This window comes from Ochotona princeps, chromosome 3 (genome assembly GCF_030435755.1).
Source record: "Ochotona princeps isolate mOchPri1 chromosome 3, mOchPri1.hap1, whole genome shotgun sequence".
NCBI classification, from domain to species: domain Eukaryota; kingdom Metazoa; phylum Chordata; class Mammalia; order Lagomorpha; family Ochotonidae; genus Ochotona; species Ochotona princeps.
In genome coordinates this window covers 120,158,461-120,230,549 of record NC_080834.1, presented here as the reverse complement: position 1 = coordinate 120,230,549, position 72,089 = coordinate 120,158,461, and positions in this window count along the sequence as shown.

Genomic DNA, 72,089 nt, shown 5'->3' with positions numbered 1-72,089 from the left:
CTGGTTTTGCTGAATCAGTAGAGATTACCTCCCAGGCATTAGCTACTTACTAAAGGTGAGAAGCATCTTTCCTATTTGCATATATATAAAACTTGTTATACCATATGGACGTGGTAATCAAAATTCTGGTACTGGGCCTGTCATGATAGCCTAGTGGCTATATCCTTCCCTTGCATGTGCTGGAATCCCATATGGGAGCCGACTGATGTCCTTGACTGCTTCATGTCTCATCCAGCACCCTTCTTGTTGCCTTGGAAAGCGTTGGAGAATAGCCAAATGCCTTGGGACCCTTCACCAATGTGGAGACCAGGAAGAGGCTCCTGGCTCAGCTTTGGCTCAGCTTAAGCTATTGTGGCCACTGAGGAGTGGACCAGTGGGTGGAAAACCTTTTTCTCTGTGTCTCCTCTCTGTATATCTGCTTTTTCAGTAAAGATAAAGAAATCTTAAAAAAAAATATAAGTCTGATACAGAAGCAAAGCCGAAGATCAATGGAACAGAATGGAAGCTCTGGAGGTGAGCCTACACATGTACACCCAACTGATCTTAGACAAGAGAACTGAAAATATCAGAACTAATAATCATATGGACTCCTAACTGGTGGTCCGCAGCCGAGGTTTGCTCACAGCAAAATTTTTTAATGACTGAGAGTCAGGTAGGCATAAGAGAAGATGGTTTGAAACAGGATATAGTCTACCTGCTAGCAACAGAGGGAGTGGCGGGAGGTGAGTCAGTAAAATATGTGTTCTCCTAGCAGGCACCTCTCTTTGATCTGTTACCAAGACTATTATAATAAAGGGTGGAGAGTGCAGTCCATCAATATTCAGAGGAACCCAGCTGCCACAGTTTCTGTCAAGCTTCAGAACGCAGTTGAATAGCAGGCAGGTGGATGAGTGGGACTAACAGAGAGGAGACAAGCCCATGACCTTCAGTGGGCCATGACCAAGTAGAAAGTAGTTGCTCTGAACCTAAGCTCTTGCCTCAGCCCTTACTCTTGCCTCACACACACAAGCACGTGTGGCTGTCCTGAAGACAGGAGTCATTCTAATTGGCTGTGTCTTGTTGACATCATATGGCTCCACAGCAACTGTACCAACTGTCCAATCAGCAGCTGCAGGGTCATAATAGCTCAGAATCCTGTAACCTTAGTATTCTACGAGAAGCCATGGTGACAGACAGGCTTCTCTGGTGGAGAAAGATGGTGCGCAGCTCAAACTCAGATTTTTGTGGTCATTTCTCCCCCACAGATCCAGCAGAAAGAATTTTCAGACTCCAGGGATGCGAGGAGATTGTGATCATATGAATGTGGGTGTGTAGCAGGTCAGAATCTGTTGAAAATGTAGTGAACCATGGGGCTTTATTAACACTGGTATTACTAAGGTGTTTACATGTTTCATCAACAAGAATACTTGTTTTTCTCAAATGAGTCAAATCAAGTGTAGTTCTCCATGAGTGATGGTGTTTGGAAACACATATAGAATATAAAACACCAAAAATATGTAAATTGGTATATGTAGCACATCACACACATTTAAAACCCACTCTATCAGTGAGTTTTCATTATAGAACCAGTGTCATTAGTTAAGGTAACCATATTGCAAAAGAGGCCACTTTAACTAATTGTTCCTATGTAAAATAAGTTACCCCATGGGTAGTGGGGACCCACTTGCTTGAACCAGCAGACTCGCCTATTCCCATGGAGTGCTAAATTTATCAAGAGGCTGTATTCAGATACCTGAGTCAGACATTATACCCAAGTACTTTGCTTTGGGAGACTGCCTGCTACAGGCTTCCTCTGGGCACCTAAGCTGCTAGGCTAAACAGTCTCTCTTCCAGAAGGAATAGCAGTAGTTACACACATGGACATGTACACTCATTAGTTATCAATTTATCATCTCTCAAATTCCTAATAACCATTGAACTGTTTTTTGGCTCTTGATTTCAGGGAGCTTGTTTTAAGACACTCAAACCAAACAGAGCAGGTTTGAAAGGTGAAATAAGAAGGAAGCAAACTATGTATCCCCCTCCCTACCACCCCGCAGCCATTATCCAATATACTGGGTTTTTGCTAAATGCTGCAACTGTGTATTAGACTATCAGCCTCTCTCCCTGATGTCCTCTGTGCCTGGTGTAAGGAAGATCAGGTCTCCAGAGAGAACCCTATTTAAGATGCCCAGGGAAATGTAGGCCAAGGGGAAACAAAGGGGAATAAAGAAGCTCTTTAATTTAGAAGCTGTGAAAATAAACAGTGATGTTTATTTAAATGTGTCAACTACCCTAAACATCTCTCTTGCAATTTCAGCAGCACTCAGATTTTATCTTCTTAATTCTCTCCAAGGTATTATACTGCATCATTGGAATGAAATATTAGCAATAAATTCCTAATTCTATGCAGTCTCCATTCAACCCCAAACTTTAATAGAAATAAATTGTTGGCTTTGATTGAGTGTGATATCACTGTAGGAGACTGTGGGATAAAGAAATTGCGTAGTATGTGAAATCAGTTTGACTGAAATGGAAATTTCAGTCCAGTCCCACTGTCAAAAGGCCACTTCTACTACCTTAACGAAGTAACTTTCTTTGCAGAAGAAATGAATTAAAAAAAAAAAAAAAAAAGACTGAGAAGCCAAAAATGCAAACAAAATTCAATCCAACCTAAACCAATGCTAGAGCTAACAACCTTTACTCTCCACAGTAGTTTAAATTCTGGTTCTACATTCTTTTCTGGGTGTGAGAAAATAAGTGCTATTCTGTAAACCTTCTATAAAGCCCACCTGCCCTTTATTACTGAGCCCAGTCTGCTTTTGTGGATATAAAATCTTTAAAAAGAAGAAAATGCCATGCCTTAATGAAAACTTCTAAATCATCTTCCAGATATTTGAATTAAGATTCCTTGCACTTTGGTGAAGTTAAGCCCTTTAGAGAGAATAATGACTCAATATGGGCATTTAGTACAGCTAACACTGGACATCCATCCTGTGGAATTCAAGAAGCTGTATTCCAGATCTGCTTCCGGCTCCTTTGGTACCAGTCATAAGCAAGGATGAACATATTGCCACATGGTCCTTGGGGGATACTTTGCTAAAACTGAATTTACAGACCTTATAAGAAAATGCTACCTTGCGGACAGTTACATGTAAATGCAAATGGATGTTGAAACACTGAAGTGTGTGTATTGCGATTAGAGGGCCCAAGAGAAGAAAGGGGGCCATTCTGATTGCATATCAGAAGGGGTGCTTCAAGTTTTTTTCTTCACTATCTGTGTAGACACTATGTTTTCTGTTGTTTTGCTTTATTTTATTGTTAAGGTTTATTTATTGTTATTGGCCAAGCAGATAAACAAAGTAAAGAAGATACAGGGAGAAAGATTCTCTGCCTACTGGTTCACTCCTCTAGTAGATGCAATGGCCTCAGCCTGGGAGTAGTGTCTCAAGGCTTTATTCATCCTCTATTGCTTCCCTATGCTACAAGCAGGGATATGGGTTTCGGTGGATGGAAGGCAAGTATTTAGCCATTATAGGCTATTGCAGTGGGACCCTCTTCTTATGTTTTAATGTCTGCCAAAATTCAGCTTATGAATATCAAGAAGAGTGTATCTGCAATGTGAGATACTCACTTCAGAGTCAAGTTACTTTTTGCCTCTAAACTTAAGATTTTTTTAAAGATTTATTTATTTTTATTACAAAGTCAAATATACAGAGAGGAGGAGAGACAGAGAGGAAGAACTTCGGTCCAATGATTCACTCCCCAAGTGAGCGCAACGGCCGGTGCTGTGCCAATCTGAAGCCAGAACCAGGAACCTCTTCTGGGTCTCCCACACGGGTGCAGGGTCCCAAAGCATTGGGCCATCGTCGACTGCTTTGCCAGGCCATTAGGGAGCTGGATGGGAAGTGGAGCCGCTGGGATTAGAACTGGTGCCCATATGGGATCCAGGGGCATTCAAAGCAAGGACTTTAGCCACTAGGCCACGGCGCTGGGTCCATCAAACATAAGACGTTTTCCCAACTAAGCAGAGAGTCAGAGAAAGCAAATCTTTTGTCAGAGAGATGAAAAGTAAGGACATGAATCTTACAGGGACAGATTAGTTTAAGAAACTGGTTTGATCAATAAGAGAACACAAAGGCTCTGTTAATACCACCTTTGGGTAAGATATAACCACACTCTCCCCTCAGTCCCAAACACACTCTATGCTCATATTTACCTCTTTCCATCTTCTAAGGAAAACCATAGACCAAAAGACTCCTTAAAAACTGTCTCTGGGGCCCAGTGGCGTGGCCTAGTGGCTAAAGTCCTCGCCTTGAACGCCCTGGGATCACATATGGGCGCCAGTTCTAATCCCGGCAGCTCCATTTCCCATCCAGCTCCCTGCTTGTGGCCTGGGAAAGCAGTCGAGGACGGCCCAATGCTTTGGGACCCTGCACCCATGTGGGAGGCCCGGAAGAGGTTCCTGGTTTCCGGCTTCAGATCAGCGCGTACTGGCCGTTGCAGCTCACTTGGGGAGTAAATCATCGGACGGAAGATCTTCCTCTCTGTCTCTCCTCTCTGTGTATCTGACTTTGTAATAAAATGAATAAATCTTTAAAAAAAAAACTGTCTCTGAAATCTTCAGTTCTAGACATTATTCAAGTTTCCTATGTCAAAACAGCCAAGGAAAGAAGATAATAGATAATAGAAAATTATGGCTAGATGTATAGGTGGATAGCTAGCTACCTAGCTATATGAAAAGATAGGGAGATAGACAATGTGGAAGCTTGTGGTAGTACCCGTTATACAAATATATATATAAAAAAAGATGCCCTAATGTTTAAGAAGATAAAACAAACACAACCAAAACGCTGCCAAGTTCAGTCATCTGACAATGATGGCAGCTGTTGAAGCTGAAATATAGCCCTGATTTATTTATTTAATTTTCTCTCTTTTTCTTTCTTTCTTTCTTTCTTTCTTTCTTTCTTTCTTTCTTTCTTTCTTTCTTTCTTTCTTTCTTTTTTTCTTTCTTTCTTTCTTTCTTCGTACATTCTGTGTCAATGCTTCCCTCATGTTCTGGGACTCTTCTTACCATAAGCTCATTGCCATTTTCCTTTTGAATGCCATCCAGTAACCAACAGTGAACATGGAATTACAATAAATCAAAGTTTTCGTTTTACCCTCCAACCATTACTTACCCACTTATTAATACTTCTATCCATAAACTCATATTCTTTGAAAGCCATTTTCTCTAATTTCCAGTGTCTGAAATAATCATAATCATAATACTTGCATATATGAGCCAAAATATCAGTTACTGTTAGCAATATAATATTTCAAAAATATTTTCTAAATTCATTTTCCATCATTAACTGAAGTCACTTTCTTCTGCTTCATGAACTGCTACAATAAAGTGTGTTTCTATTTCCAGTATTAATATTTTTCTCAAACAGACTATTAATTTCTTAGCTTTTGCATTTTCACTGTCTTGTTTCAGTTCCATTTTGCAGGTCTTGATTGTGGAATATGCCACGCATGGAGCATCATATGCTTAAGCCAGACACAGGAAGATAAACTTGGCACAGTCTCCATTAAATACACAGTCCACACTAGATAACCTGATAGAATCTGATACTATGGATTTGTGATGGTGACTGTCCTAGAAGAAGGTGACATAGAGAATTGTGAAATACCTGTGACATTAAATCTGAGATAGGTCAACCCTAGAGTTCAGAATCATGTCTATAGCTAACAATGGTGTACTCTGCACTTAGACATTTTCTGAGTTCAGGTCTTATGGTGAAAGTTCTTAGCACAAAATCAACCTATTCATTGAAAGTGTTTTGCATGCATTTATTTACTAAGTTCTTACAATTAATGAGGATTATACTTACCCCACAGAGGGAAACAAAGATCACAAATGTGAGGATTGTGATTTGGGTTACAATCACCAAGTTTACATGCAAGAATTTGAAGCATGTATAAGTTAATGAAATGGCAAATTGTTACCATTATCCTCTTGTGTGAGAGACTTTACTCATAGAAACTTGCAGAAATTTTGGTCTATTCTTGGGTCAGAGAATAGTTTAGGTTGCCATCAGGTGCCCTGATATGGGGGTTTTCCTGGGACTTCAGAGTCAAAAGAGTGTAGACTTCTGAAAGCTGCACCCTTAAAGTTATAGTAATATTTCACTTTGCACTCTACTTTCTTAACATCAAAATACCATCCTTAACAGCAGGAGCCTTACACACAAATAACCTGACTTTGATATTGAATCATTGAATTTGCTATGTACAACCTTGGATTGTTGCACAATTGTTGTTGCTTGGTAGGAATACTCAGATCTTGGTGTAGTCAGGTTCAAACTTGGTTGTTGTAACCATTTGGGTAGTGAACAAGAGAAGAGAGAATCTCTATTTTTTTTTCTCCTCTCTTTTTGCAACACTGCTTTTCAAATAAAGAAGACTTTTTAAAAGTTCAGCACTTCTTCTATCAGCAACTGATTGTAAAAAATGTCACTTATTAATAAAATTTCCCCCCCTCATTTTGTGTATAATTTTTTAACTTGCATTTATAGTCCAAGTAGTATTATAGTTCCCCCATGTTACACATTTAATATGTCTTGGTAAATAGCTTGAAAACATATTTGGTAAAAGTTTAAAGCCATTTGTGTAAAAGAAAAAAATGATTTATATTCATGTATTACAAATGTTATTGGTATATAGGATTATGTAGTACACAGCTTATAAAGACTCAAAAGGTTTTTTGTTGTTGTTGTTGTAAGTTGACCCCCAAAATTAAAGGCAGACTGTTGGAAGCTTGCTTGGGAGTCTTTATTCACTGGCCAGCTGGCTGATGGACTCAACTGTACCTAGTGTAAGTGGAAGAGCGGATCAACCTTTATCATCCATGTTCAGGGTTGTTTTCTTTTTTATTTTTACTGGAAAATTGTATCCAGCAAAAAGGAAAGACAGAGAGAGTGATCCCATATCAACTGATTCACTCTGTAAGTGGCCACAATGACCAGAACCAAGCTGATCTGAAGTCAGGATCCAGGAACCTCCTTTGGATCTCCCATGTGAGTTCAAGGTCCCAATGCTTTAGGCTATCCTCCACAGCCTTCCCCAGCCACAATCATGACAATGGATGGGAAGCGGAATATCTGGGAAGTGAACAAGCACCCACATGAAATCCAAGTGTCAAGAGGAGTACCAATTGAGCCATCCTGCCAGAGCTATTTCAGTAGTTTTAAGCAATGATTATCCAATCAACTTAGAGAGTACTCAGTACATGCCATGAATCATTCAATCAACCAAGCTTACATTTGTGCATAGTACAAATTATCCAGTCAGCTGTAGCTGTGTGAAACACAGACATCCACTCAGGTTAAGCAGCATAAACTGTTTAAACAATTTTTTCAAAAATTACTTAAAGGGTCTGGCGCAGTGGCCTAGTAGCTAAAAGTCCTCATCTTGAATGAGCCAGGATCCCATATGAAACCTGGTTCTAATCCTGGCAGCCCTGTTTCCCATCCAACTCCCTGCTTGTGGCCTGGGAAAGCAGTTGAGGATGGCCCAAAGCCTTGGGACACTACGCCAGCGTGGGAGACCTGGAAGAGGATCTGGGCTCCTGGCTTCGGATTGGCTCAGCTCTGGCAATTGCAGTGACTTGGGGAGTAAATCATCATATGAAAGATCTTCCTCTCTGTCTCTCCTCCTCTATATATATCTGAATTTGCAGTAAAAATAAATAAATCTTTGAAAAATTACTTCGAATGGCTCACAAAATCAGTTATAAAGCACAATAAAATATCATGCAATTTATAGATAAAAGCATTAAACTAATGGTACATGCAATCATCTGTGTCTCTACTAAGTACAATCACAAATAATCATAATTGCCCTAAATAACTGATTAAACAAATTCTTCAATGGGGAAGGGAAAACAAATCTCTCATGCAGAATAATTCCAAAAATGTGTGAAGATACTAAGCATTCAAAGAAGTACACTTTTAAATCATTCTATCATTAAGAATTTCATCCTGTCTAGTAGTGCACAACTAAATCAGGTAAATAGGTCTATCCAATTGCATGTCCAGAAAGCAGTTTGGGGCATTAAGCTTACTGCATGAGCTGTAAAAGAAAAGGAAGATCTCAACCCAGGATAAGATATTTTCTTGTAATGAGTGCTCTCACTCCCCTTTTGGGACATTCCGTGAACCCGAGTTTATGGGCACAGATGATACACTACAGAAACACATCAGGAGATCTATCCTAACGGTCACTATTTCTGTTGTGTGGGTGGTCACGCGTGTTTATCTAGCAAACTGCATCTCACTCAATGCTTGGCTGACTTATACCAAACTCACATATTTAGTCAAACTGCAGTTGTGACTGATGAACAAACATATCTCTTATCCGGTTTGGGTGATATTTTTGTTTATATAAACAAATAAGTGTGAAATAAAAAATGACACATGGGTACATTTGTCAATGACCTAAGTGAATTCTTTGTGGTTTCAAGCGATGCTTCCCAACAGTGTGTTTTCTAAAATCTGCATTATTTGCCATGGAAATAATACAGATATATTACATTTGGTACATTTGGATAATTTTTTTTTGCATTATTAACTTTACTCCACAAATTTCTTTAAAAATTAGAGTTCAGTTGATTTCAATCAATGTGTTCGAGAGTATTTCCAGTTTGTGGCCACACAATGAAACAATGAAATTTCTTTAAAAATTAGAGTTCAGTTGATTTCAATCAATGTGTTCGAGAGTATTTCCAGCTTGTGGCCACACAATGAAACAATGAAGGTGAAGTCTGCCTCCCTGAGTTTCAGTTTTATCAGGATTTTTTTTTAAGGTGGCAGGTGTCAGAAAATCCCATTGAGGAAATAAAATTGCTTCCCTGAGGTTATCTTTGACCAGATCACAATGTTAACTCCCTCTCCTATTTCTTTGTATATTTATCATGAAGAAGCGGGGTGATGGTGCCTGGGATTTAAACTTATTATGGACATGAAAGACATGTCTTATCACACCTTTCTTGCCAGAGTCCAGGTCCAGCTGAGTTGGGGACTCGCAGAGGGTGTGCAGATTAGACATAAAGAGAAAAGAAATGGGCCACTACAATTTCAGGATCATAATGGACAATGTGAGTAAGTTGTCTGCTTTCTTTATACAGAAGCTGTCACAAAGGCTGGCACAGACTTCACACCTGGTCAAGCGGGCATTCCTAAGATAGTTCTACCAATTGTTTCACCTTGAGGTAGGATATCTGCTGTCCTAATCCTGTGGTCAGGGAGTTTTCAATAGAGGGCACATATCAATCAGTAATATATTCCTACTGCAATCCTCAGTCTGCAACTTCATCTAGAATCAGTTAAGGGAGGAAATGCATCACAGAAGGAGGGACCTAAAGATCAAGGAAAGAGGGAAAGAATAGATTCCCACTATGGCAAGGGACTTAATACCCTTGATTAGCATATGATCAATGAGGGAGGAAAACCCTAAGCATAGGTTCCTGCTACACCTTTGATTAACATATGAACAACGGGGACAGCAACATCAATTTCCAAGCTCACATTGATAGTAAAGACCAACTCCGCAGAGGCAGACAATGTCTAAACAGACTGCAGAAATCTCAGCGAGGTTGTCTGGGTGTCCATACATAGGTAGTAGTTGGAAATGCCTTCAGGTGGATGCAGAAACACCTGCCAGGCCATGCCATGCAGCGGAGATTTCCTTACTGCCTTGCCTGCAATGGAACAGTTCTCTTCACACCTTTGTGTCCTCCACACCCACCACCAGGACCCCAACACTTTGTGATGGTTTTGATTTTGAGTCAGCTAGTCAGGATTAGAACTGCTCTTCTGCTCTTTTAATTCCTGCTCTGTTTCTTACTCCCTCTCTCTCCCTTTCTTCCAAGAGTATGCTTTAAAGAAGATGCCACTTCCATCACTTACTTAGTTCCTTCTCTGCTAAATCTCTTCCCCCCTCCTGATGCTTAGGGAGGTTTCCATATAAAATAAATCTTGCTTTTGATTACTTCAATTTTCTGCATGGGATTCTTTTTAGTGTAAGAAAAAACTGAGATATCCTTTGTCTTTTCACATTAAATGCCCTGTGACAAAATCCCCAAGCAGTAGACAGTTTTCGGTAAGTTATCTTTATGTTAAAAGCTAACCATCTAACCATAAGTTTTTTTTTTTAAAGATTTATTCAGTTTGCTACAAAGTCAGATATACAGAGAGGAGGAGAGACAGAGAGGAAGATCTTCCGTCCGATGATCCACTCCCCAAGTGAGCCGCAATGGGCCGGTGCTGCGCCGATCCAAAGCCGGAACCAGGAACCTCCTCCGGGTCTCCCACGAGGGCGCAGGGTCTCAAAGCCTTGAGCCATCCTCAACTGCTTTCCCAGGCCACAAGCAGGGAGCTGGATGAGAAGTGGAGCTGCCGGGACCAGAACCGGTGCCCATATGGGATCCCGGGGCGCCCAAGGCGAGGACTTTAGCTGCTAGGCCACGCCACTGGGCCCTAACCATAAGTTTTTAATTAAACTTTATTACCAATAAATTTAAAAAGAGAACTCTATTCATAAATTATGAATATATCAATGATCACAATTAAATATAAATTTAATAAAATTAATGTTAATACTGGTGTGAATTTTAGTAAATTTTGCTTTTTTTTATTAGAAAAAAAATTTACATTTGAGTCAATGATACCTGTCGCTGCTGCCCAGCAGCAGCGACACTAAAAACGTTGAGTCATACTTTTGAGGGTCCGGAAAAAGCCAGCAGCTGGACCTCTCACTGCCAAAAGCAACTGCATTTAAAATCTCTCCGCTGTGCCTGTATCCATTGGTTTAAGCTTTCCTACCTGCTTCTTCCACCACCCTTCTTCCCACATTTCTTCCCATACTCTCTGCTTCCCCAGTCTTTCTCCTCGTGTTTCCCCAGTCTCTTCATTGCCCCCCATTCTGTCTCCGCGTCGCCCCTCAGTCTTTCTTCGTCATCTTCTTCTGGCCCTCAATCCCAGTTGTCCCCTGTCCTCTGTCTTTGTCCGTCCATCCATCCCACTAGCTTTTACCTGCTACTTTTTTTTTTTTTAAGATTTTATTATTGGAAAGCCGGATATACAGAGAGGAGGAGAGACAGAGAGGAAAATCTTCCATCCGATGATTCACTCCCCAAGTGAGCCGCAATGGACCAGTACGCGCCAATCCGATGCTGGGACCTGGAACCTCTTCCGGGTCTCCCACGCGGGTGCAGGGTCCCAAAGCTTTGGGCCGTCCTCTCCTGCTTTCCCAGGCCACAAGCAGGGAGCTGGATGGGAAGTGGAGCTGCTGGGATTAGAACCGGCTCCCATATGGGATCCCGGGGCTTTCAAGGCGAGGACTTTAGCTGCTAGGCCACGCCGCTGGGCCCTACCTGCTACTTTTATGTAGTTCTCCACCAATCACTTCTCTCCATGGGTCCACTTGGCGCTACCTGATGGGCCAGCAATCACAGCGGGGGAGCATTAGCCTATCCTTGTGACTTCCTGCTTGCCTATTGGCAGGACAAATCTTGCCTCCTGGCACCCGGCCCGCCACCAACTTGTGGTCCCTCACACACGTGCGGCCAGCTCCCGGTACACTGCTCCCCACAGATACCAGAATGGAGGGAAGGGTTATTAAGAGTCCTTTTGAAAAGGTGGCTTGAGTTCTTTTTCTCTTAGCCAGGCCTTCTTGTGCTTTGTTCATTGATTCTTCATTACTCCTGAATGGTCAGCATAGACAAGGTAGCTTCACCAGGAACCAGACCCTGACTGCCTATCATAGGGATAAAGGGAAGATGACCGCTCTAGCTTCTTTGAGCTGAAAGGGGGCGTTGTTGAGTAACTGCAGGAGGTGGGGGTTCTAGAGGTTCCTGGTAGAAGCTAGAAGTCATCAAATGTCTGAAGTACTGCCTAGCACTTGAAGGTTTTTCTTTGTTAAAATCTAGATAACAAAACACATCATAATTATAATCTTTCCCAACCTAGCAGGTCATGAGTTCAGTCAGAAGCCCAGTTGGAATACTTGGGGTTTCAAGCTTAGATATAAAATTGTCAGGTTTCAACCTTTGCCAGAGTAAACATTACATTAAATTAAATAGATGGACTAGATTTATATCAGTTTAACATAACTACTTCAAGTCCCAAATTTTGAAACATACCCAATGAATGCAATGGAACACATGAAACCTTTTGGGTTGTATGAAATTGTTATCTGAAACAATGAAAGGATAAGTGTGTGGCATCAGAATATAAACTCAGGTAAATGCAAGCTGACTTCTTGACTAACCTTAACAATTATTGCATCTGATGTTTGAAACTACTATAGTAATTTCGAATCTAGCTTGGAAGCAGGCAAGTGCTAGATTTTCTAAAAAATTATACTTTACCAGTCGTTGCAAGTCCTAAGAGTTTCAGGAAGACATCTATAGCCTAGAACAAAAAGCGCAGCACTCAAAACATTCTGTTACAAGACCTACTAGTCACATTGTAGATGGCACAAGATTTAAACTAGTTTTCATTTACAATAACCCAGCAGTTTATAGTATTCCAACAAGATTTTATAGAACTTTATGCACTTTAAGGCAGAGGCAAGCAATCTACTAATTTATAGGCTAGCAAACCATGTACTGACAATTGAAGAATACAAGAATCTTAAGTAGATGAGCAGGGAAATCCCAAATAACTTGGCAAATCATGAGCAAGACATGAAATCTGCCTTAGGGCAGTGAGGGTATGTTACCTCAGTGAAGTCATCAGAAAGCACACCCAGGGCCATATCCCAATTACCAAAGAGGTCATTGGAGATATGATTGCCCTTGAAGGCCAAGTACTTCAGGTCAGTCATTTTCCATTGGATCTCCCACATGGGATGGAAGCAGCCCAGGAACCTGCACAGGCTCATGGCCTTCCACGGACTTCAGTGACACCTCAAACAGCACCCAAGAGTCCTTGGTTGTTCTCGCAGTGGAAGGGAAACTGTAAGTTTCCATCTGGACACTACCTTCTTTGTCCTAGCTTGCTTTGGCTTCTTCCCTCTCTTACAGTGACCATCAGGATATCTCAGGAGTCCCAAATTAACTTAGGTGACAGACTAATCTAGAAACTCAGAAAAGAAACTTTCCTAGGGAAAACTTAGTTAGCATGTAACTGTTCAGCCTGCCTCAATGACCAGGCTCTGATTGACATGTTTGCCATCTACCTCCTCAGTTTTTGCTAAAATTTGCTTTTTAAACCATTTTATTGAGTTGCAGTCTACAAAAATTATTCATATTTAATGTGAATGAATTTGGAGCAATAGATTAAACTTCGGTTTAATTAAAAGCCAAGGGTGGCCTGGTTAGCAAATGAATTTTCACATCCATAATGCCCCTGGTCCCTATGTCAAGTAAAGTAGGCTGGGCAAGTGAAGAAGCGAATCTTGGTGCAGGCCCTGAGGGGGCCCAGGACCTGAGACATACACCCAAAGATGATCCAGACCCTTGGAAAATCAGAGTATCAACTTTTATAGCTGAACAGGTTCAGAGAAATTGGTATGGGGGATTGTGGAAATTTGAAAACATCCACAAACAGAGAACACCACCAGGCATCTGCTTGTATGTCCTGGGAGGACAATTATAGGTCTTGTCACATCAGTCCAGGAAAAGTAGTAAGGATTCAAGCATTGCTAAGTGTACTATATCATTAAACACAGAAAGAAGGAGAGACTCTTGCTGGAAACCAAGATGCTTTAAACTATGAACTAGAAAGGAAACTGTGGTTCCTAATGACATGCTCATGTCCAGAATACCAAGGGGCAAATCCCTTTTACTTCGTCAGTATGCAAGAACAGAACCAATGAGGAATTTGTTTGCATTAGATCATAAATCAATTGGCATGTTCATTGTGTTCCAGCTCCAGGCAGACAGAGCCATTAGTGTGTAGCAGTAGCATAATATTACATTGTCAAGCATTTCAGGCTGAACAATGCCTTGCCATGACAGCATCAAGCACTCTGTCCTGGTGATTAAGAGTGCATGCCAGAGAGCTGAACACAGTCTGACCATGTATATTCTTGGTCTCTGACAAGATGCTGCTGAAAGGAAAACAAACAAACAAACAAAAAACCCTGAGAGGCAATTCCTACACAAACAACTATGCATGGGGAAAAGGATGCCTTTATTTAGCATCCAGGAAGAATAGTTCCTACTGGGCAGCCATTTAAGTGTGAAGCGTCAGGTAACCTTTAAGAAAAAGGGTCTGCCCCATTGAAACAATAATCTGTTATTTCTCCAGATTTTAACTCTGAAGGAAGTTCCCTTGTCTGGTCCTAGCAAGATCTCTGGCCTAAGGAAAACAACTAATTAGAATGAGAAAAGATGATATCAAACAGGAAAAAAATGAGGACAATTATATTGGCACCTTTGGAAAGGAGCTGTTGTGCAATGGGTTAAGCTATGGCTAACATTGGTTCAAGTCATGGATTCCCCACTTTTGATTCAGCATGGCAGGCATGGGTTGGGGGAGATGGTCTGAGCACCTGGGCTGCTGCCACCCATGTGAGGTTGCAGATGGAAGTTCTGGTTTCTGGTTTTCACATAGCCCCAATGCCTAGTGGTTGTGGGCCTTTGGGAGGTGATCCAATAAGTGGAATACCTTTATCCCTCTCTCTCAAATTTTTCTCCACTCTATCTACTTTCTTTCTGTATCATTGTTTCTCTACCAGGGTTATATCATATTGTGTGAGAAAGTGATTTTGCCCATGGACTTAAGGTTATTGAAAATCTAAAACTACTCCACTGCTGGTGGGGCTGCAGGATGGAACAGCCTCTATGGAAATCAGTATGGAGAATATTCAAACAACTCAAAATCAACATACCGTATGATCCAGCAATAGCACTCCTAGGAATATATCCAGAACAACTGTTTTATGAGAAGCCAACATGCACTCCTATGTTCATAGCAGCACAATCAGTAATTGCGAAAACATGGAAGCAACTAAAATGCTCATCAGCAGAGGATTGGATAAGAAAGCTATGGTTCATCTACTCCATGGAATACTACTTAGCTATTAAAAAAAACAAAATGCAGTTCTTTGTGGCCAAATGGGCCAAACTGGAAACCATAATGCTAAGGGAAATGAGCCAATCCCAAAAGGCTAAATACCACATGTTTGCCTTAATTTGATATGATGTTATGTATAACATGTTATGTTATGAACATTATATGTTGTGTATAAACTAAAATTGAAATGTCAATGAGGTGGTCACAGAAGGTGGCTAGGAACTTGCATTTACTTTTAACATATTGGTAACTCATTACTATGTCAATTAATTCCATAATGATGTAAATTGTTGCTGATGGTATGTTGGAGCTTTTAATTGACTGGGATGATACTCTGCTGGCTCTGTCTTCAGACCAGAAAGGGTATACCTAAGAAGCCATTGAACTTGACTGGACAATAAGATGCTGGACTCTATGTTTGGTATATGCTTGAAATGGGGGAATCTCAACTGAACTTGAGCTGTGGTTATGCAACAAGGTGGAGGAATCCACCATGGTGGGAGGGTTTGGGGAGGGGTGGGGAGAACCCAAGTACCTATGAAACTGTGTCACATAATACAATGTAATTAATGAATTAAAAATAATAAATAATTAAAAAAATATTCTTATTGAAAAAAATAAATAAAAATGGATTTGAAAAAAAAAAAGTCAGAAAATGGATTAGGAAGAGAGAACATCCCAGAACCTAACTTCACGCCACTACAAAATGACTCAAGGGATTCAAATTAGGTGATGAACTGGACAGATCACAAACCTAAATCAAATTCTAGTTGAATCAGAAAAAAAAAGAAAACATTTTACCATAGCAACCCTGAAGGAAAAATTTTAAAAAAATGAATTTTTGTCTCAAATTGTATTGAACTCAGGCTTCTTTGGTCTTCGTATTGACAAAGTTGTCAGAGTTTATGAAGCCTACAAAACACAAAGAAAAAGAAAGCATTGTCAAGAGACAAAGCATTCAACAAAACAGCTGTTAGAAACATTGAGATCCTGGAGATAGCCTTCTCCTGCTCCATAGATGTTTTACTTTTGGGGCACAATTGTGGCAGAAAATGCTTTCAATGGAGGTAATCTTGCCAGCATGAATGGGGACATCTCAAATGTGAAAGACAACACATGGAAGATTATTACAAGTTATGCAGTAACTTTCTGAGCCTCTGAAGACAGCTGAAGGTGTTTGCACCAAGCCAAGTACAGGCTGGGGATTTTTGCATGACTTGCACAAGCCATTGAAGCCAGATTTTGTTGCTTATGCTGCAATTTGCACTCAATGGTACCTCAGCAGAAAGAGCTTACTCTAGAACTGATGTGTCTTTCCAATATTGTTAGGGTGATATTTCATCTGTTAGGAGGAGAAAAGGCAGTTACAATCCAAGCACTGTTCCTTCCAGACTCCTCTGGTCTCCAAGGTCATGTGTCATTTATAAATCATGAATGTATAAAAACTAAAGCAACACAGTGTCAAGAGATGAAACAACTTCCAATGTTTCTGTTCTTTTTTTTTTTCATGATAAACAATTTCAGAATTTTAGAAAAGGTAAAGCTGCTGAAGAGATCATAAACACGGAACAAAATTTGTCTGTAACAGAAATGCTTAAATATTTCTATGCAAAAAGCACTAGAAATTTATCTACTCGCAGACAGTAAAGAGTAGAATGTATGGTTTATTTGAAACAACTACGCATGAGTTGCTTCATCGCGCTTTGTGAAGTTATTTTTATAGCTTGTGTTTTAATAGCAGTAAATGCTTTGCTTTGTAGACATCCAGGTTAGACTCTGTCAAGTCTTTATTAAGTGTGTATATGTGTATGTATGTAAGACATTGCTACAGCTTGTTGGTTAAGAGCAAAGTCTCTGGACAGAATGCCTTTTGACAGTCATGGATTAGCATGTCCTGCAGAGAATGTCACAGAGAAATCACTTAATTCACATTGCCTCATCTATACATGAGATGATGATCATATTATTCATTTAAAAGAAATATGACTTAAGACAGCAAATACTGAGTATCTTATCAGATGTAATTATATCAGCTATATCTATTTAGTTATTAGTCTTTTTTTTTAATTGTAGATGATGCTTACGTAAGTCGATCAGGGTGGCAGGGACTGAGGCTGTGATCATAGTTTCCAAGTTTTCTATTTCTTTTTCCTGTATATGAGAGGGCGGGTAAACAAGGGGAGAAGACACACCCAGCTTCCAACTTGCCCCAGCATCTGGAGCTGGGGAATGGTCACCCATTGATTGCTGACACAGGACAGTTTTTTTTTTTAAAGATTTATTTATTTTATTGGAAAGTCAGATATATATAGCAAGGAAGAGAGACAGAGAGGAAGATCTTCCATCCGATGATTCACTCTCCCAGTGACCGCAATGGCCAGAGCTGTGCTAATCCAAAGTCAGGAGTCAGGGGTTTCTTCCAGGTTTCCCACACGGGTGCAGGGTCCCAAGGCTTTGGGTCCTCCTCGAGTGTTTTCCCAGGCCACCAGCAGGGAGCAGGATGGGAAGCAGGGCTGCCAGGATTAGAACCGGCACTCATATGGGATCCGGCGCGTTCAAGGTGAGGACATTTAGCCGGTAGGCCACCATGCTGGGCCCCATGATTCAGGATTCTAACATGGCGTATGCTCTGAGGGTTCTGCCCAAGTGGTTTCAAAAGTTCTGAAATGTTGTCAACCTCACCAATATTAGTATGAGAGAACACTTTCATTGTCCATTGGGTGACATAGTGCATCTTAGAGTCACCATTCACCCAGATATTCACTGTCATCGTTGAGTGGGGTACAGATCTGGTTAGTTCTGTTTTCTTTCCACCGCTATGCTAACAGAAGTCTTCTGCAGTTCCCATGGGCTGTAATACTCTCTATGTGGATCTGTGTCATCTGTCCACTACTCCATGTTTTCTGCTGAGAAAGACCAGTTCTCACAGGTGGGCCCAAGAGCTGAGGTCAGGTGACCTAGATCTCACTGGAATACTGACCCCTCGGGATTGCAGCCTGGTGTCCACCACACAGGCAGATCCAAGGATCTGGGCCAGGCAATCCGGGCTCTCCCCAAACCCCTCATGCCTGGGGCTTATGGGCTCAGCATCCATTATACAGGCAGGTCAAACATCCAGGTCAGGTGGCCTGGCCCCACCAGATCTCCTAGCTCTGGGGCTCATGGACCTGGTGCCTACCACTCAGGCATGCCCAGAGACTGGGTCATGCCACCCAGAACCTACCAGATCCCTATCCCCAGAGCTCATGAACCTGACATCCACCACAAAGGAAGGCCAAACAACCTAGACCATGTGGTTCAGGACCTGTTGGACCCCTCATGTTTGGAGCTTATGGACTCATCACCCACTGCTCAGGCAGACCCAGGGATCCAGGCCAGGCCCAGGGATCAAGGGCATGGGACCCAGGCCCCACCAGACCCCCAACCCCTGGTGCTCACAGACCCAACATCTAACCCTCAGGAGGGCAGGACTTGTGCCAGGCAACCTGGGTCCTGCCAGATCCCTCACTCCCAGGGCTCATAGTCCCTGCTCCAACATGCCCAGACTGGTATGTCTCGCCTCACCTCCGCATCAACTGGCAGGTGATTCAGCCTGGCTCAATCTGTTCTGCCCCCAATTCCAGCTCCTGCTCATTGGTGCTGCAGCATATCCTGGCCGAGGCAGCTTCCTGTAACACCCACATTATGAACTGATTGGTTGTGGCCTGACACAGCCTTTCCTGCAACCCATGCTATTCCTCAGGTCTGCCAGTGGACATTATGAACTAGCCAAACCTGGCCCACCTCTCAGACATGGCCCACATCTTTGTTTGCCAGTAATGTAGCCTGGACTTGTTGGCTGCTTGCCAGCCATGGTTCTTGTGCTTTCCTGCAGGGGCTGTCTCCTGTCAAAGGAATTTCCCAGGCTTCTCTATCTGGCACATCCCTGTGGTAGACCTTGTGCACATTGGTAGGTCCCTGGCCCACGCTGACTTTGTCTAAGTTTTTGTCCTGGTAGGAATATTGTCCTTATCCAATCAGCCCAAACACAATCTAGTTCTTCCTGTTGGGTGTTGCAGCCCAACATCACCTGCTCCACACTTAGACACAGCCTTCTTCATGTGGTTCAGCAGGAGACAAGATCTAGCCCAGCCCATCTACACCCATCCTGATTCTAATGAGTACCAATGAGTGCTGGAGTTTAGCTCAGTCTGGTGCTCCAAGACCACACCCCTACCTTTTTGCCAAGGGAGACTGCAGCCATATCCAGCCTAGCTAGTTACCCCTATTCCTGTTTCCATGCTTACCAGTGAGAATTCCCACCCAGCTGGGGTATCTCTTTAGCTCCACAACCAGGCATGTTCTCAGCCACAGATCTTGCACATATCAATGGATATTGTCAACCCAGGAGAGCTCTCATATTTCTCAACATATTGTCTCCCCAGACCTACTTAAATCACATTAGGGTTAGTGTCATGGACTAATCTCACTGTAATTATTCCATGTTTCAATGTTCACTGATGGGTCCCACGATCTAGCCTTGCAAGTACAGTGACCAGGGAGTCACAAGGCCTAGCTGAACACACTTTTGACAGTCAAAAAGCATCTAGTCTGAAGTGTGCCTGAATGCCTGCAGAACATCCCCTCTCCCTGAGGACCATCACCCCTGCTAAACACACCTGTGCTGGTCAAAAACCTTCCAGGCCAGGGTGTGCCTGGATCATATCCATACTATAATTGACGTTTCAGTGCGTTTGTAGATAGACTTCTGGCAAATACGTATAGACATTGAAATGCATGGATTCATTTTCTGCTTTTTGATTATTTCAAAAGCTTTTTATTGAGATATCCCACTTTCAGATATTGGTATTGGCATGATATATATAGTACACGAATCATCTTTGTAGTATAGTAGTAATAACATCTGGACAAAACACTATAAACAGTTGCAACTTTAACAACAATTGGAAGGCACTGGGAAAAGACACAAGGCAGGTGGGAGCCAAAGAGTGAACACTTAAAAGATTGAAATTCCAGCAAATGGCCATCAGTGAAGAAATGTTTGTGGAATCCCTGTATTCAGGAATGTATGCTTATCTCTTTCAGCTAATCTTTAATATTCTGTTTGTGCAAATGATTTTTCTAGACTGAAAAATGAGGGGGATCCGGGCTTTATGTTGAAAATGTCACATATTTTTGTCTCACAATTTGATCTTTTCCAAGCAGGGGTATTACAATGAAACCCCAAAGTATAATAATTTAGAGATATAATGCTTTCCTTAAATGGTTAGCGTTAAATTTTATTTTAGGAAGAAATAAAAGACCAAGGACTTGGTAAACCAATATAACTACACAGGAATCAGGTTTGTAAGGCTTTCTTACAGTAAGGCTACCCTGTAAATTGCCATCCTTTTACCTATCATGTCACTCTAGAGAGCCCATGACTGTGCGGCATTACTGTTGTTAAGTACCCACTACACATCAACCGCTGCACAAGGTCTTTAGCCTGCATTAACAAATCCTATTATAGCTTATTTTTATTTGAGTCTCAAAGGATAAATACAGCTATGCAGGTCATATAGTAAGACTAAGCTCTAGAATTAGGAAAAGATCTATTTTTGTCCCCAGGTGGATTAACTATTCCTGTTTGAGACTTTCCTGTTGTGGTGAAATGCCTCTTATATAACACTTATTCTTAGTGATATTAAGCATACCCCTGATACTGTGAAGTAGCACCTCCGTTTGGTTCCAGAACATTTTCATCACTGCAAAAGAATACTACCCACTAAACAGCTTCCATTCCCTTTCCCCACTGCCTGCCTGAAACGCTAATCTTTCTGTGTGAGACTATTGCAGATATTTCTGAAAATTCCATCCAAACGGAAAACCACAATCACATGACAAATACGTAATCATAATTACTTTAAAATTTGAAAGTTTAAAAGATCAGATGATTGAAACTAACTTAAAATAAAATGTGATAATTTTCAGATATTATAGTAAGTTTTGATTTTAGGACTTCCACCCAGTTCAAATCACTGAAACTACTACCAGAAATGCACTGAATTTTTCTTCAACCCTGGGCTTAGGATTCATCTGAATTTTGTGCTCTTTGCATTCTCCTTGAGATAGCAGGTGAATCTTCATGACAGTCCTTTGGTTCCAGCAAGTGCATAATCTTCAGCAATTTGAAATTCACTCTTGAAATTTTCTTCCCTTGCTGGCTGTGGTTTAGAAATATGCCTTCATTCAGGTGGAAGTGATTGGGCTTTCCCATTCACTCAGCTTTGACAACCAGGAGTGCTTTCATAAGTAAGAATAACAACATCATAAAGATATGACTACTTGCATAATATTATTTGATGCCCACAATACTAGTGTCACTCTATTTATATTCTATCAGATTTTCAGTTGTATGCAAACATTTGACTTTCAAACTCATCTTTTTTATAAAGCCCCCCCCCCCCAATTCCTACTAAGGAAAAACACACTTTGGAAGCTGGCTACTTGTCGAGGGGCTACTACTATGTTTTTACAACTCTGGGTGTGTGACATTTTCCCCTGACCACATGTAACACAGCCCAAAATTTACACCCAGGCCAAGGCATTTTCAGTGGAAATCAGCATGATTGTGTTGTAACTACCGAGCCTTCCCTATTGAACTTCCTGCATGCCAGACAATAGTGACATTGCAATTCGCATTAGTTGTGATCTGTGTTGTTATTCCTTACAGCAGCAAGTTCTAAAGCCAAGGTCACAGAGTCCCATAAATCTGATCTCATTCATACTGGACTTCCTTGTCTTCCATGGGCTAACGCTTGAGAAATCTTGAGCAAAACCCTCTTAAGTGCTTGGGCTTTGTCGTGTGCAGCTTGTTTGAAATCCCTGCCCCTCCACACATGAACTGGATGTCAATGGGCTTTTTCTCACCTTTCTTCCTCAGTGACCTGTTGGATAAAAGGGGCATGATTTTATCACATAACTATAGAAACATGAATCATACCTTACCAAATTCGGTTTTGAATTGGTAAATATAATGAGAATTTTTGTGTTTAAGTTGACATCGAGGCAAATTCATTATGCTGGAAACAGATTTCCTATTCCAGAGGGAATATTTTAAATGGGATAGAAATATGCAACTTTCAAATAAAATGAAATTGAAGTCCATAGTAGTTAACACTCACAAATACCAGAAATGACAATTATTCACCATAGGGGAAAGAACACACAACACAGAGTCTAAGTCTAAGGAGTCTAAGTTCTCACAGACCATCAATGAAAGGGCTGGACTTGAACCCAGGCAGGTTAGTTACAAAATTAGTAAAGGATGGATATCATTTCCAGACTTCCTAGCTCGGAAGCTCATGCTCTTTAACTGTCATCTTGAGTGGTTTTGGGTCCCTCAACAAAAGCAAAGTAAAGGTACATCAGTGCAGAGGACTGGCCTGACTCATTCCTTATCATATTCTCTTTCACTATTATAACATTAATCTAAAGTGAAGGTAGTGTTGGGGTTCATAGTTATACTTTTAATATCACCCTAATTGGCTTTTATTATTACTTGGGAATTGGACAAGACTGTGCATGGAATATAGAAGCTGAAATGTCATTTCTAACACTTAATGCAATTAGGATTTTATTGATTCATTATTGTCTGCATGAAGCATTCTGTTTCTCTAAAGGCCAGTAATGCACCTGACTGTTCCCCTAACGTTAACACATTCAGATAATTACTACTGCATCAAGCTTGCTTCTTATATTGCTTTGGGCTATTTTATTAATGATAATTAGATTCATGTAATTTTTAACAGGCTATTTATATAAACCCTTTAATAGAAAAATCTCTCTTAAATATCCATTGCTTTATGGTTATAAATATGCCAGAACCTTCCTGCATAAAAGCTATTTACAAATGTTTTAAACACAAAAGGGGAGACCATACCACCATTAGACATGGTTGTTACAAATTGAAGCACAATGTTTAGGAATTCAAAATGACAGTGCAGCAGCATGAATTTTAACATGAGTTTAACATTCACATCAAGTGTTTCCAAGTGGTGTTTGTTTATATGCCTTCTCAGAACTTATTTGACACTGTTGATTGTCATGATTTATTTCTTTGGACAGCATTGTTCTGGGACTGGGAGAACATTCAATGCTCAGTAACTGCAGGAAGCTGATGACGGTCTCAGAATTAGGAATAGTCAAAAGTACATTAAACAAGTTCCATTGCTGGACAGATATCGCCTGTTCACTGGTTCTAGGTCAACACTTCCCTCTTTGAGTTAAAACTCAATATTAGGAATGCATTGTTATCATACTACTTCAAAGTATTTCAGATCTGAAGCACGTAAGAGGAACCTTCATGAAGTTTTGAAAATGTGTCTTATCAAAACTATAGACACAGATAAAATTATTTTTGCATCAAAATAAATTTATCTTAATTTTATTTTTTCATGAGAAATTTTAAGTAAAATCATGTAAGTCTGAAATGATATTCCATTGGAAACAAAATAATTGGTGATTCTTAAATATTTTTCTTGTGTGTATCAGAGTATTTATCATTTAATATGAAAATGTTTACACTGCATGCACACAGTGTTGTGTAAATGAATATTAGCCCATATTATCTAGGTTCCAGGTACAGTATCATATACTCAAAATTCACAAGAAATCTCATAAGGTTGTGCGTTAGTTTTTCACTAATAAAATAAGATTTCCAAGATACATCATTAATGCACAACTGAAGTTTATTGTGGTTCATGGTTCAGCAATTGGTTCACAAGTACAGGTTTGCGGTCCCATTGCTATTGGTCTCTGATGAGGGCAAGAGCTGGCATAGAATTTCTAATGAATGGATCACCATGACTGAGTAAGCCTAGAGGGAGGCTGGGCAACATTTAATCATTATCTTCCAAGAACACACCTATTATGATCCAAGGGTCTCCCACTAGACCCACGTAGTAAGCACTGTAGTGAGATTGTTTCTACCTTCTCAGTGCCATTCATTTCTGATACTAGGGTATACATGTCTGCATGACTCTGGAACCCAAATCTAACAGTACTGTGTAATGTAGTTATCCTTAGATTTACCACAAATCTCATCCACAATTATTCTTATACACACTCTCAGGATAATGTTTCACTGAATATAAGGACACCCTATATATAGCCCTGTTACAAGTTTTAGCTTGACACACACAATTACCTGATTCACATAGCTTCAGAAACATCTGTTTACAAAAGGCCTGGGATGCCTAGAACATACTGTAGAGGCTGAAATTTTCAGGCTATTTCTTAAAGTGGTAGCACACAAGAACTTTAAGAACAGATATTGCATAGGTTCTGCTCTGAGTTGATTATTCTGATTCTAATATTCGGTCAAGGCTGAGACCCAACACTAAATCATTTGGTCCGAAATCCATGCGATGATGCTTTACCCCTCATATCACCCCAAGTTGCTTACAGAGCTTTCAGAACTCCATAAACACAGTTCTAATTCATCATATGGCTGTCCTTGCCCCATTCTATGGTAAAAGTTTTTCCCTAAGGGAGTCCAGACATATTATATATATAGTAGGGAGAGGGGAAAAAGAAATGTGTTTGTCTTTCAGGTCAAAACTTACTGAGCTGCCTCAGCCATGTTATCATACCTGGAAATTGATGCTTCAGGGAAGTTTGAGAGTGGCAGGTGTTGATTCTCAGCTGCATTTTACAGATTTTTTTTTCCTGTATCAATGCACTTGGTAAATGGACAAAAGCCATGTCATGACCTCTGCTTAAACTGTAGACATGTCAATTTTCTGTTGAGAGACGATGTGTTCCTATAGAGAGGATTGAAAGGTCCTGGAACATCCCCCTTAGAGCCCTCATGTAGTATTTGTACATGATACATGCTCAAATGTTTTGCATGAATGAAACCACTCCTTGCTTTTAAACATTTCCTTGTTCAGCATCACAGGAAGGCATTGAGTATCTAATTGAATGGGCATTTTTAGCCAGTAGTTCTTTCCATGGACTCTTGAACTCTTCACAATTTTGAGCTACCATAAATAGAGTTTATACACATTATTATGCAATTTATTTGTTTCGGATAAATATATAAATATATAAATATATATTTATGGATAAATAGATAAATATATAGATATATATTTTCACTTCTTTGGGGCAAACACCTGCAGATATAAAGTGTAGGATATAGGGCAATTATTCTTGGGTTCTTAAGATTTTACTGTATTGCCAACATATTTTCCAGAGTGGTTATGACAATTCACAATAGTAATTAAGTGCAACTCTAATTTTTCCTTTGTACTTATCATAACATTAGGTTCAGGTAGGCATTCCATTTTGCACAGTTTTCTGGTTCTAGAGTGATATATTTCAGTAGTACAAGTTACATTTTGCTGATCATTGACAATGATGAGCATCTTTTCCTGTGCATTGTCAGCCATTTATACATAGTTTTGATTTTTTTCTTACTTGAAAAGCACAGAAGGACAGAAAGATTTTACATCTTGTTCATTCCCTCCCCAAACTTTTGCAGTAGGCAGGGTTGGGTCAGTTGGAAGCCAGTAGCCCAACATTTAACCAGGATTTCCTATGTGGATGGCAAGGGATCAAAGCACTTATGCTGTTTCTCACTGTGCATTTTAACAGGATTCTGGATTAGAAACAGAGTTGGGGGCCCGGTGGCATGGCCTAGTGGCTAAAGTCCTCTCCTTGAACGCCCTGGGATCCCATATGGGAGCCGGTTCTAATCCCGGCAGCTCCATTTCCCATCCAGCTGCCTGCTTGTGGCCTGGGAAAGCAGTTGAGGATGGCCCAAAGCTTTGGGACCCTACACCCGCGTGGGAGACCTGGAAGAGGTTCCTTGTTCCTGGCATTGGGATTGGTGCGTACCGGCCCGTTGCGGCTCACCTGGGGAGTAAAACATCGGATGGAAGATCTTCCTCTCTGCCTCTCCTCCTCTCTGTATATCCGGCTTTCCAATAATAATAAATCTTTAAAAAAAAAAAAAGAAAAGAACAGAAACAGAGTTAGGACCAGAAGCTAAACACTCAGCTATGAAATGCAGGTATTCAGGCAACATTAACAACTGCATTTTAAATTAAAGTCTTTCACATGTATGATAGAATCCTAGTTATTGCAGCCACCATCATTTTCTCCAAGTAGCTAAACAAGGCACTCGAGAGATAGAAAGAGAAAGAGAGAGAGAGAGAGAGAATCGCTTCACTGCTGATTCACTTTTCATGATCACAACAGCTGGGACTGAGTGAGGCTGAAACAAGGAATCAGGAGCTTCTTCCTCATCCCCTAAGTGCAATACAGGACAAATCGTTTCAGGCTATTTTTGGTTGTTTTCTTGGGCCACTCTCAGGGAGCTGTATTAGAAGTAGAGTGGCTAGCAGAACACCAGTATCAAATGATATGCTGAAATAAACATGACTAATTTTTTTCTTTCAGCTGAATATTTTTTATCTTAAGTAGTATTATATGGTTATTATTTGAGGATTTGCAATCTTCTGGTAAAGTTTCAGTATTATAATCAATTGTAAAATAAAAACAATTGTCATGTGAACCATCTTTTCTAAAAATTTACTTATTTTATTAAAAAGACAAATTTGCAGAGAAAAGGAGAGATGGAAACATCTTCCACTGGATATTCCCCAATTGCCTACAATGGCTGCAGCAGAGTTGTTCTGAAGCCAGGCATCAGGAGCATCTTGTGAGTCTGTAATGTAGATGCAGGACCCAAGGGACTTGAGCCATCCCCTCCACTTTTTTCCCATTTTAATAATTTCGAAGTCCATAGTTCAGTGTACTCAAGTAAATTCCATATTTTATGCAACTAAGATTATTATCCATCTCCAGAATTCTTTTTATCTTGCAAAACTGAAACTCTATGTCTGAGAAATAATAGCACATCCCACTATTCCCTCCCCAAGCCACCATTCTTCTTTTTGGCTCTGTGAATTTAACTATTCTAAGTATTTCTGATGAATGAAATCATGCAGTATCATTTCAACCTGGTTTATTTACTTGGCATTACACCCTTAAGTTTCATTCATGTTGTAACACTTAACTTGATTGCCTTCATTTTAAGGCTAAATAACAGTTCATTATATGCATGTACCATATTTTGTTAAGCCACTCATTGGTTGATGCATATCCATATTGCTTCAAGGTGTAGGTTGTCAGAAACAAGGCTCCTCTGAACATCAGAATACAACTAATTCTTAGAGACATATTCTATGTTATTTATTTTATCTGATTTTTTATTTGTATTTCTACAAAACTTGCATTTCCTTTTGGTTGATAATTCACATTTGAACATTCATAAAGAACTATAAAAGAAGAATGACTTAGAATATCTATTCAATAAAATAGTAACTGAAGACTTCCTCAGATTGGAGAATGATATGAAGCCCAACCACAGGAAGCTCAAACAGCCCAAATAAATAGGAGATATCATCATGACGTATCTAGCAAGCTTTCAAATGAATAGCAAAAAATGATTTTTTAAAATGCATGAAACATCAGATCATTTTCAAAGAAACCCTTGTTAGATTGATATGAGTTTCCTGATTTTTTTTTAAAGCTACTTGATAAGTCAGGAAAAAATAAATGGAGAGATATAGTCTTAATTTTGAAAAAATAATGAGCAGCAATAATATCTGCCAACTCAAAATACTTTATCCAAAGAAATTCTCTTTCATAGGTAAAAGAACAATAAAAATTTTCCACAACAAGAAATGCTTAGCAAAAATCATTATCATCAAACTAGTCCTACAAAGTATATTTATGGGAATATTAATATAGAAGCAAATAAAGTTAATTTTCATTGGAAAATGTGTGAAAATATGAAACCTACTGAAAGCAAAAGAAATGGTTCAAAACAAACAAGCAGAATCTGAAGATAAACATGGTAGGACAAAATTAGTGCTTATTATTAATAACCACATGTGGTGGTGTCCAAAAACATACAGTGATGCTACCAAAGGGTTGAAATCTAATCCTAGTATGTCATTTAGAGGTAGGTCCTTGAAAGTGACTGAACTGAATTAGATTGTTGCAGTGGATCCCACAAGGGTCTAGTCCTAATGTGTTTTGGGGAGACAACCAGACAAGCATGTGTTCCCTGTTGTGCTGATGCTTTGTGCTCAACTATCCAGCCCTCACAGATGTTGTTGAGTGCCTCTCCATCTAGCCACCCCAGCCCCTGTCCTAGTTTTCATGCCCTCCCACGGGAGTAGTGACACAAGTGGTGGGAACCCACTATTTCTCTCCCGGGTCTCTCTCAGTCCCAGTTTATGCACTCTCCAGGTGGTTCTGTGATTTGACTTGACAGAATTAGTCCCCACTGCCAGCTTCTGCCAGTTGATGCTGTGGCTAAGCCTAAACAACCCTCACCCACTCTAATTTATGCTTGCACCAGTAGGAATAATCCGCCCAGCCTGGCTTTTTCCTGATCTAGTCCACATGAGGCACACAGGTGTTGTAGCCCTGCTTAGTCTGGTCTGTCCCCATCCCAGCCCACACTCTCCAGTGGGAGTAGCTGTCCAGTGAGGAGACCAGCTCCTTAATCCCCCTGGTGGCTTTGCCCCTCCCTTCCTGGTTCTCATGCGTGCTGGTTGGATGCTGCGGTCAAATCCAGTACAGGCAACCTCACCCTGGAATTCCATATTGTGCACTGGTTTTGTCGTGACTAAACCTGGCCCAACCCACACTCTGTTCTGGTGTCCGGATTTGCCAGTGGATGACAGTAACTGATTCAGCCTGGTCCATCCCCGACCCATGCCAAATGTATGCCAGTGGGAAACTTTCCATGGCCTATTCTGGGCTGTTTCCTATTATACTTCTTGCTCTTACCTGTAGGGACTGTGTTCTGTCAGAGGAGTTGCCCAGGCTCCTCCATCAGAACCCCTCCCAATGCCAGATTTTGCGCATACCAGGGAGTCCTTGAGCCAGCAGGTCACAATAACTGTGCTTGTTTCCATAGCAGTTTCAGCTCATACTCCCATCACTTTCATTAACTTTTAGGATACTTATCAAGCCATTTTCCAGAAAGCTTGCTATATGTCTTAGCCAGATTACAATGCATTGGGTAGGCACACTATAAGGTGTCCAGAAATTGGCACAGGATTAATTGTACTCCTGTGTGCAAATTATTAAAGGTCCACTCACCGAGACATGATCAGAAACATTAACTCCCAATTTCACATTGGTTGCAAAAACCATCTTACAGAGGCAAATAACAATGCCTTAATAGATTACAGAATTTTTAGCAGGGTAGTTGAATGTCCATACAAAAGGGAGGTGAAACTGAATTAAGGTGATTGTAGAGACATCAGCCAGGCCCTTTCATACAGGTGGAAGCTCCTCATGGCCTTGCCAACAGGGGAACTGTTCTCTTCATACCTTCATGTCATCTGCACCCGGTGCATGGACCCCAGTATTTTTATACACAGAGAGCAGAAAGTAAGTCTCCCAGAGTCTCAAAACCACCAAATACTGAGTGATCTCAGGGGTGGAAAACAGGCCCTCTTGAAGATAATGGTGGCAGAGGGTGAAAGCAGTCTTTCCCACTGGGGCACAGGTCTCTACATGAAGATGCCAGGGCACAGAGAAAGGCCCTGCATTCAAGCATTGGCCTGAAGACCACTGGATTCCATCAGGCACTGAGTCTCATGAAAGTGGAATTTCTGTGAGTTTCAAAGCAAAGTCAGAAGCTGTCTGCCTCACCCTGCTCAGCATGGGCAGCAGTCTTGGTTCCCCCATTGAAGTTGAATAAGAAGTGGTTGGGGAAGAGTCCACCTGTCTAGGAAGGACACAAAAGCTCAGTGTAGGGACTTGAGACACAATAAGGCACTGGTGTTGCTTGTGGTGGACTTGGTATTGGGCTTCGAGTGTAAGGTTTCGAATTAAACCCCTTTAAGAGACAGTAGCACCACTTGTCTTCCTACAATGCAGAACTGGACCTAAAGGAAGAGGAAGAGTGATGTATGTAACTGGATCCTTCCTTTCTTCTTCATACGTCTTTAATAACTATCACATTAAAATCAGGTGTTCTGTTATCTCACCTGGTATACTTTCATAAAGGTAATTTTGTGTGTGAATAGCTTCTAAATATTTGTGTGAAGACAGTCTCTGAAGCACATTACTCTAATGCCACCTTGCTATATCCCTCTCTGACACATTTTCTTTCTTTTAAGATTTATTTATTTTTATTGTAAAGGCAGATTTATAAAGGGAAGAGAGAAAGATCTTTCCATCCCTGTTTCATTCCCCAAGTTGCAGCCACACCTGAAGCTGAGCCGATCAGAATCCAACACCCAGGAGATTCTTCCAGGTCTCCCATGTGGGTGTAGGGTCGTAAAGAGTTGGGCTATCCTCCACTGCTCCCCCATACCAAAGGGAATGGAGGTGGATAGGAAGTGGAGGAGCCAGGTCATGAACCAGCACCCACATGAGATCCCAGCTTTTGCAAGTCATAGATTTAGTCACTGAGCCATCGTATTGGGCCCATTACCTAGGTTAACCTTACCCGGATATAAAATGTATTATTATTTGTTGTTTTTCTGAATTTACTGAAATTTAGAAAACGATTTTGTTTTGATTATTTATGTTTAAGAGGGGTACTGAGATGTGATTTTCTTTTGAACTGTCTCGAGGTATAATATTAATGTTATCTTGGTTCAGAATTCTTCTCAGAATAAATAATGTACGGAGCTCAGGTACTAACATTTAAATCTGAAGTTGAAAAGCAATAACACAATTGCTTTGTAGTTGATTTGTAGAAAGAGTTTTTGATTTTGAGTTCATTTTCTGTAGCAAAAATATAAGGCTGCTTTGAGTTCCTGCTTCATTTTGGTTCATTTTGGTAATTTTTGTTTCTTGAGAACTATCTCCTCCATCTGAGTTGTGACATTTGGTTCCAACAGATGTTTACAGTGAATAATTATTCACATTTGAATATCTCTAGAATTTGTAGAGACATTATCTCTTTTACTTCTGCTAGTAAAACTTTCTTGAGTGGGAGTTTTCTTATTTTATAAAATAAGATTTTTTTCTGCTTTTTCCCCTCAAACCCCTTTTCTAATTTCCTGTGAAATGAACAAACTCCACATGTTTCACAGTTCTGTTTGAGGACCACAGTGATGCTTCTTACCTTACCCCACCCCCTGCCCATGCCGCCCACCCCACCCTCCTCCTTCCTTCCTTTCTTCTTCTAATTTTTACAATGGCATTCTTTCATTTCATTTTGCAATCACAAGCTTAATCCCTCATTAGATAAAAATATCAACAAAGAGCAAATTGATAATTAAAAGCAGAATCTGCTGTTCCTCAGAAGTAGAGACAAATGTTATAAAAAACAATCAAATCCCAAATGTCAATTTCACTCACACAAATTACATTTTTTTCTACTCCATATATTTGCACAGATCAAGGTAAACATATCAGTTTTCCTGTGACTGGCTTATTTCACTTAGAATGAAGGTTTCCTATTGCATTTCCTTTTGATGCAAAAAATATTTTATTATTTTCCATAGCTGACCTGTATTCCATAACATATGAGTGTGTGAGTGCATGTATGAATGTCATATATACAAAATTTTCTTATAAGTGTGTGTGTGTGTAAACTTTTTTCTATATGTATAACATTTTTTCTATCCAGTCATTCATTGATGAGTATCTGGTTTGATACTATATTTCACATAATGTGAATACAATTGCAATAAATATGGATGTAAAAAAATAACTTTCATTTTTTTTCGGAGGGGGAGTAAATTTACAGGAGTGAAATTGCTCAATCAAATGATAAATAGATTTTCAGATCCCTGGGGAAACTCCAAACTGCAGAATGGTTTTACTAAGTTACAATTCCACCAGCTGTGAATTAGGTTACCTTTTTCTTTTTTTAACTATATAAAAGCAAATTTAATAAAGTCTAGAAGTTGGTAAAGATGCATACTCCTCTATTTGCCCATGGATTTACAAATCAATCATTTGTCAAAGTGGAACATTAGAGAATAACCTGCAAGTAGTGTATTGGACAAATCAGAAAATTCAGAGGAAATTTAAGTGCAGCAATAATAAGAGAATCAAATGAAATAAACTATAAAAGAGGATCTTTTCTAGCCTCTGTTGAGCAGTCGTACATCTTTTTTTTTTACTACATGAAAAAACCCTTCCATCATTATTTTTTCTGAATATTTTCCATGTTTCCTACACCATTCTTTTTTTTTAATTTATTTATTAATTACATTGTATTATGCGACACAGTTTCATAGGAACTGGGATTCCCCCCATCCCTCCACTAACCCTCCCCCCATGGTGGATTCCTCCACCTTGTTGCATTACCACAGTTCAAGTTCAGTTGAGATTCCCCCATTGCAAGCATATACCAAGTATAGAGTCCAGCATCTTATTTTCCAGTTAAGTTCTACAGCTTCTTAGGGAGACCTTCTCTAGTCTGAAGGTAGAGCCAGCAGAGTATCATCCCGATCAATTAAAAGCCCCAACATAATATCAACAACAATTTATAACGTTATGGAATTAATTGACATAGTATTGAGTAACCAATATGTTAAAAATAAATGGAAGCTCTTAACCACATCCTGTGACTACTTCATTGACATTTCAATTTTAGTTTACATACAACCAGGTTCTATACATCTTAAAACAGCTATAGATTGCTGTTCAGCTGTCTTGTGTCTATTTTTATTATAATATTTAGCCTTTCATAACGTTGAAGCATAATTTTGCTGAACCTGGCTTTTTTTCAGGTAGTCTAGACTGGCTTATAATTCCAGCAAGACATATGTCAACAGTTTAGGTGCAGAACAGTTTTAGGAGGGGTGTGCAGAGGAATCTTCAATACCCTAGTGAGGAGTAACTAATGTTTCACGTCTTTCTCACACCTTCTAGGGTGATGGAAGATTTCTCCGCTCTCTCACCCCATTTTGGAATAACATAGGGTATTAAAAGTATATTAGGTTTAACAATTCTTTGATGTAGATCATAAGCAGTCTGACTCACACTGATTGTTAGTTCGTTGGTTATTTCACAATATCTTATTGCATGCGAGATAGGCTGTTTGAGGCTGAGATAATATTACATTTTAGAGGTACTATTTTTCATATTGACATCCTTTCATCTTAAATTAAGGCAAACATGTGGTATTTAATCTTTTGGGATTGTCTCATTTCCCTTAGCATTATGGTTTCCAGTTGGGCCCATTTGGCCACAAAAAAACTGCATTTTTTTTTAAATAGCTGAGTAGTATTCCTTGGAGTGAATGAACCATAGCTTTCTTATCCAGTCTTCTGCTGATGGGCATTTTGGTTGCTTCCATGTTTTTGCAATTACTATATGTGCTGCTTATGAACATGTGGGTGCACGTTGGTTTCTCGTGTAACAGGTGTTCTGGATATATTCCTAGGAGTGCTATTGCTGGGTTATATGGTATGCAGATTTTCAGATGTTTGAGTGTTCTCCATACTGATTTCCATAGAGGCTGGACAAGTCTGCAGTCCCACCAGCAATGGTATCGGGTTCCCTTTTCCCCACTTGCCAGCAAGTGTTGTTGGTGTTTCCCTGTATGTGGGCCAATCTTACTGGTGCTAGGTAGTACCTCATTGATGTCTTAATTTGGATTTCCCTTATTGCCAGGGAACTTGAGCATTTTTTCTTATGTTTGTTTGTCATTTGGGTTTGTTCCTTTGTGAAATGTCTGCCCATTTCCCCTGCCCATTTCTCGAGTGGTTCGTTTGTTTTGGTATTTTGGTTGTTTTGGAGGTCTTTGTATATTCTGGAGATTAGCCCTATATCACGTATGTAGTGCACAAAGATCTTCTCCCATTCTGTGGGTTGCTTTTTTGCTTTATTAATTGTTTCCCTTGCTGGGCAGAAGCTTCATAGTTTGATGAGGTCCCATTTGGTTATTTTAGTCTTGACATGATCCTTAACATAGAAAATCAAGAGACTCAATACAGAGACTGCTAGAACTTATACGAGAGTTTGGTAGAGTGTCAGGGTACAAAATTAATGAACAAAAATCAACAGCCATAGTGTATGCAAACAGCCCCAAGATGGAAAAAGATCTAACCAGCAAGATACCATTCAAAATAACAGAGAAAAGTATGAAGTATCTAGGAATAAATCTAACCAAAAAATGTAGGTGACCTTTTTGAAGAAAACTGCAAACTACTTAAAAGATAAATTGAACGAGACCTCAAAACATGGAGTAACATCCCATGCTCCTGGATAGGTAAAATCAATATCATTAAAATGTCTGTAATACCAAAAGCAATATATACATTCAACGCAATCCCAATCAAATTGCCCAAAACATTCTTCATGGAACTGGAAACAATGATACAAAAGTTCATCTGGAAACACAAAAAAAACACGAATAGCTAGAACTATGCTGAAGAACAGGAAGTTAGCAGGGGGAATCACAGTCCCAGACCTCTGGATTACTATAGGGCAGTGGTTATCAAAACAGCCTGGTACTGGACCTAAGATAGACAGGAGAATCAATGGAGCAGAATAGAAACACCAGAAGGGAACCCACACAGATACAGCCAAATAATCTTTGACAAAAGGACAAATGACAATCCAGGCAAATGGGAAGGTCTGTTCAATAGAGGCTTTTGGGACAACTGGTTGATAGCCTGCAGAAACAAAAAGACCCACATCTCTCACCATACACTAAGATCAAATCTAAATGGATAAAAGACCTAAATCTAAATCCAGAAACCTTCAAACTTTTGGAAGAAAATGTTGGAAATACCCTGCAAGATCTAGGGGTAGGTCCTGACTTCCTAAAAAGGACACGAAAAGCAATAGCAATCAAGACTAAAATAAACAAAGGGTGAGTTTTTTTTTTTTAACCTTGGTCATGAGGTGTCTATTGTTGAATCTGCAAGGGTGCTTTTTCATGTCACTAGTCATGGTTAGAGCCCATGCAAAACTTACGACATGTATGTGCTATTATTAAGTGCTTATTGATGGTTTTGTGGAGGGCTGAGTGTAAGTGGGGGCGTTGGCTTGTGATATTATTTTAAGTGATGGGGAATCTTCTCAAGGGTTAATAATGTTTCTAGCATACTAAGGGAGGGATGCTGGTGGTGTTTGGTTGTACTATAGCTATGGACATGGAGGAATATCCTGAGTCATGTTGTTTTCTGGGGGGGAGGAGCTTGGTTGAGGGGTTATTAATGGAGTTTGCCCTAATATTGTTCTATTGAATGATGATAACATTGTTGTTGGACTTGGGTTTAAGGGCTTGGGGAGCTTAGGTTTGTTTGGCAATGAAAAGGTTTATCATCTTCCGGAAGACTCTTGTGGTTACTGCTTTATAAGCTATTGGAGGTGATTAATGGTATTGGCTGACTGAATGTTATTTGTTAGTTTTCGATCATTATTGAGGTTACTCCTGGGGGCTAAATTATAATAAAAATAAAATTTCAATTATAATTGAATTAAGAATGCTAGTGCATAGGACGTTTAATTATCCTTTTGCATGGAGACCAAGGTGTGTAAATTTATTTGGATATTGGCAATGGTGTTGGAGGCTGCTTTTTCAATTCATTTTATATCGAGCATTATGGTAGCAATGTTGAAAATGAGCAGAAGACTAGTGTATTGAATTAGGTCGTATGTGATTGTAGGAAAGAACCCCAAGAGGTTAGAGAAGTTAAAAGCTCTGAAACAGGGGTTTAACTTCAGATCAGTTGATTTCTATGGCTAGCAGGAATCCCATCAAGGCGACAGCTAGTACTGTTATTTTTAGGCAAATAGGCATTGTTTTCTGAGGGATAGTAGAGTTTGGATAGTATTTGAAATCAGTAAGCCTGCAAAGATGCTTTCAAAATCAAGGCATTTAATTGAATTAACTGAGGATGTGATATTCTCATTCATAATAATAATGGGTGGAAATTGAGGTTAATTGAGAAGAACAAAGAATTAAGAGTGCTATTTGTGGCTGTAAGGGATGTGGTGATGCGAGTAATTAGTGGGGCCCAGGAGTTGGCCTATGGCATATCAAGCTGCTTCAATGATTAAGACTTTGGAATAAAACCCTGTTAGGAATAGCATAGCTGGTCATGTTAATTGCATAGGCTGCCAATTGTTAGTCTGAGGATGTGAATGATATAGATTCATATATGCCTCCTGTTTTTCGGATTTCTTATTCATCATTGAGGTTATGAATAATTGATCTGGAGCACATGAAGAGTATAGCTTTAAAAAAGGTATATGTGCAAATACGGAGGAGAAAAGGTGTGGTCGGTTATTCCAAATTGTGACTAACAAAAGACCTAGCTGGCTGGAAGTGGAAAACATAACAATTTTTAAAATGTCATTTTGTGTTAGAGCATATAATGCTGTAAATAAAATGGTAATAGACCTTAATATATAAATAAACATATAAGTAGAAATAATAAATAGTAAGTAAATTCATTTATATAAATGTCTAAGTAAAAAGGAAAATAATAAATAAAATGTGTAATTCTATATAATTATATTTATACACATAAACACACACACAAACACACACATATATATATATATGGAGAGGGACAGAAAAGGAGTTCCCATCCACTGATTCATCGACCAAATGCTAAAGACAGCTGAAAGTTAGGTGATGTCAAAGTCAGGAGATGGTACTTGCTGCCATTTTAACACCTTGGTCATCTATTTGTTCATTCTCACACAATCCTGGAAATGTGTGTCATGTTCATCCTGAACTTTATTCAAGGAAACTGGTTTTGTTTAAAAAAACATAGGTTGGGGCATAGATGGCCCCCAGCAATTATGTCACTGTTGGGGCACCACGTCCCACACTGGAGTAGCTGGATTTAATTTCCATCTGCACTTTAGATAGTTTCTTGCTAAGAAGAATGTAGAAGCAAGAAGGCAATGGCTCAATTTTCTGTGTTCCTGATACCCAAATGAAAAAGTTAGATGCAGTTTCTGAATTTTGACTTTGACATGCCCTAGTTTTGGTTGTTGTGGACATTTGGGAAGTGAACCAGTGGACTGATGTTTTCCGTTTTGTCTTCTCTCCATTTTTCTCATTTTTCTTTTCTCTTTTTCTTTCCCTCTTTTCACACGCACATGCATACACACACACACACACACACAGCCTTTGAAACACACAAATCTTCAAAAGAAAAATAAATAAGTCAACTACAAAACCATATATTTTAAGAAACTTAGAGAAAGAAAAGTAAAATAAATGTACAGTAATCAGAAAGAAATAAATGATATGCATTAAAGCAGTGATGACTACAAGAGAACAAAAAAGCAAATTATAATTATCAACATTAAAAGCTGAATTTATGAGATTAAAAACCTGACCATCTGAAACTTAACTGAAGTGAGGACTCAAATTAATAAGATATTAAATCAATGAAAACAGCACAAGTGATTTCACAGAAATCTCTTCAAAAAATCCTTTCAATATACAAATATTTCTTAATATCAAGTCACATAGCTGTAAAACTTTGCATATGATCATGGAATCAGCATGAATTCTCCTTCAACTGCTCCAGGAAATTGAAGATGAGAGAATCCTTTCAATGTACAAAACTATAAAAAGACATAGCAAGAAAAAAAATAGCTACAGGTCATATCTCTGATGGAAATTTCTGTCAAATAAAAGTCCCAGATAAAGTATTAGCAGTAGGATTTAATAGCACATTTAAGTAACTGCATGCTGTAATCTACTGAAATTTATCTCTGCAGTGCAAGCATAGCTCAACACCAAAAGTAAAAATCTTTACCATACTCTAAATTAATAAAATGAATAGTAAGGTCACAATATCACAATGTCATCTAAATCAAACCAAAGAAAGCACCACAGAAGATTCAACACACTTTGATGATTCGTACACACACACGCACACACACAATCACACACACCACATGCACACACACAATCACACACACACCACACACACAAAATCACACACATCACACGCACACCACACGCACACACAATCACACACACTCAAGAATCTGGGAATTGAAGGGAAGGGTCTCAGCACAATTAAAGCTGTATCTGAAAAGCATCTAACTGCATACTTACATACGTACATACATACATACAAACATACAGTGAGAAGGGATGGGAAGATTTTCTTCTAAGATCAAGAAGAATGCGATACTGCTAAATGTCAATGTAGCATCAGAAATTTTAGCCAGAATAAACTTGAGGGAAATATAAATATAAGACACTGAGATGAGAAAACAAATATCCTCCAATGTTTTCTGGTTATGTGAATATTTGTATAGAATCCTGCAGGATTTTTGTTGTTGTTTGTTTGATTTTTAGAATAGGTTGTTCAACCCAATTGCATTTCTATGTTACTGGGCTGTCCTCCATCCAATCCAGTTACCCACTAATGACCTGGAAAAGCAGAGGAGAATGACCCAATCTGAAAAACTGCAATCTGCAATCTGAAAACAAATGAAGAAAGCAATCCTGTTGACTGTAGGCTTAGAAAGAGAATAAGCAGAAATAAAATCAACCAAGGAAGAGAAAGCCTTGGGCCTTGAAAGCCATAAAACACCACAGGATGAAATCAAAGAAGACTGAAATAAATTTATATGTATTTCTTAGATTCATAAAATAGTATTTTCAACATCTTTACTACCCAAAATGATGTATAGATTCAATGTAATATATCAAAATTCAAAAAGTATTTTTATAGGTACACTTATTAGCAAATGAATCTAAAATTTATATGGAATAATAATGACCCCGAATCATCAAAATAAATTTAAAAAGAATCATATGTCCTCATGCATGCCCTCAGTGTCCTGCTTTGAAGATACACTATAAGGGAGCTATAATTAAGACAGATCTATAGCAGCATAAAGATAGATTTATAGACAATTTGAACATAATGGAGCCCAGAAAATAAGTCTTGAATATGGGGCAAATGATTTACACTAAGAGCACCCACGTCATAGGGAAATCTCTGTCACTTTGATAAATTATATTGCAAGAATTAGAAAGTCACATGGATAGTAAAGAAATTTGGTACTTATTTTTATCCTAGATTAAAATTAAACCTATAAGAAATGAAGATATCTCTGTAAGACTTACATCAATTATACTCCTACTGGAAAAAAACAGGACATGAATTTGGTAATGTTTGTCAAGGAGTGGCACTATATCAGGCAACATGATCAAACATACATCAAGGAAACTACACCAAGCTTGTAATCTTCAGCACACTTAAGGAAACATTTAAAAAGTGAAAGACATTTTATGGAGTGAGGTAAATAATGCTATGTCATTATCTGATTCTCATCAAGAGTTGATACACAGAATATTACAGACATTTCTACAACTCAGCAATGAGAAACACAAAAAGAGAATGGTTAAAAATGAGCGAAAGACTTCAAATTGACATTTCTCTAAGTAGTATATATAAATGACTAATAAGGATAGAAAAATTGTGCCCACATCAACAATTGTCAAGGAAATCCAAAAATAATGATTGAAATATCATGTCACACTCTTCAGGATGGCTGCTAGAGCAGGACAGAAATGAACACATGTTGATAAGGACACGGAAAGCTGGAGCACTTAAACTTAATTGATTGAGTTATATAGTGGTGTATCATTACAGGAATCAGTAGTAATTCTCCGAAATTTAAAAAGAAATTTAAATTTAAATTTCTCCGAAATTTAAAAAGAAGCACAATCAATCCCACTTCTGAATGTGTATTCAAAAGAATTCAGGGGGTCAATGTGGTGGTGTTTCATATGAACCTCTGTCTGCGTCAATGATATCCCATATGGGTGTTAGCTCACATCCGGGCTGCCCTCCTTCCAATCTGGATACCTGCTAATGTCCCTGGAATAGCAGAAGAGGGTGACTCAATGCTTGGACCTCTGCTTTCTCCTGGTGAAGTAGCTGAATGAAGATCCTGACCCTGGCCTTTGTGGCCCTTTGTGGGAGTGAATCAGTAGATACAAGATCTCTCTCACACTTTCTCTGTAAGTCAAAGTTTCAAATAAAGCTGTTTAACATACTCAAAGCAGAATCTTTTGCATGCCTATGCTGATTGCACAATATCAAAAATATGGAGGCAATCTAAATGTCCATTAAACAGATGAATGCATAAGAAAAATAAAAAGGGGCTACTATGTGACTTTAAGAAATGAAATGTTGTGACAGAGTACAACATGGATGGACTTAAAGGGCATTATGCTATTTCAAGTAAGCCAGTAACATTGTAAGTACAAATACGCTATGATTCCATGCATATTAAACACATCAACAATCACTGAGACAGGAAGTGCAAAGGTGGCTGTCAAGGATTGTTGGCAACAGAAGGTGGGATATGGGTATTGTGATCCAATGTTCCACAATGAAATAATTATACACCCACAGCACAACTATGTGTGCACTTTTTAAAAAAAGAAAACTATTTATTTACTTATTTGATAGGTGGAGTGGCAAAAGCAGACAAAGAGTAAGACAGCCAGAGAGAGAACAAAACAGAGAGTGAGAATTTTTTTTTTAAGATTTATTTATTTTTATTGGAACAGCGGATATACAGAGAGGAGGAGAGACAGACAGGAAGATCTTCTGTCCAATGACTCACTCCCCAAGCGTCTGCAACTGCTGGAGCTGAGCCAATCCGAAGCCAGGAGCAAGGAAGTCTTCCAGGTCTCCCACGCACGTGCAGAGTCCCAAAATTTTGGGCAGTCCTCAACTTTCCCAGGCAGCAAGCAGGGAGCTGGATGGGAAGTGGAGCTGCCGGCATTAGAACCAGTGGCCATATGGGATCCCAGCGCGTGCAAGGTGAGGACTTTAACGACTATGCTATTGTTCCGGGCCCAAAAGAGAGAATATCTTGCTGATCTCCCATGTGAATATCAGGGGCCTAAGCACTTTGGCCATCTTCCACTGCTGTCCCAGGTAAATTGGCAGAAAACTGGATTAGACATGCAACTCTCAGAACTTCAGTGCTTAAACGGGATGTGATAAATACAGACAACAGCTTAACCCACTGTGCCACAATACTGGCCCTTACACATATTCCTAATGTTTGTGAACTGTACTCTGACAAGTGATTAAGATGATACATTTAAGGTTATATGATTTAGTACTTTAAAATTGCTTTTTGGGGCCTGCATGATGGATCAGTGGCTAAATCCTCACCTTCCACATTTCAGGATCCTGTATGGGCACTGGTTCACATCCCAGATTTTTTTTTTTCTTCCATACAGCTCTCTGTTTGTGGCCAAGAAAAGTAGTAGAGGATGTCCCAAAACCTTGGGACACTGTACCCACATGGGAAACCTGAAGGAGGCTCCTGGCTCCTGGGTTTAGATTGGCTCATCTCCTGCCATTGAGGCCATTTGAGGAGTGAACTATCAGATGGAAGATATTTCTCCATCATTCCTTCTCTTTATAAATCTGCCTTTCCAATGAAAATAAATAAATCTTTTTAAAAAATGTTTGTGTGCATTACAAACTATCTTGAAAAAATGAAAAGAGAAACCACAAGTTAGGAAAATATTTGTAATATAAAAAACTATATTGTTCTTATGTGTACATATATAAAACTGAGGCATGATTAATAACCAAACTACATCTGAAGTTTTCTGAACAAAAACAAACTAATAGAAAATGAGTGAATTGAGACAGATAAGGAAATATTACCCAGGTTAAACAGGAAGGGGCTTAATTAATAAAAACTTTTCTATCCTGGTTTTCAGAAAATTTCAGTCAAATCAGCTGTAACTAGAATGAGACATGATTTCACATTTGCCAAATTTATCAGTGTTTTTAAAACATGAATTGCTAAAGGTTTTAGGTACCAGGGAGCAATGAAATTTTCCCTTTGGCTCTTAAGATGTGAATGGACATAAATCAGCTCGGTGTTAGTTATTGAAACCGAACATGTCTCAACATGCCAGAAGTCCTCAATGCCTTCATTCACATAGTGGCATAAGAGAGACAAGAGGTGTGAAGAATAGCTTTAAGGGGGATTTCTGTTTAAATTTGAAGCAACATCTATGCATGACAATAGTAAAGAATGCATGAATTGTGGTTTATTGAAATGTAGAACAGTAAACACCAGAAAACAACATTCATTGGCTTGGTTATGATGAATTAAAAATATTTCAACTAAAAGCCTAAAGTCACAAAATGCAAATAGCATTGGTTGCACTTATAAACCTTTAAAACCTCAACTAGGAAACCATGTATTCTCCATGCATACATTTATTTATCAAATATCACGAAATTAGGTACCAGCATGGTAGTAGAACGGGTTATCAGACCACTGCTTCATGCCCTGGCTGCTTGGCTTCCCTGCTAATGTGTTTGGGAAGACAGCAGCTCTCCCAGGTGCTTGAGTTCCTGCCACCTATCTGGAAAGGTCAAATGAAGCTTTAGCCTTCTGGATTCAGCCTGGCCCAGCCCTGGGTTCTTGTAGGCATTTGGAAAGTGAGCCAGAAAATAGTGTGTGTGTGTGTGGTCTTTCTAATACATAAATAACATGAAAAAAAAAAAAGAAATAAAAATGTGTGGTTATGTCTGAGAGCGAAGAGAAGGACTCAGTGAAGGCAGTTTCTGCGGTGCCGATGACCAGGATGTTTGAACATGCTACTTTTTAATTTGGAGTTGAGTAGTAGATGCTCAGATTTATTATTGCTAGTTAATTACATATGTCCTGTGAAGCATCCTTTATGCATGTAATAAAGGTTTACTCTAAATGGGGGCCACCCCATAATGAAACTTACTTAAATCACATAAATGACTGGTATTTACTGAGGTTCCAACAGAAATACTATGATTGAAAAAATTATTTGGATATTGGCTGATATCTGCAGCCGATCTCTAGACTCCAGGTATCAATTTAAGTTTCCTGGGCTGCTACCTGATCATAACTCCAAACCCAACCAGCTGTGAGGCTGCCTGATTGTCATGTAGTTTGGAGCCAGAACACACTGTAATGATTGCAGAGTCTGGAACATTCCTCACTCACCACACTGTTATCTCCCACTTCACCAGGGGAGGGAGGGAGCTGTTGGTCCAGTGACTGAATGGAAATGCAGCCAAGCAAGTTTATATAGCAATGCATAATGTATCTTTGAGAGATTTTTTCTGGGATAAAAAGTAGAGGAGGCCAGGAGGATAGCATCCAAAGTCATTACTGAGCAGAAGAGAAAAATAAATGAAAATGAGCCATTAATTTTTCTAGCCATTTTAAGTTGTTTTTGTTTTGTTTTGTTTTCAGCAGGAAATAGCTCTGTTTTCTGGGTCAAATCTTGACTTCTTTTCTTAGATGTCCTGATTCCTGTGACTTCCTCCCTATTGGCTCACCATCAAAGAGAAATGAAGACAGATATAGAGATGGAGATTCAGATGATTTACACAGATAAAGACAGGGAGGGAGCAAGGGGGGAGGGACTGAGTCAACTGGGAAATTGTTAATATAAATAAAACTTGGGGCTTTTAATTGATTGGGATGATACTCTGCTGGCTCTACCTTCAGACCAGAGATGGTCTCACCAAGAAACTATTGAACTTACCAGGACAATAAGATGTTGGTCTGTATGCTTGGTAAATACCTCCAATGAAAGAATCTCAACTGAATTTGAACTATGTAAATGCAATAAGGTGGAGCAATCCACAGTGGGGGGAGGGTTTGGGGAGGGGTGGGGGAATCCCAGTGCATATAAAAATGTGCCACATAATGCAATGTATTTAATAAAAAAATAAATAAATACATATATATAAATAAAACGAAGCTGATGTAAAATGGCAATTTAGAATCCCTGTGGTTTTTTTCTCCCCATAGGGAAAAAAATAGATAACTGCTTTTTTTTTTTTAAAGATTTATTCATTTTATTACAGCCAGATATACAGAGAGGAGGAGAGACAGAGAGGAAGATCTTCCATCCGATGATTCACTCCCCAAGTGAGCCGCAATGGGCCGGTGCGCGCCGATCCGATGCCGGGAACCTGGAACCTCTTCCGGGTCTCCCACACGGGCGCAGTGTCCCAATGCATTGGGCCATCCTCAACTACTTTCCCAGGCCACAAGCAGGGAGCTGGATGGGAAGAGGAGCTGCTGGGATTAGAACCGGTGCGCATGTGGGATCCCGGAGCTTTCAAGGCGAGGACTTTAGCCACTTTACAAAATGTTTTCTTAAGTCCATAGGAGATAACAAACTCAAGTGAACAATGAACGAGCAATTCAATTATGAAGTCTAATAATATAATAATTACTACAGTAAAAGTGCTGATTAATTATAATCCGTATAGCAGTTGACAGTTGACCTAAGTTCTGCTTCATGGTACACCTACCACATGTCATCTTTGCAAAAAACTCTAAGAGGTAGCTGTTGTCAAAAACACCTTAAAATCATGAAAGGTGTGTTAAGGAAGCTAAAGAAAGATTAACCAGTCATCTACTAGGCAGCAGGATTTAATAGAAACTTTTGGGCCTACACATGCCTGCCTCGAATCTACTGCAATGCCTTGCTAAGGAACTGACACACCCACACAGTTTAAAGATATCTTTTCAAACTTATCTTGAGAGCCTAAATACCTGCTTTTGCCCAGTTTTTGGATGTTTTTAAATTCAAATTCGAATTCAATGTTTGTATTTTTTACAATTCATTTAGGAAAGTTTATAGCTCACCATCCTCAAACTTCCTGAGTTTCTGCTTTTCCTTGGCTGTATCTGGTAACACCATAAACCCAATGAGAATGAATTCATTGATTTGAGAGGCAGAGAAGTAAGCAGAGAAAGTACTCCCACATTCTGCTCAATATGTAAATGATTGGAGCAGCCAGGCCTGGGCCTTGGCCAAAAAGATAGCTGGCATGTGAGAACTCATGCTGGGCCTTCCCTGTAGTTGAGAAAAGAGCAAACCACTTCCACCATCATAACAGCCTATTAGGGTCTGGAGTAGCAGGGAGCTGGATTCAGAGCTGGAGCCAGAGCCAAGATCTGAATCTAGGAACTCTGAGGCAGAACAAGGCATTTTAATTTTAACCTCTAGGCTCAATGCTTGCTCTCTTTCACACTGATTTTCATTTCTAGCATCTTCTGATTCTTCAATAAAATCGTCATCCTTTTGCTTACATTTGCCAACTGCTTGTGAGTGGTGCTCCTTTTTTTTTTCATTGCAACCACTAACATATTGACTTCATTTGTTTTAAATTTCCATCCTGATAATTCCATTATCTGTGGCATATCCGATTGTGGCTTTGATGCTTATAACAATATTTCAACAGACAGTTTTCTTCTTCATACATTTTGGAATCTCTTTTAATGTTTCAAATGTTGCTGAAGGCTGGGTCTATTTTATCATGCAGCAGAAACTTGGGAAAGAAGCCTTTAATGAAAGGCCTTACTTTGACCAGGCTAAGAGCTGTGCCATGTTTCATGTTGGTGATAGCTGTGGATGCTAGAGCCCAAGATTTCTCCAGGGAACCATTTTCCTGCTCCATTGACTGCTGGCTTCTCTAAGTGCTAACATTCAGAGACTTGGTGTCTTGTGATTTTTAATTTGGAAGTTTCTGGCATAATTCTGAGTTCCTGCTGATGCATGAATTTGTGAAGAGGGAAGTGATGCCCAGTGCTTCATCTGTCTGGCAGTTGGATCTTGGCAGATTTTTACTGTTCTGATAATTAATCCTGTGAAGAAAGTCCCTCCCCCCCCCCCCCCCCCCCAGTGAAATCATCCTCCTCAGCCCAGTGTGGTTGGGGCATTAAAAGAGGAACCAATCGAAGATTGAAGTATCCACCCTTCAAGCCCTATCCCCAAATTCAAAAGGAGGGAGGACTTGAGTTTGAATTCAATTACCAATGGCTGATGGTTTAACTGATTATGATTACACATTGGAATCTTCAAAAACCGCAAACATTGTTGAAGTTATGAGGGCTGCTGGACTGAGAAATACACCGCCCTCCAATGTTGATAATTGACATTGCCTAGGGAAAACATTGCACTTTCATACCCAACACAACACACATTGATCTGTGCGTCCTTTCTGCATTCTCTTCCTGAGTTGCATCCTTTATTATAAAGTGGTAATGGCAAGTGAAATGATCTTGAGTTCTGTGAGCTCTTTCAGCCAATTATTGAAACAGGAATGGGTTGTGGAAATCCCTGATTTGTGATGAGTTGATCAGATTTATAGGCCCTTGCCTGGGACTTTTGCCTGGCTTCTAAGTCTTCAGGGAATGAACCGTTAACCCTTGCAGTCTGCGCTAGCTCCAGGTAACCAGTGTCATAACTGAGTTTACTTGTGGAGTGCTTAGATGGAACCTGGAGACCTGTGGAATTGCTCAATCTGAGGGAAATGCTACACATTCAATATCTCACATATTGCATGTGTAGACAAAATCATCACCTTTTGTTTCTGTGCACTAAAGTAATTTGTTAAGATTACCATTTAAATATCTCTACTAGTTTGTGTTTCCGGAAGCTTCTGCTTAATTTAGGCAAATCTGGGCAACGACTCTCTGGATCAACTGTCTCTAGTTTTCTAGGGTTTCACTTTATACTAAAATCCTTAATCTCTGATAGATCAGTGAAAATACTTGCTTTTTCAGAAGTGGTAACTGTTAAAAGCCATGTCAGAACTAAAGCAAGATCTGAGCCAATTACTTCTGATTTTGACTTTCTGAATACTCAAGTTTAAATGTGCTTGTTATTGGTGTGTTTGAACAAGAACAGGCTTTTCATAGCTCTGGATCTTTTCAGGAACCTGGTTTTGCAAGTTTCAGATTTCTCTTTCAAAGCACCATGACCTTCATGCAGTTTTTACTCCCTGCAGAACCAGAGTTGATAAATGATTCAGAACATTCATCTGGCTTCTTGCATATTCTCCGAGGAGGCCATTTGTGTGACACTATCATGTGCATCATCTGTTTTTCTGTTTGTTTCAGCTAAATACATATCCAAATTAGTGATCTCCCTTGCTTGCTCTCTAGCTCTTTAATCACCTAGATAATTTTTCTACCCTCCTGGCCCTTTGGTTAAAATACAACTGATGCTTTTTTGTATTCTATTTGTTTTTATTTTCTCAATACAATTTCCCCATAGAATCTACAAATTCAAGCTATTCCCACATTACCATATTTTCATTTAAAAAAATTTGTTTATTTTTATTGGACAGGTAGATGCACAGAGAGAAGGAGAGACATAGAGAAAAATCTTCTGTCCCCTAGTTCACTCCCCAAGTAGTCACAACTGCCAGAGCTGAGACAATCCAAAATCAGAAGCCAGGTCCTCTGGAGCACCAAACTGTGCTGCGGTCTAATCCGGCATGGTGCATCAAGTCCGAATCTACATTTGTGCCAAGGGATTACAACTGTGACCCGACGGCTTGGCTAGGTCTCAACCCCAACTGAGCCTTGTATGAGATATACGTGGGTATGGACGAGCCGTGGCTGGGCTGAAACTCTCAACAGCAGGAACCAGAATGGATTGAAGAGCGGAGCTGGCCGAAGGGTGTGCTGGTATGCATGAAGCCCGACACCAGGAAGGAGTCGGAGGGAGGAATCTGAACAGTTCCTCTGACAGGACACTGACCCTACAAATAAACGCAGGAAGCATGGAGGTAAACAACCCAGAAGAGGCTTTGGAACGTGACCCACTGGCATACACTTGGCTCGGGTTGGGGCAGAGCAAGCTGTCAGTTCAGGTTATCCACTGGCAAGCCCAAGCGCTGAAACTGTGTGGGGGCCTGGCAGGGTTTGGTAGCGATAAAAAAAAAAAAGTACAAAACACAAAATGCCAAGGTGAAATGGCCTGTGCCAGTAGGGAATGCAACACCTGACCAGCACACCTCCCACTGGTTTAGGTGAGGGACGAGAATGTGATGGGCAGAGCCGGGGAGAGCTGCGACACTCATTGGTTCCAATGGAGGTCGGGGCTCAGATTAGAACCAACCCAGGGGGTAAAACCACCAGCTGATCGGAGTGATGGACGGTGGCGGGCACTGTGCTTACTAGTAGTACATGTAGGAGCCTGGACTGGGAATGCCTCAAAGTTTTTTTAGGGGATTCCCCTGAACAAAAATGGAGGAATCAAAGCATTAACCAAGAAAAGATGGAAAATGGAGTAGATCAATCAACCACCTCAGCTATATGCTTCCAGCGGAAAACTGGACAAGGGGAAACTCTAAGATGGACTATGTCAATCAGTGGACTCTGCACCAGCCTCATCATACCTGGACTGTTGCTGATGATATGTTGGAGCTTCTAATTGATCGAGGTGACGCTCTGCTGGCTCTGCCTTCAAGCCTGAGAGGGCCTCCCTAAGAGGCCATCGAACTTGAACTGGACAAGTGGGATGCTGGACTCTGTATGGTGTGAACTTTTAATTAGGGAATCTCAACGGAACTTGAGCTGCGGTTATGCATCAAGGTGAAGGAATTCACCATGGTGGAATTCACCAAGGTTTGAAGGGGGAGGGAGGAATCCCGGTACCTATGAAATTGTGTCATGTAATACAATGTAATTAATGAATAAATGAATATATATATAAAAAAAGAATTTAAAAAAAAATCAGAAGCCAGGAGCTTCTTGGTCTTCCACACGGTACAGCGCCTTAAGGATCTGGGTCATCCTATACTGCTTTTCCAGGAAACAAACAGGGAGCTGGAAGGGTAATGGCTTTGTGGAATTTGGTTATGGTGATATTTTTCCCCAGTTACTATAAACAAAATGAAAATGAAAGTCTAAAGTAGAAGATCCTAGCAATACACCTACAGCTAGGATATTGCTACCTCACTACATAAAATGGAGTATCAGCACTATAAAGCAGATATCAAAGACAGAGTTTGACCCAAGGAGCTAAAGACAAGGCCAGACATAATGATTGCTTAACAAATACATATCAAAATGAAGCTAGAGGCCAGGTGCGTTGGCCTAGTAGCTGAAATCCTTGAGTTGCACCAGCTGGGATTTCATAAGGGTGCCTGTTTGTGTCCCAGCAGCCCTGCTTCCCATCCAGCTCCCTGACTGTGACATGGGGATGCAGTCGAGGACAGCCCAAAATCTTGGGACCCTGCATCCATGTGGGAGGCTCAAAACAAGCTTCTTGATCCTGGCTTTGGATCAGCTGATTTCTGGCCATTGCAGCCACTTGGGGAATGAATCAGCAGATGTAAGATCTTCCTCTCAGTCTCTCCTCTCTATATCTGACTTTTCAATAAAAATAAATAAATCTTTAAAAAATGAAAAAAAGGTTACCTCTATATATCTGAAGCCATGCTTTTCAGAATAAAATCACCTTCATTGACAAGAGCAGAATCAATTAAGGTGACCTCTTTTACAATATGATAAATCTGCTTCATGACATTGTATTATGCTATGGTAAACTCACTGTGTGGACATTAAATGTGTGTGATGGGATATGTATGGAGATTAGCTTGACTTGACTATTCTCTATATATTTCCAAGAACCATCTCTAATGGAGAATCATATTCTATTTTTCTCATTTGAGACATACAAGCATTTTAACCAATGAAAATTTAAATATTCTTAGTAATGGTAGTGTTTGAAAAATTTCTAGGTTTTACTATATTTCAGCAGATTCCGACCTGCTATACACCCACCCCTAAGTGATGCCAAGCCCCATAAATTCATGTTCTCCTGGCTTCCATGGAGTCTGACCATCTTCCATGCCGGGGCCAGTGAGGAGAAAAAGAAATACCACAGGAAACAGAGCTTGAGTCACTCACCACCTTTCTCCACCGAAGGAGTGTGTCTGCAACCCTGGCTTCTTCTAGAATAAAGAGGCTGCCAGATTCTGGCGTGTTATGATTATGATCATGCAGCTGCTGAAAGGCCTCCCGGCCTTGTGATGTCAAAGAGACGTAGCAGCCAATCAGAATCTCTCTGTCAATAGGACAGCCACATGGGGTTGTGTGAGTGAAGCAAGAGTGGGGGCTGAGGCAGGAGCTCAGGTTCAGAGCATCTACCTCCTACTTGGTCACAGAATACCAATGTTCTTGCTTTGTCACCTGCCTGTTGGTCCCACTCACCACGTGTGTGCCTGCTATGAAACTGTCATCTGGAGAACCTGTGGCAGTTGAGTTACAATCCTCTGAATGTTAGTGGACTTCAATGTCTTTTCAAATTTTTTTCTCTGCTGCTGGGTCAACCTCAGTGGAACGAGAAGCTCTTTCATACCTGCATTCTCAACAACTGGGACAGCAGAATATTCTTGGTGTATGTCTGTGCCAACTCAAAACATCTACTGTATAAAGCATCAAAAATTTTCACTTCTTCATCTCAATTCCATGCCATCAAACAAACTAAGAAATTGAGTTTTAATGAATTCGTTAATCATTCAATAATTCTGGGACTCCCACACCATCCAATTCTTATTGCACTACGTACCATGGAAAGTGTTTGAGGCACGTGTTTGCCCAAGAAAATGGAGAGCCAGTAGAAAGCAAAAGATTAAAGGCAACAGGCTCAAGTAATTATCCTTGACCCTCAGGTGGGAGACTTAAGTTGGGTATCAGGTTCACAGCTTCAGCCTGGCCAAGTCTGGCAGCTGTAGGAATTCAGAGGAGAAACCATAAGGCGGAATGTATCACTGTGTCTACCCCATGTCCTCTCTGTGTCCTTTAAACATATAAAATTAATTATTCATCTAATTTTAAAATGTATTATTTCTTTAATTCATTCATACATTTTAAATTCACACACACATGCAAAAAGAGAGGAAGAGAGAACTAGAGAGAGAATAAATTTTCATCCTCTGGTTTGATTCCCAAGTGACCACAATGACCTGGGCTAGTCTAGAACAAATTCAGAAGCACAGGAAACCATCTAGGTGTTGGTTGAACTACTGTCAACTGCCTTTTTATTAAAAAGGCTTATTTGTTTTTCTTGGAAAAGCAGATTTACAGCAAGAACGAGAGACAGAGAAAAATGTTTCTTCTGGTGGTTCACTCCCCAAGTGGCCGCAATGGCTGGAGCTGATTCATTCCAAAACCAGGAGCTTCTCCCACGACTTCCACACAGCTGTAAGTTCCCAAGGCCTTGAACCATTGTTTAATGATTTCCCAGGCTACAAGCAGGACACTAGATAGGAATTGGAGCATGGGGGCATGAACCCATGCCTATATTTGATGTCTGTTTAAGCAAGGCAGGGATTGAGCCACTGAGACATTTTGTTGGATGCATCTTCAACTGCATTTACTGGTACATTAAGAGGGAGCTAGGCAAGAACCTGAGAAGTGAGGGATCCAGGACTCTCAGATGGGAAGGGCATGACAGGGACAAACTTAGTCATGTCTCTATAGCACCAGCTCCATTAAAGCTTTTAAAGGCATGCATAAGTGCAAAAGAGTCTGTAGTCTTGATGTCTTGCATAGTCAAAATTCTAAATATTTTTGAGAGAATCAGCATGAATTGAGATGGTTGGGAATTCCAAAAAGGTCATCCTTTAGTTTGGCCAAGAAAATATTTGAATTTCTACATACTTGTACAGAAAGATTCACACATAAATATTTGTACCTCCAAAAATAGTAATGATATGCAGATTAAGGTTTAGGTAGAACTTTCATTTGTGACCAGAATCACTTTCAGGGCCAGAAGTTCAGAAACGTTTGAGCATCCTGATTAGAGGAAATTTTGTTCTTTAAAAAAATATGAGGAAGGGGTAGGCCTTTGATATAGCAATTGAGACAACACAATTAACAAAACAAATAGACTTAAAATACAGAAAGAATGAAGAGTGGATTTTTGCTTAACAGTTCCATAGCTACATCTCATCCTGAAATACCTTTGCTCATTTACAGTTCTGGCTCATGGTTTCAGCTTCTGATGAAAGTAGGTGATGGGAGACAGCAGGTGATTGGTGATGTAGCTGAGCACCTTCCACCCACAAGGGATCTGGGAGTTTCTGACTACTTGTCTGTGCCTGTCTACCATTCAAATAAATCAAAACACTAAAACGTTGCAAGACTCAGTAATAAAGCCAAGCCACTATAAAGTATGCATTTGTAATGGGCTAAATCTGCAGGATAATATGGTCTACAGTAATATTTCTTTGTACAAAATTACAGATAATATTCTCTCACATTTAGTTGCACTTTTTTTTTAGCTAAACTATGTATTGCAACATAGAAGACAAGGTCAAATGGATCATGGATTCACAGGTAGGAAAAATAGGGGTGCCCCTGCAAATATAACGAGTTGTCCCAGCAAGATGGAGTGAGTTAGGGAAGGAAGTGTTACAGGGTGGCAACTAATGCTGCTCAATAATTTACCCATCAATTAAAGTTCAATTGTTATTCTCCTTTGCCACATAGCTTCTTTGATATTTAAGTTTTGCATGAGTGATATTGGGGAGTACAGCTGTTAGCAGATACATAAAAACAGCATTTCCAGTATTGGGAATAGGATGTCAAAGTAATTTGCATCGTAGTTCAAGTTACACTCATTAGCAGAAAGTGTTTCACAAATACAGTGCACTAAAAAGAAATGAGAAAAAATACGCAAAATCCAGATGATTGTGGACAGGGAACCAAAATAACACCTACTGTCACATAATCTTTTGAATTGTTCTAGATGGAGCTGAAAAAATCCACAATGTTCTGTGTAGTTTCATCCCCACATATGTAGTAACCAGAATCTAATCATAAACAAGGAGCTTGTTTGAAATCACAAATATTTTAGCTATAATTGTACATTTTTAATTGCTGAGTGATAATCAGAATTTATTGAAAATGTATTAGCTGTCAGGAGCTTTTTAAAGTACTTTCTAGGCATGTCAACATTTATTCAAGCAATGTGGGAAATAGACACAATTGCTGTTGTATTGAACAGAGAGCAAGGCAAAGATGCATGGTAGCATGTCTGCAATGTCATAACTATAACTGATAAAGCCCCATTCATTATTCTTAAAACGTCACAACTTCATCCATTGCTTATTCGTATTTGCTCGGTTATTATTTCTTGCTTTCAAACACTTTAAAATTTGGTGACTTACTCATTTTCTGAATCACTTCAGGTGAATTGGATTTTTAATTGGTTGATTAACTTAATAAATAACATAAATCACTGGTGTATATGCAACATAAGTTTAGAAAATGCTGACGCAGAGTTCTCTTTAGTCAATGTATGTCGTGAATCTTCGAGAGAGGCAGGCCAGGAGAAGCTATGTGGTTTAATGGGCAGTTGTCTCAGGACTTGAATGCTTGTGAGATGTGAAAAGATGTCCCTGCAGTAAGGAGCATGGGTGGTTTTCTGTAGGCAGTCAGCGTGTCCCAACCCAGGCTGTAATCTTTTTTTTTTTAATTTTTACTTATTTTTATTATTATCATTTTATGATTCAGTTCCATACACTCTGGAATTTCCCTTATCCCCTCCCCAAATCCTTCCCCCCACACTGAGGTCCCCTATATCATTACTATAGCATAGTTATTCCTACACAGACATGTCCATCATTGTGGGCATGGATAATGGCAGAGTCCAGCAGCCTATTGTCAAGATATAGTAGCCAGTTTCATTGGGAGTCCATCTTTGTCTGGAAGTAGACATGCAAATGCATCGTATCCTCACATCTGGATATGATGGTCTCCATTACACAGTTACTGTACATCCCCTTAAATGAAAAACTACAATATAAAGTCAGCAACAGGAAGAAAAATAGAAATTTACAATGCCATGAAGTTAAATAACATGCTGTTAGATATGATAGTCTCCATTACAAAGTTACTATACATCGCCTTCAATCAAAAGTCACAATACAAAATCAATAACAGGAAGAAAAAAGTTAACAACACCATGAAGTTAAATAACATGCTACTGAATGACTAATGTGTCGCTGAAGGAATGGAAATCAAGAACCTTCTTGAAGAAAATGATGCTACTGTATGATCTGTGAGTCACTGAAAAATTTAATGAGAAGAATGTGTTTTGAAGAGATGAAATTAACAAAAAAAATCAAAATCCATGAGACAGTTTCCGTTGATCTTTCTTGGTGAAATATGTCTCCTGTAGGCAACAAATAGATGGGCTGTAATCTTAATGAAGGGAATGCTCACCTCTGCTCTGATCTCATGGTCCAGAACAGGGATTTTTCAGTTAAGTGTGTGCAGATAATGAGCCATTGACATCCATCTGATTGGCTTTCAGGGTTAGAGAGATGGACGCATCTTCAAAGTTAGGCCATTTCCCCATTTATTATGTCTTCTCCACCTGGCTTCTTTGTATTTCCCCATCATGAAGCATCCTGAGGTAAGAGAGGGTTCCTATCTTTGCTGAAAAGGACACATTCAAATCCACACAGTTCTATCACTTCCTTCTGCATCATTTGCCTTGGAAGATTATGGGGTATGACTTCTTGCAGTTATCTATTGCATACATGCAAAGGGATTAGTGATAAGCCAGGGAAGGCTATTTTTCAAAGTGATGAATTTTTGTAGAAAAATATTTATTTGTAAAAGGGATAGGTTATACAACGGGAGTTTAATAAGTTTTATATTGGTACCAGATTTTATTTTGTTATTTTAATTTTCCTAATGGATCAATTCTCCGTAACCATAGTAACATCTTAAAGAAAAAAATATATGTATTTATTTGGAAGATGAAGTTAGAGAGGAGACTGAGATCTTCCACTGCGTGGTTTACTCCCTAGATGGCTACAGTTTGGTTCCTTGCTTCATGTGCTGTGCGAGAAGGTTGTTAGATGTTGTTATTTATTTTTTTTTAAAAAAGTGAAGAAGATACTAATGTACTAGATGAGTAGATTAATCCATTTTACCCTAATAAACTGCTCAGTGACAGAAATGATGTATGGCCTCTCATGTGTATACTTTTTCTCTACTCTTCCAATGTGAATAGAAAATGTTGACACCTAGTCAAGTGTTACTGAACGGATAGTTACGCTTGAAACCTTTGGAGTGTTTCTGTATTATAGTCATGTCAACACTAGTTGATGATGCATTGTGATCATTCACTAATTCATTAATTAGCAAGATAAAGCACAGTTATCAATCATTGTCTATAATTGTATTTTGTTTAGAGAGTTTATCTACTTAGAATGCTCATCTACTTATAAGTAACTTTGAATACTGACTTTTTAGCTTAGTTTCCTTAAGAATAGAATCTGAGTGTTGGGGGAAGTAGTACTACCCACCCCATTATCAGGAATGAGTGAGCTGCTGCTTGCCTACCTCATTTGATGGTCCTATTGTTGAATTTTCTATTGATTTTTTCATCTCACTGTACTCAAGATGTTTTCCTCACAGCTGTAGCACTGTGCTCTGTAGCCAAGATAAAGACAAGCATGAGAGAAGACTTAGTAATATGAGAATATATTCAAGGTCAGCCCTATTATTTCCTGACATTGTGGGTCCTACAATCCATCTGTAAAATCTGACCCCTAGTTTCCTCCTATGCACCATATCAAGTTTGCATGGTGGTTGAAAGGATGACTTACTTGTTTTAAAGGCAAAGCAATCATGAAGGTTTGGGGAAGCAAAGAGAGAAAGAAAGAGAGAAAGAACTATTTCCATCTGTTGCTTTACTCTTCAAGTGGCACCAAAGCTGGGTCTAGTCATGGTAAAGCCAGGAACTCCATCTGGGTCTCACAGTATTGACTAAGGACTTAGGCCATCTTGTGTTGTCATCACAAGGCATCAGCAAAAGTATGAATTAGAAACAAAACAGCGAGGCTCAAACCAATACTGATTTAGAGACTGTCAACATGGCGATTAGAGGCTTAACTCACTGAAAAACAAATCCAGGCTTTCCTGCAGGTTATCATTAAAAAATGTTAAATAAAATACAGAATAATTTTTCCTGTTTAGAGCCCAGAAAGTCATGTGAAATTAATCTGAGTTCTTAGCTCTCAGTCCTTTATGCATGGAGCTCCTACAGCCTTGAAGTTGTCTCCCCACTGAGCTTGTTAGCAAAAGGACTAAACAGATCACACATGAACAGAGAGTTTACACAGGTCAAGGAGAGGTTATTAAAAAATGATGTAAGGTAAAACTCTTCCAATCCTTTTACACATTCATGAAACACTGAAGGCATCAGGTGGAGATGTATGTAAAAATAATTACATATTCATCACGATTTCAGAATAAATGTGGTTTTATTATCACAAAACTTACTTGGCATAAACAATATCCTTATCACCACAGGTTTAAATTGTGATTCAGAGTCTATATGGAATGTCAGTACAATTCATGGTGCACAGAGAATTATTTGACATTGTCCATGAAAATTAATTGGGTTTGGTGAAGGAAGTAACGTCGTTAACTGTGAAATAAGAGATGTACAGTGATTTTGTGGTTGCATTTAAAAAAATGTAATTTTTTGTATCTGTGCAATATTATTCACATATTTCTTTTTTTATTTTTACATTTTATTATTATTATTATCATTTTGTGATACAGTTCCATAGGCTCCTGGCATTTCCCTTATCCCCTCGCCAATTCCCTCCCCCCACCTAGTTCCTCTATATCATTACTAACATATAGTTCTTCATACTCAGTCATATGTCCATCATTGCGGGCATGGAAAATGGCAGAGAGTCCAGCATCCTATTGTCAAAATATAGCACACACTTTCGTTGTAAGTCCATCTTTGTCTGGAAGTAGAGATGCATACTACCTTGTATCCTCACATCTAGATGTTAGTCTCCACTTCACAGCTACTGTACATCCATTAAATTAAGTCATGATACAAAATCAGCAATAAAAAGAAAAATAGAAATTTACAATACCATGAAGTTAAATGACATGTTACTAGATATGACAGTCTCCATTACACAGCTACTATACATCCCCTTAAACGAAAAGCCACAAAACAAAATCAACATCAGGGAGAAAAAAGAAATTAACAACACCACAAAGTTAAATAACATGCTACTAAATGCCTAACGTGTAGCTGAAGAGATGAAAATCAAGAACCTTCTTGAAGAAAATGATATCACTGCATGATGTACAAGTCATTAAATGATTTAATCAGAAGAAAATGTTTTCAAGAGATGAAACTAACAGAAAACAACAAAATCCATGCAATATAGTTTCCGCTGATTTTTGTTGACGTGTGTCTCTTTTACACAATAAATAGATGTTGTTTTGTGTTTTAATCCAGTCTACTAATCTATGACGATTGAGCTTAAGCCATTTACATTCAGAGTTTAACATGTATGGATGGTACTTTGGTCCTGTCATTTTAAGAATGGGTTGTTCGTTGGTTTAGTCTTCTGTTGTCACTTTACTGGGATGTTCTTCCCATTTGCCTTTGGTTTTGGAAGGTACTATTCCTCTTCTCTGTCAAGAGAACATCTTGAAGTATCCTTTGTAGGGCAGATTTCAAAGAGACAAAGTCTTTTAACTTTTCTTGACTGTGGAAGAATTTTATTTCATTTTCAAAAACAAAAGAAAGCTTTGCTGGGTATGTTATCCTGGGCCAACATTTTTTTTTTTTCTTTTAGGATCTGGAATATGTCACTCCATTCTCTTCTAGCCTGAAGAGTTTCCTGTAAGAGATCTCCTGTTAGTTTAATTGGCATTCTTTTATATGTCAATTGATTTTTTTCACGTGCACATTTAAGGGTCTTTTCCTTATGCTCAATTAAAGAGAGGTTGATGATCATGTGTCTTGGTGAAGACCACTTTTGATCAAGCCTGTTGGGAGTTCTGTGCCCTTCCTGGATCTTGTTTCCCAATTCTTTCTCCAGATTAGGGAAATTTTCCTTTATTATTTCATTAAATACATTTGCAAACTCAGCTTCTCTTTCTGCACCTTCTGGGACTCCCATAACTCTTATATTTGGCCTCTTCATAGTGTCTTTCAAGTCTTGAATACTTTTTTTGGCCTGATCCAGCTCTGCTTCCAGCTTTTTGTTTGCTTCCCCTGGTGACAGCAAGTACCTTCCAATTTTGAGATTCTTTCTTCTGCTTGCTTCATTCTATTTTGGAGACTCTCCATTGTACTTTTAGCTTGCTCTACTGTGTTCTTAATTTCTGATATATCAGCCTTGATTAGCTTTATTGCTTCCTTAAATTCTTTGAACTCTTGTATAATCTTCTCATTTTTGATCAGAAGGTTTAAAATGAGTTGTATGGATTCCGTGTCCCTCATTTTCTCGATGTCTTCCTCAGTTAACTCTGAGGTTGGCATAGGGTTTTGCTCCTTTGCAGGGGAGTTTTCAGTAATATTCATGGTGCCTTTGTCTCTTCTTTTGTTCTTGGTCATTGCACTTCTGGTTAGCAGAGTCTTCTCCTTGGGTTAGGTTTCTAAGCTGTGTCACCCACAGCTACAATGCGATTTTACTTATTGCAGTTGGTACACAACTTTTTCCTTGCGGCCACTTGTGCCACAATCTCCAGTGAGTTCCAGGTCTGGGTTCTTATGTTAGATTTCCACCACGGTCTCCACAGCCCAGCTCCTGGCTCTCCACTCTCCATCTCCTGTGATACCATGCTGAGGCTACACCGTTTTCTGCAACCTTTCTCCCCCTTCCAGTTGGAGCAGGTCCCAGGATTAGAGAGACACCAGGTGTCCTATATAATTAGGTTGTTGGTGGTGCTGATCTTGCTGGAACCTGTTGGACATTAGGTCTAGGTGCCACATGGATCTATTTTGACCTGTACGATGCTACAGTCGGTATTATTTTCCTGCGGGACCAGTGCAATCCACGGAACTCAGTGAGTTCTTGCGAGCTCAGCACCTGCACAGTTCACTGTTATCCCCTGCAGTCCTAAGGCTTTTCCACAGTGTACAAAATGGCGCTTGATGTACCACTACTAGAATTCTTGATCTGCTGACAATCAGGTCTGAGGGCTACCCAGACCAGTCTTGGGTAGAACCTGTAGAATGCTACGTTGATGCAGTTCACTGAATCAGAAATGAGTTCACTCCCAGCTCAGCGTATGCTCAGTCCTTTCCTTTGCCTTTGCCTCCTTACGCAAAATAGCACCCGCTTGAGCTCTAGGGTGCTGACTGGGCTGTGAAATCCACCCTGTTCTTGCACTGTCCATCTGGGATCTGCTGCTCTGTCTCTGCTCCTGGTCAAATCAAACGGACCAGCAGGATGGACAATTCTTTTTCTGGGTTTACCTCCCAAGCTCCCAGTGAAAGTCCCTTCCCACCTGGTTGCTGGTGGAGTTCCGGCTGCTGGTGGAGTTCAAATGGCTGTTAGCGGAATGCTGCTGGAGTATCAGTCACTGCAACACCACACCATTGTTTTCGCTGCTTTCCTGTGTCTGTCAGTCTCCAGGTACCCCTCTGCTTTTGTTCTGTCCTTTCCTATTTCCTGGAATATGTCCTCTCTGCTTCTTCCTGATTAAGTGTTTTTCCGTCCAGTTAAATGTGTCCTTAGCCTATTTCGCCATCTTGATTCTCTCTACAAAATGTAATTTTAAGATGTGCTTGAGAGCAGCTTTGAACTTGATCATTTCTGTTTGGCAGGCTTCTAATTGATTTAGGAAGCAGTGGGAGACTAGATCGTGATAGATGGCCATGTAAATGACTGTAGGCTTTTGACCCTCATAAGACTGAAATGGGTAGGATGGGATTTAAGGACCTCACAGATCTCTAATAGTCTCCAAAGATACTCCTGAGCCTGTCCCCATCGACTGTGTTATAACCCACATGAGCTTGTTCCCCATCGACTGTGTTATAACAAGGGATGGTAAAGCTGATGTTCTCATCTAGCCTCTCATTACAAATGATGCCTCCCCATCCTTTGTAACCCAGTAGCAGCTTGGTTGAAACATAATTTGTTTTACACTGAAATTCACCCCTTGTTGTATCTAATTCTATGATATGTAACAAATTCACATAAGTCTGAATCCATCATGACCCTTAGATTTAAAAAGCTTATGCATGTTTGGTGTGCCACTTTCCATCTCTACACACTTGCCTTTATGATGTTTAGTATAAAAGAAATCACATATTAGATGGTCTCTAAACCTTGATTTCTTATAGATTTATACACTGACTTTGCACCTTTCAAATTATGAATATATATATATATTATGAATATATATTATATATATTATATATATATAATATATAATATAATATATATATTATATATTATTATATATATTATATATTATATATATTATATATTATATATATTATATATGTTATATATATTATGAATATATATATTATGAATATATATTATGAATATATATATATATATATGAGAGAGAGAGAGAGAGAATTAATCTTCAATTACTCTCCAAATGGCAATGACAACCAGATCTGGGACATGACAAAGCCAGGAGCCAACAACCCTCATGGGATCTCCCACATGATTCACAGGGACCCTGATGCTTAGGCCTTTGTGCATTGCCTTCCAGCATAATAGAAGGAAGTTGGATTGAAAACGGGCCATCTTGGGCCCGGCGTGATAGCGTAGCAGTTAATGTCCTTGCCTTGAACGCACCGGTATCCCATATGGCAGCCAGTTCTAATCCTGGCAGCCCTGCTTCCCATCAGGTTCCTTGCCTATGGCCTGGGAAAGCAATCAAGGACAGCCCAAAAATGTTTGGGACCCTGCACCAGTGTGGGAGACCTAGAGGAGGCTCCTGGCTTCAGATTGGCTCAGCTCCAGCCGTTGCGGCCGCTTGGGGAGTGAACCATCAGACCGAAGATCTTCCTTTCTGTCTCTCCTCCTCTCTGTATATCTGACTTTCCAGTAAAAATAAATAAATCTTAAAAAAAAAAAGAAAGAAAATGGGCCATCTGGGCTCGTATCAGCATTCAGAAACGTGCCACACCACTGGCCATTCATTCTTTTACTTTTTTGTTTGTTTAATAAGACCGCTCTATTTCTTTATTTTATATATTCATTCTCTGCTAGGTAAGTGATTTGAAAATATTTATTCCAATTCTGTGTTTTTTTCCCTCTTTCTTGATGAAACATCAGCACAACTTTTAAAAATGTCTCCGTGGCCTAATATATCCATTTTCCTGTTGGCTGCTGGTACTTGAGGTGTCAAAATCCACTGCAAAAGCCAAGGTCACTAACATTCACACCACGCCTTTTAAAGGTTTTTGTTTTAATGTTATGTTTAAAATTTTTTTTTATATATTTATTATTTAACTTCAGCAATTACATTGTATTATGTGACACAATTACATAGATACTTGGGTTCTCCCCACCCTCCCCAAACCCTCCCACCATGGTGGATTCCTCCACCTTGTTGCATAACCACAGCTCAAGTTCAGTTGAGATTCCCCCATTGCAAGCATATACCAAACATAGAGTCCAGCATCTTATTGTCCAGTCAAGTCCAACGGCTTCTTAGGTATACCCTCTCTGGTCTGAAGACAGAGCCAGCAGAGCATCATCCCAGTCAATTGAAAGCTCCAACACACCATCAGCACAAATTTACATCGTTATGGAATTAATTGACATAGTAATGAGTAACCAATATGGTAAAAGTAAATGCGAGTTCTTAACCACCTTCTGTGACCACCTCATTGACATTTCAATTTTAGTTTATACACAACATATAACATACATAACATAACATGTTATACATAACATCATATCATCTTAAATTAAGGCAAACATGTGGTATTTAACCTTTTGGGATTGGCTCATTTCCCTTAGCATTATGGTTTCCAGTTTGGCCCATTTGGCCACAAAGAACTGCATTTTGTTTTTTTTAATAGCTGAGTAGTATTCCATGGAGTAGATGAACCATAGCTTTCTTATCCAATCCTCTGTTGATGGGCATTTTGGTTGCTTCCATGTTTTTGCAATTACTGATTGTGCTGCTATGAGCATAGGAGTGCATGTTGGTTTCTCATAAAACAAGTGTTCTGGATATATTCCTAGGAGTGCTATTGCTGGATCATACGGTATGTTGAATTTGAGTTGTTTGAATATTCTCCATACTGATTTCCATAGAGGCTGTACCAGCCTGCAGCCCCACCAGCAGTGGAGTAGGGTTCCCTTTTCCCCGCAACCTCGCCAACAAGTGTTGTTGGTGCTTTTATTCATGTGGGCCAGTCTTACTGGTGTTAGGTGGTACCTCATTGATGTTTTAATTTGGATTTCCCTTATTGCCAGGGAACTTGAGCATTTTTTCATATGTTTATTTGCCATTTGGGTTTGTTCCTTTGTGAAGTGTTTGCCCATTTCCCGTGCCCATTTCTTGAGTGGCTTGTTTGTTTTGACATTTTGGTTGTTTTGTAGCTCTTTGTATATTCTGGAGATCAGCCCTCTATCACCTATGTCGTGTGCGAAGATCTTCTCCCATTCTGTGGGTTGCCTTTTTACTTTGTTGATTGTTTCTCTAGCTGTACAGAAGCTTCTTAGTTTGATGAGGTCCCAATTGTTTATTTTGGTCTCGATTTCTACTGCATTTGGAGTCTTTTTTAGGAAGTGAGGGCCTACCCCTAAGTGTTGCAGTGTGTTTCCAACATTTTCTTCCAAAAGTTTGAAGGTTTCTGGATGTAGGTTTAGATCTGTTATCCATTTAGATCTGATCTTAGTGTATGGTGAGAGATGTGGATCTATTTTTTTGTTTCTGCAGGCTATCAACCAGTTGTCCCAACAGCATTTATTGAACAGACCTTCCCATTTGCCTGGATTGTCGTTTGTCTTTTTGTCAAAGATTATTTGGCTGTATCTGTGTGGGTTTCCTTCTGGTGTTTCTATTCTGCTCCATTGATCTTCCTCTCTATCTTTGTGCCAGTACCACGCTGTTTTGATAACCACTGCCCTATAGTATGTCCAGAGGTCCGGAACTGTGATTCCCCCTGCTAACTTCCTGTTTTTCAGGATGGTTCTAGCTATCCGTGGTTTTTTGTGCTTCCAGATGAACCTTTGGATCATTGTTTCCAGTTCCATGAAGAATGTTTTGGGCAATTTGATTGGGATTGCGTTGAATGTATATATTGCCTTTGGCAGTATAGACATTTTAATGATATTGATTTTACCTATCCAGGAGCATGGGATGTTACTCCATCTTTTGAGGTCTTGTTCAATTTCTTTTTTAAGTAGTTTGTAGTTTTCTTCAAATAAGTCTCCTACATTTTTGGTTAGATTTATTCCCAGATATTTCATACTTTTCTCTGTTATTTTGAATGGTATCTTGCTGGTTAAGTCTTTTTCAATCTTGGGGCTGTTCGCATACACTATGGCTGTTGATTTTTGTTCATTAATTTTGTACCCTGCCACTCTACCAAACTCTCGTACAAGTTCTAGCAGTCTCTGTATTGAGTCTCTTGGCTCTTCTACATAAAGAATCATGTCATCTGCATATAGTGAAAGTTTAACTTCTTCGTTTCCCATTTGGATTCCTCTGATTTCTTTTTCTTGTCTTATGGCCTCAGCGAGTACCTCTAGGACTATGTTGAATAGTAGTGGAGAAAGTGGACATCCCTGTCTTGTTCCAGATCTCAGTGGGAAGGGTTCCAGTTTTTCTCCATTCAGTATGATGCTGGCGTTGGGTTTTTCATATATGGCTTTAATTATGTTGTGGATTTTTCCATCTATGCCTACCTTGGTTAGGGTTTTTAGTAGGAAGTGGTGTTGGATTTTGTCGAAAGCTTTTTCTGCATCTATTGATACTATCATGTGATTCTTGTTTTTCAGTTTTTGGATGTGGTGTATCACATTTATGGATTTGCGAATGTTGAACCATCCCTGCATTCCAGGGATGAATCCTACTTGATCTGGATGAACGATCTGTCTGATGTGTTTTTGAATTCTGTTGGCTAGGATTTTGTTGAGAATCTTAGCATCAATGTTCATCAAAGAGATAGGTCTGTAGTTTTCCTTCTCTGTTAGTTCTCTGTCTGGTTTTGGGATTAAGGTAATGTTGGCTTCATAGAATGAGTTTGGAAGGGTTGCTTCTTCTTCTATTGTTTTGAAGAGTTTGTAGAGGATTGGGGTCAGTTCTGTTCGGAATGTTTTGTAGAATTCTGGAGTGAAGCCGTCTGGGCCTGGGCTTTTCTTTGTTGGGAGGTCTTTAATCACTGATTCAATCTCTACTTCAGTTATGGGTTTGTTCAGGTCGTTTGTTGCCTCTGGGCTAAGTTTTGGCAGGTGGTAGAAGTCTAAGAACTTTTCCATTTCTTGGTGATCTTCTGATTTGTTGGAGTACAGTGCTTTGTAGTAATTTCTCATTATGGCCTTAATGGATGCGGTGTCTGTTGTTATGTTGCCTTTTTCATCTTTGATGCTGTTAATTCTTGCCTTCTCTTGCTTTTTCCTTGTCAGTCGGGCCAGTGGGGTGTCTATCTTGTTTATCTTCTCAAAAAACCAGCTTTTTGATTCATTGATTTTGTGTATGGTTTTTTTTATTTCTATCTGGTTGATTTCCTCCCTTGTTTTGATGATTTCTTGTTTCCTATTGTGTGTGGGGCTCTTCTGCTGTTGTTTTTCCAATTCCTGGAGGTGTGTGTTTAGTTCCTGTATTTGGCGCCTCTCTTGGGCCTTGACATGAGCTCCAATTGCGATGAGTTTACCCCGTAGCACTGCTTTGGCAGTGTCCCACAAATTTTGGAATGTTGTGTCAGAGTTTTCATTGGTTTCCATAAATTTTTTGATCTCATCTTTAATTTCTTCTCTGATCCATTGTTCGTTTAATAGCATATTGTTCAGCCTCCAAGAGTTTCTGTATTTCCTGGGACATTTTGAATTGCTGATTTCCAGCTTCATTCCGTGGTGGTCTGAGAGGGTACATGGTATGATTCCTATCTTTTTGAAGTTATTTAGGTTTGCTTTGTGTCCTATCATGTGGTCGATCCTGGAGAAGGTGCCATGCACTGCTGAAAAAAATGTATAATCTGTGGCCTTAGGGTAAAAAATTCTATAGATGTCAACCAAGTCCAGTTGTTCTATTGTTTGTATTAGCTCTGTTGTTTCTTTGTTGAGTTTTTGTTTTGTTGATCTGTCTATAGTTGTTAGTGGGGTGTTAAGATCACCCACTATTATTGTGTGCATATCTATGTCTCCCCTTAAGTCCGTGAGTAATTGCTTCACGTAGCTAGGTGCGTTTGAATTTGGTGCATATATGTTCACAATGGTAATTACTTCCTGATGGATCAGTCCCTTCACCAATATATAATGTCCTTCCCTGTCCTTTTTGATGTGTGTCAGATTGAAGTCCACATCATCTGAAATTAAGACAGCTACCCCAGCCTTTTTTTCTCGTCCATTGGCATGAAATATTTGTTTCCAACCTTTCACTTTCAGCTTCTTCGAATCTCTTCTGGTTAGATGTGTCTCTTGTAGGCAACAGATAGTTGGGTGCTGTTTGATAATCCATTCTGTTAATCTATGCCTTTTGATTGGTGAGTTCAGGCCATTTGTGTTGAGAGTTAAAATTGAGAGGTTGTGATTTTGCCCTGCCATACTTGTTTTTGTGGGTGTTGATATCTGTGTAATTGCCCTTCCTTGTGTGGACTTTAGTGGGAAGATCTTCCTGTTTGCCATCTTTGCTTATGATTCACCTCCTTTTTTTCTGGAATTAGTGCATTTCTAAGGAGATTTTGTAGAGCTGGTTTTGTGCTGGCATATTCTTCTAATTTCTCTTTGCTGTGGAAGTATTTGATTTCGTTCTCAAATACGAATGAGATCTTTGCTGGGTACAATATTCTTGGTTGACAGTTGTTCTGATTCAGGATTTGGAAGATCTTTGTCCATTCTCTTCTTGCTTGTAAAGTCTCTTCCGAGAAGTCAGCAGTGATCCTGATTGGTTTTCCCCGGTATGTGATCTTTTCTCTGCTTCGTACTTGTCTTAGGATTCTTTCTTTGTCTTCGTTGGAGTGGAACTTGAGCACCATATGTCTGGGTGAAGATCACTTTGGGTCATATCTGCTGGGAGTCCTCTGACCGTCCTGGATTTGGGCTGGGTTCATGTTCCAAGTGTTTTGAAAGTTTTCCTGTATAATTTCGTCGAGCACCATTTGCATTCCTGACTCTTTTTCCGCTCCTTCAGGAAGGCCAATAATCCTAATATTTGATTTTCTGAGGTTGTCTTTCATTTCTTGTATGGTCTTATTGGCTTTGTTCAGACTTGTCTCCAGCTGTTTCATGAACTGGGTATGTTCGTTTTGTGTGTCTTCTGTTTCAGAGATCCTCTCTTCTGCTGTATTTGTTCTGTTGGTTAGGCTCTCAATTTTGTGCTCTAAGTCAAGGATTTTACTTTTCATTTGTTGTATTTCTGAGGCTATGTGGTTCTTGAATTCCTTGAAGTCCTCCCAATTCTTCTCATTGTCTCTGACATATTTTAACATTATTTTTTTGAATTCCTTGTCTGGTAGATCTTCTATGTCTTCATCTCGCATCTCCGAAATAGACATTGGCTTTCGATCCTGTATTGGTAGGGTGTTGGCACTCTCATCTGGATCATTACCTTTTCTGGTATTTCTTCCCATTGTGTTAGTGTTTCTCTTTTTTGAGAGACCTAGGCACCAGTGTGCTGAGGGGTCTCCAAGCACTATCCTGTAGAGATCGGAGTCTGCAGGCGTGGAGTAGCAGGGTGTGGGAATTTTCAAGGCACTTTTGGTGCGTCTCCAGAACACTGGACCTCAGGGCGCCACTTCCAGGGCCCAGTGGATTCAAAGCGCACTCTCAGCTCGTCCCCTACAGGTATGCTACCACAGGGCGTGGGGGAGTGAAGGCACTCTCTGTGCGCACCCCCTGTGCGCGGGATCACAGGGCTCGGAGCACTGGACTATAGGGCGTGGGGTGTTCCAGGTGTTCTCTGGAAGCGCCTCCTGTGCAGGCCCACCCACCCCAGCGCTTGCAGGGGACCGACCGCCCCAGCGCTAGCACGGGACTGCCCAGCCCAGATGGCGTGCTTGGGTTCCTGTGGTATAGCACCGCCCAGCCGAGTGCCAGACCGCAAAGGCACGGGGGAATATCCAATGTGCCTTTTGCCTTTCTCCCAGACACAGTTTTGGCAATTTCAAGGCACTCGCCCTGTGTCTCTAGACGCAGGAGTCTGGGGGTGGGGGAGGGGCGGGGAGAGGAGCACCAATTGTGTTCAGGCTTTGTGCATGCCCCTGGGGGGCCAACTCCCAAAGCCTCCAACCCACCACTGTCCCCACCCAACTCTCTCAAACCTCAGGTTCTTGCAGTCTGCCTCTTCCTCTGGTCGGAATTCTCGCCGCAGGTGTGTCTCCCAGCGACTGCTGTGTCCGTTGCTGGTCTCGGCGGATGCAGGTGGCTGGAACCTGGAGGCTGCGGCTGGGGCAGGTCCCGGCGGGGCTTGGCGACCAGGGTGGGCGGATGCCGGCGGGTCCCGGTGATTCAGGGTCCTGGTGACCAGGGTGAGCAGATGCCAGCGGGTCCCAATCACCGCTGTTCCTCACGGCCACTGCGTCTGCGGGTCGGTCTCCGGATCGGTTGGCGGCTTTCAGTGTCTGCACTCAGAGGTGACTCAGCAGGTCAGGAGCGGAAAGTCGTCTCCCCTGCTCTTTCTTTTGTTTTTTCCCTGGTTGCTCTTCCGAGTTGTGTGGATTTTTTTGGCTCCACACTGTCCAGGGAACTTCACGTTCTTCTCCCTCTAGTTCTATGCTGCTCCACTTACTCTTTTGTCGCGTTCTAGCCCTCTCTGTCTGTGAGCTCTCTCACAGTCTTCCTCCTATGTCGGCCATCTTGCGAGTCTCCCTGTTATGTTTAAAATTATGTCTATGAATCATGTTGAGCTCTTTCTGCACATGACTTAGGGTAGAGGATCCAACTCTGTTCATTTTCAGAGACAGCTGTTTGTGTCAGAACCAGTTCTGGAACATATTGTTCTTTCCCCATGTAATTGTCTTGACATCCTTGCTGAGAATCAACTGTCCTTAAACTTGAGTTTATTTCTGGGGCCCGGCGCGGTGGCCTAGCGGCTGAAGTCCTTGCTTGGAATGCACGGGGATCTCATATGGGCTCCTGTTCTAAACCTGGCATTCCCCGCTTCCCATCCAGCTCTCTGCTTGTGGCCTGGGAAAGCAGTCAAGGATAGCCCAAAGCCTTGGGACCCTGCACCCGCATGGGAGACTTGGAAGAGGTTCCTGGCTCCTGGCTTCGGATTGGCACAGCACTGGCTATTGCGGTCACTTGGGTTGTGAATCATCAGACGGAAGATCTTCCTCTCAGTCTCTCCTCTGTATATCTGACTTTGCAGTAAAAATAAAATAAATATTTTTTTAAAAAAGAGTTTATTTCTGGAGTCTAACCTGTATTTTAGTACACTGAGCTATAGCACTGGGAAGTCTTACCCAAGTACTGCATTGAAGGCATTTAAATTTTAAATCAGGAAGTATGAATCACCTAACATAGTCATTTCACAATGTTATTCTATCTGGAGTCAATTGCATTTACATATAAAAATATCAGCTGAGATTTTGATAAAAATTACTTGAATCTATAGATTGATTTTTTTTCATAGATTTACATCTTAACATTACATGAAACATTACAAGAAATCTTTCTATTTATTTGGTTTGCTTTATTTCAGTATTGTTTAGATATCTTCACTGTACATGTCTTGTACTTGTGGAATTTTTAAAGAATATTATCCTTTTGCATATATTGTGAATGCAATTGATTTCTGGAGTTCGTTTTATACTGTTCTCTGTGCAGAACAATAGCTAACGATGTGTATGGATTTTTTTATACTGCAACATTGCAGGATTTACTTTTATTTTTAAGATTTTATTTAGTGGGTTCATTAACATTTTCAGCATTTAAAATTCTATTTTATTCATAAGCATATCACTAAGTAAATATATTCTCCTTTCCAATTTGACTTGTTTTTTTCTATTGAATAGAAATGGACTGAATAGGCACTTCATTGCATTTCTAACAGAAATGCTAACTTGAGGGCCAATATTTTCAGTTTGTTTGCATGGACCTCAGCCTTCCCTCAAACACTGGCCATTTTGATAACAGTGTCTGGACATCAGATTCTCCAGATGCTTCCCCCCTTGAGGGTTTGCTGATACTCATCCTGGGAAGTCTGGCACTTTGTCTTGTTATGTGAATCTTGTTTTCTCAGTTACTGTCAGAAAAAATATCGGAGAGAGAATTTTCTTCAAAGCTTAGAATCCATAGATCTATCAACCTTTTCTTAACATCTATTTGTGTACATTAGCCAACATCTTGAACATTTGAATTGCTTGCAATTCTGGTCGATTCTTTATTTCTTATTTGCATGGAAAATGAAAGTTGCTCAGTTGCAACAGGAAGGATTATTCCTGCAGGCACATAGTCCAATGCAACAACGCAAGTTTTCCAGAGTTGCATGAGTATGTTGGAACTTTCAAAATTCCCAGTGGTTAACTCCTCCCCTAGCTTTCCTTTCTGACTTGATACACCCTGTTGGGTTTGCTGTGCTTTTTTTCATTGAATCAGGCCAACATTGGATTGACGTTGAATAATTTTCACTTAAATTTTCAAATTATGTCCTGATATGGGGGGGAGAAGTTCCAGGGCGCTGTAACTAGGCCAGTTAATGACATTGTCCTGACAACTGCCAACATTCTAATGGCTGTCAGGTGTTAAATACAGCAGATGGAATCAGGATGTGGGCAGTTGTGTGTAAGAGCAGTGTGCCCTTTACCTTGGCAGTAACAATGACAACACACTGGCCATGAGATATTAGCATGGGGAAGAATTGACCAGTGGAGAAATGAACTATGTTTGTGTAGCTTCTCATACTTAAATATTCATGACATCTAAAATAACTGTGATGGGCCCAGCAGCGTGGCCTAGCAGCTAAAATCCTTGCCTTGAAAGCCCCGGGATCCCATATGGACACCGGTTCTAATCCCGGCAGCTCCACTTCCCATCCAGCTCCCTGCTTGTGGCCTGGGAAAGCAGTTGAGGACAGCCCAATGCATTGGGACCCTGCTTCCGCGTGGGAGACCTGGAGGAGTTTCCAGGTTCCCGGCTTCAGATCGGCGCATCGGCCCTTTGCGGCTCACTTGGGGAGTGAATCATCGGACAGAAGATCTTCCTCTCTGTCTCTCTTCCTCTGTGCATATCTGGCTGTAATAAAAAAAATGAATAAATCTTTAAAAAAATGTAAAAAATAAAATAACTGTGATTTTAAAAACAAAGGAGAAATAATCTGGTCTTTTAATCAATTCCTGTAGTTAAGCAGACTCCTCTAAAATTCTCCACTTCTGGCAGACATAATTGTCGTTTCAATAATTAATTGAGTTCTTGATGAATCTTCAGTTTGCACACATTATCCCAAGGCATCACACGTGTTCAAGCACCCCATAAGGATCTCTCCTTTTGTGATGGGTTTGAGCATTTGACAAAATCCACTGAGCTTGCAAGCCCCAAAGTGGAAGAGTCTGAGTCTAAAATGCACAACTTTGCCCTTGATAAATGAAACTGACTTTGGAGCCAAGGATAGTAGGTGTGGGTTAGTGCTTCCATGACAGAGCCCTTGTTCTCTTGTACCCAAAAGTCATTGGCCATTAGGAAGACACGAGTGTGACTTTCAAGGTTGATGAATCCATTCAGCCTGTCAGCCTGGAGTTCTTACCTTGTTTGAAAGCACAAAATAAATTTCAGCAGGCTGCGGTTTATTTGAGGGTGTCAGCGGTAATATAATTTGCTATTTCAAATATAATTTAGATTTAAAAGGTATTTTAAAAGGTTTAATTCCAGAGTTCCTGGGGACCCAGCTGAGTGTATATTGCTCATGGCATTAGTGCAAGGTCAATTAACAACATTGAGAGAGACCATTTTCCTCTTTGCAAAGAGTCAGCATTGCAAATCTATGATCAAACTCCTGTATGTTACCACTGTGGAGCAGAGGGATACATTGCAAGTTCTAATTACAATGGAAGATGCCATGTGACTTCTGTGGTCAGGGCATGTCACCTCTCCCCATTAGCATTCATTGAAGGGCATTGTACTTGCACTCCAGGTGACTTTTGTGCTGAGCGGCACATGCTTGCAATGTTTCACATTTGATTGTGGTGGAGGCAGAGTCCACATGGGAGAAATGCCTTTCATGCAGTATTACCACTTCGCCCATGTTCTACCCTCAGGAGAGCTGTTCAGACACTATACAGCATGAGCTAAGAAAGGTGATGGAACAGAAAGGTGATGTCATCGAGAGATATGGGAGTCCATTTTCTATGAACGTTAAAGGATGCCCAAGGCTGGGAAGTTCTCAGAAGTTTTTTTTCTTTTTTGTGATTATCATGCATTTGCTGTACCCCCTGAAAGTCTAACAAATCCATGTTTTTTAATAATACAAAAAAGACAAAAGTGGCTCCTGGTTCTGAAGGCTGTGATGCTTAAGATCATGTGGCCCTACTTAGCGACTGGTTACCATTGTCTTATGTCTGGGGGAAGTGGAAAGGCCAATGCAAGTGGAAAGAGCACCTCAGAGCACCTGTGGGAGGCAGTGAGGAGGGGCCCCAGCCAGGCTCTGCAGCATCCTCTAGTGAGAGCTACTCATACATGGGAAACCTAGACGTTCATTCATTCACACGAATGGAGCTTCTGTGATCAAACCTGTCTGCCTCCCCTAATATCAACATTGTCACCTGTGCTATTCTTTTTCAACATGGATTTTGATCATGAGAAACCTCATTCAGACACAGCAAAGTGATGATGGCAGATCTGAATGCAAACAGTGATTCTGTCCTTTGAGAATTGTGCAGGTTTGAGGCTACCACATTCCCAGGTTTCTCTTTCACAACTTCACAGTGGTGATGGAACTTTGTTCCTTTTTAGATTTTGCTAAAAATGGGCTAAAATAAAATTTGAGAGCATAAACTGTGCATGGGTAATGGACTTAGTGAATGACAGACTTCCTCAGTCTTATGAAAACCACCCTGGATGGATGTTTTTCCTGGCAGCTAAGTTGCCCACATCCCACACTGAGATGTGTTGGATTGAGTTTAGCTCTGCTTCTGGTTCCAGTTGCTTTTATATGTGGAACTTGGAGGAAGCAGATGAGTGCTCTAGTGCTTTGATCCCTGTCACACATACAGGAGGCCTGGGTCAAGTTCTTGACTCCTATTCTCATCCTGGCCCAATGGAGGTAATGTGGGGAGTGAACTGCCCAGTCCACACTGTTTCAAAA